This window comes from Symsagittifera roscoffensis, chromosome 7 (genome assembly GCF_963678635.1).
Source record: "Symsagittifera roscoffensis chromosome 7, txSymRosc1.1, whole genome shotgun sequence".
NCBI classification, from domain to species: Eukaryota; Metazoa; Xenacoelomorpha; order Acoela; family Convolutidae; genus Symsagittifera; species Symsagittifera roscoffensis.
Genome location: NC_087068.1, coordinates 36158380 through 36230468, shown reverse-complemented (window position 1 = coordinate 36230468; position 72089 = coordinate 36158380). Strand labels below are relative to the sequence as shown.

The window sequence follows — 72089 nt, the reverse complement described above, 5'->3', positions numbered from 1 at the left end:
CACCTTCAGCAGTTCACTCTTGTGGAAATAGCGCAGATCTTTGATGGGAAATTATAGATAATCGAATCACTAAACAAAACTGTTAACACTAGAGTTTGTACATATCAGGAAAACGAAACCGGGCTTGAACAAGCGCAATGAGTTAGGAGCAGAAAGTTAACACTGAAAATATAGTCCCAAATTTTGTTTTTTGTTTTTTTTTCTTTAAAACACACATGTCTAAATTGAAATTATGACTAAGAAGCTTCCTGACAATTTTTAAAAACTGAAGATGCACGAAATGTGCGAAAACGTTGTTTGAATTTACAATTTTAACGCATTCTCGAAGCTTCTATAGTTCAGAGAAGTAGTACCAGTATCTGTTGGTTTTGATACCAATTGCAGTTACACCCCTATCCTGCGATACTTTACATTCAAATCCAGGAACGGCAAATTTCCCTCTGATTTAGGTTTCCTCTAGAGTGAACTGTAGATTTGGATGAAGAGAATTGGCGGCATCGAGAACACAACTCGGCTCACCTCTGGCTGTTCTTACAATGTCATGCAAGCATACATGAGGAACAATTTTACTTGTAGAGTATCCCTCTCCTTGTTCTTAGCGCGGCAGCAGCTTTAGATAGATAGATAGATACTTAAATTAGGTATAGAATGACATCTATAAATCGTAATAAGACATAACAAATTAAACTATATGTCATGAAGTCTGCGTAGCAGGCGATAAGGAAATATTTTCATTTGCCTCTCCATCTTACAGCGAGCACTAGGTGGATCACGACAGCGCAGGTTGTTTGCTGAGTAGGTAGAACGTGTCGGAACTAAATCAAACAACAGATGATCAGAACCTGTTTGGAGGATTGCATCGTAGAGTTTTTGGTCAGCTCTTCTAATAGTTGCAGACATTGGTTCATAAGTATCAGTAACGCCGAGCCTTATTGCACGTCTTTGAAACAAATTCATCTTCTCTAGATCTTTAACATTTGAACCACCCCAAACATTAATGCCATAATAAAGCTTTGGGAGTATAAAAGCACGATACAAAATAGCAAATTCGTCCTTCGAATAACCGATTTTACTAAGGCGCCAGATTGAAAAAAGTATAGAATTCGATTGTTTAACAGTTTTGTCAATATGCTTAGAAAAACCCAATTTCGAGTCAATCGTAAACCCCAGCACTTTGGAGTCATCAACAACCTCAATGCCTTCAATCATATGTATGGCATTACTGCCACTATGGTTGAAAATGATACGCATTTCCTTGGAAGATTTTGAACATTGAGAAACAAGTTTCTTGCGTCAAATTGGTGACAGAGCGAACCAATAACTTCCCGAGCATTGTCAGCGCTATTGCAGCCAGCTACGAGAGGATTGTTATCGTCAGCATAAGTTGATAACGTGGTGGAAATATCTGAAACATCAATAGCATGGGTAAGAGCAATTGTTAAGAGGCGGACCAAGGACAGTACCCTGAGGGACACCCTGATTAGTATACAAAACAGTTGAATCCAAGCCATTGAGAGATGTATAATGGGCTCTATTTTGCAAGAAGTTAATGATTACGTTGACAACCGCAGGATCAACTACTGGGACAATATTCATTACTCTTCTATAACACTCTTGTGGGAAATAGTATCAAAAGCTTTTGCCATATCTAGAGAAAAGAAGCGAACATAATCATAGTTTTCACGGAAATTCCAGAGATGATGTTGCAGCCTAATGAGCATACAGGAAGTAGAAGAATGTTTACGAAAACCATACTGGTTACGTGTAAGCCATCTGTTATAAGGGCCTTGCAGATAGTTCTGGTAAATTAACCTTTCAAACACTCTGGACATAACAGAAGTAACAGAGACAGACCTCAAATCCTTTGGCTGTTTTGGAGACGAAACTTTTGGCAAAGGACATTTTTTTGCAAGCTTCCAAAACTCCGGGAAAATACCTTGTTCCAAGCACAAGTTGAACATATGACAATAGATTTCGGCCAAAGTGTAAGCATTGTCCTTAAAGATCCAAAAACGCAGAGCGTCTGGGCCAGTAGCGGTACGCCTAATGCGTTTCATGGCATTAAATATTTGCAAGAGCGAAAACTGCGGACCGTCATTTTTAGTCTCCAAATAAGTAGGCTCGAATGGGCCTCCAGAAGCAGTGGAGATGCCATTATAGTACTGGTTAAGCTGCTCAGCCGAAAAAGCACAGGTGCGATCTGGGGTTATTGTATTCTTATTCAATAAAGTATTCACACGCTGCCACCAGTTTCGACCACTGGAATCAGAAAAGGCACGTTTAGTAATTAACATACGAACTTGAAGGCCGACAGCATTCGCTTCCGCAAGTTTACCTCGACGTGTATGTCGATGCTTCTTCCTTAAAAGATATTTGATAACCGGAGTCATAAAAGGTGGATCCTTTGAGCTAAGAACAACAGGTTTCAATGGACAAGCGACCTTATACAGATTCAGAAGCTCGTTAGAAAGTTCCCCTAGCAACACATTTGGATCGTTGTAGTTAAGAAAATAACTTAAATCATGGGTATCCAGCAAATAGTTCATATGATTTTTGTTGGCAAATCTATGGTCACGAAAGTAAACAACCTTCTTTTCAGATTGTTCAACACCATGATAAGCAACCAAACCCATATGGTCCGTTCTCAGAGTAGACGTAAACCGTTCAATACCATTGAAATAAATTTTATCCGAACACAATATTTTGTCAAGTCTATTATTCCCGCGTGTGGGTTCCGTACAAACATCGTAAAAATCGCAATCTAATACGAGGTCATCAGTATCAAGTTATTGAAATCCCCACAGAGTACAATAGGTGACGATAGGTTCTGGTCCCTGAAGACATTGATGGAATGTGAGATATGCATTTCTAGCTGACGGCCATACGTAGCATCAGGTGGGAAATAAACCGAACAGACCAACAAATATTTATTTCCTACGCTAAGTGACAGCCACAGAATTTCATACTGATCAGAATGATGACAAGTCCACCGATCACTGACAATACCTTCACGAACAAAAATACAGACACCGCCGCCTGTGGTTTTGTTTGAGTTCAACGAACTGCGGTCTTTCCTAAATATATTATACCCAGGAATAGCAATAAACGAATTATCAATGTCCGTGGTTAACCAACACTCAGTTATACAGATAATATCAAATCCGTGATATTTGGCATCACACTGTAGTTCATAAATGGCATTATGTTTTTTCAATGAACGGGCATTCAGCAAACAGAGAGTAATTTCGCGGTTGGCTAGTCAAAACACATGTTCTTTGCCATCCAGATACAATTTTAAATCTCTAACTCTCAGTCTTTCCTTTGAGATACCGGTTTCGACAAGTTTATAACGTTCAGAGAGAATACGCGACTCCAATTTCTTTTTGTCAACAGTAAGCTCTTTGGATAAGTAGATGCGATCAGAATAATCTTTCAAGATATACGATTTAGCCAGCAACTTACGAACCAGCCATGGATTCTTAAACCTCACCAGCAAGGTTCGCGGCCTGGTAGCATCAGATCGATACTTTCCCAGCCGAAAGGAATCAGTAATAGGCTCATTGCCAGGCTCTCCCAAATACTCCATAAATTTTCTGACTGCTTGAATGTCTGAATCCATTCTGTCATGCAATTTCTGGTTGGAAGGTTCAGGCACGCCATTTATTCTTATTCCCATTTTATTTTGATCATCTGGTGTAACAGGCGTTGCTGTGTGGCCATTTATAGTTGTCTTAGTATCAGTGGATACAATAGCTGCTTTAAGATTGATGACTTCAGTTTTGATAGATTCTAGAGAAGTTTCAATAGACTTATCTCGAATGGACGTCTTCATTGCTGTCTTGGCATCGGCAAGGCAGTTCGCACAGGCCCACATAATCCCACGAACCGATGATAGATGGTCGTAAGTCTGCTGCGGGATGTCCGTACACGCCCGATGCCACCACTCGCCACATCTATCGCATTGCACTCCTTCGTCTTGCTTCCTCAGGGCTGCGTTGCAGGATGTACACGGAGAATTTTGAGCACTCTTCAAGCGTCCACGTGTCCCCGTCATCATAGTATATGAAACTATTTAATAAGTTTATCACAACAATTAGGCTAAATTAGCTTTCACAGTTAACTGTCACAACAATTAGCTTTCACAGTAACAGACTATCTCGGTTAATGATGCGTACACCTCATGGGATATTTTTCCGCATTTAGATGATACCAGTTTCGGCAACGCTGGCATTCAACCACCTTTGATCTATTTGTTACTGTTACTTTCCTGCGGCAGCAAGGGCACAAACCGTTTGTCATTCATTTGCAATTTAAGTGCTTACTTTTTTTTTCTTAACTGCGTAAGACGCAATTCATAGACAATTCAATTAGTGATGTTGCAGAGAAGGGACGGTAGAAAAGAATACTATTAATGACAATGCATTAAATGTTGAATTGACTTAATTTCCGCATTATTGTTTATTGATGTATTTACATAATGCTGGTATGGGCCCTATCCAGCTTGTGCACGACCGTACCTAAACGGGACGGCCCCTTTTATAATTTACTTTTTTTCTTTACTTTTATTCACGTTATACTTTACTTCTTCCTATTTTGTTCAAATGGTTCTTGGACTTGGTTATATGGTGAAGGACCAGTGAAGTAACTTCGGCTACCATAATAACTTCTGACCTGATTTACAAAAAAAAAAGAAATTATAATTCAAAAAATTTAATTCGCAAGTTTGCTTTTTCATCTTGATTCTGGTTGGTGAATATAGTTTTTGTGTGCTCACTGACAAGTATGCATACGCGGTTCTGTAAATACAGACCGCACTCCTTCCTGATCTTATAATTAACGCCTACAATATAATTTTTTTAGGTTGATAGATGAAAGTTTCTGTTTTCAGAGCGTTGATATAATGTGATCGATGATCATTGGTGATTGAAGGATGATTGATAAACAATTAATCGAAAATCGTTTTTCTGCTTTATTTGTGTATTTATCTCAATTGCTGAACTTTTTTTTTTTTAGAAAAGTATGAAATCGATTACTTTCGTCTTCTGCTTCAAGTAATTTAGTTAGAATGGTTTCGGTCATCGATATAACCCCGCAATTGGATTCGATGAAGGTATGATTACTTACTGTTTTCTTTGAGATACAGACGTCTTTTTTATCTAAGTTAGTTATCCTTAATTTTATAATTTGCTTTTCAGTCAAATGAAACTGAGGAACTGGATTATGATGAAAACCTACCGGACGAAGTAGTGATTCGGCCACCTGACCCGGAAACTATAGACGATTCTCAAGTTGATTCATCTCAAACGGCTGTAAGCTTCGATCAAAATGTTTTTTTTTAAATAAACCGAAGATTAAAAGTATCATAGTAACCGAGGTAACAGTCAGAAGTCCCTTCATCACATATTCGAGTCAAATCCCTAGGAAGTTGCTAGGTTGATAAAAATAATGATTGATAATGATAAAAAGGAGATGGTTAGAGTAGATGTTATTAAAATAAAACTCAATACTGGTTGCGTTTCTTTACTAAGAACACGTAACTCGACAAGAAAAAATCATATATTATCTATTACAAATAAACAATTTCGTCGAAACTTGTTTTTGTCATTTATTGTGCCGAGTACGAATGCGTCTTTCGCAATCTGCATTGCCAGCAAGTTTCTGTGTGCCCTGAGTTCTTCCGTACATATGCTTAGGTTCTTACAAAACTTGCTCAAATAAGTTTCCGTGCTGTGGCTGGCTGTACCCCAAATCTCAAAAGCTAGCGTTGAAAAATATATTCGTCATCTATTAAGTCTTTATGCTTGTCATTTTTCCGCTTCAGCGGCAGCCGTACCCAGGCTAAAAACTGGCCCTATAGTAATCCTACTGGGGGGCTAGGGAGTCTACTACCGTAACGTCTCATAAGAGCTGCTTACCAACAGCCCATGGAATGAGCGTCAAACCGTCTAGTCGCTTCTGATTGGTCCGTCCTGCAGAGGTGTTAAAACAGAAGGAATGTGAGTAGAAGATAAACTCTTCTTCATGAGGGCATTCAGATTTGAATGCATAGAAACTCTCTCTGCACTTTTCAGGCTAGAAAGACCATGCTAACCAGCTTCGGTAACGTCTTTTCAGCACACGCATTTATGCTGTGCGCAATTTTAGGAGCCTAATCGGAGTTTTATTGCAATTCTGAATGATTTGTTCGTTAGTTTTAACCTTAGATTTTGCACGGGATGACGTTCAACCATTGAGAGCCAAATCTATCTTGGAACGGGCTGAATCTTAGTACGTCTGTTGATTCGAGTTTTGAAATCAAGGCTGCAACTTCGCTGTCGAAAATTGGCTCTCATTTTTCGGAGCCATTTACAATGTTCCAAGTTCAAACCACCGTTTAAGCGCATCATTTAAGTTCCATCCACCTGCTCCTTTCCAAAAATTTTGCTTAGGGCATGTCGCTCCTACGTTTGAAACCAGGAAAGCGGTAAAACTAGCAGATGAGAGGAAAAAACACCCGAGCCACCTTGGCTGCCGGGAATACTGCTTGTAAAAACTGGTTATCATTCATTTCTTAGTATTCTGTCGTAGCGATCCAAAAAATCATTTTGTCAGAAACAACTTATGCGCATAGTTTCGGCATGACGATAGGTTCTGGTCCCTGAAGACATTGATGGAATGTGAGATATGCATTTCTAGCTGACGGCCATACGTAGCATCAGGTGGGAAATAAACCGAACAGACCAACAAATATTTATTTCCTACGCTAAGTGACAGCCACAGAATTTCATACTGATCAGAATGATGACAAGTCCACCGATCACTGACAATACCTTCACGAACAAAAATACAGACACCGCCGCCTGTGGTTTTGTTTGAGTTCAACGAACTGCGGTCTTTCCTAAATATATTATACCCAGGAATAGCAATAAACGAATTATCAATGTCCGTGGTTAACCAACACTCAGTTATACAGATAATATCAAATCCGTGATATTTGGCATCACACTGTAGTTCATAAATGGCATTATGTTTTTTCAATGAACGGGCATTCAGCAAACAGAGAGTAATTTCGCGGTTGGCTAGTCAAAACACATGTTCTTTGCCATCCAGATACAATTTTAAATCTCTAACTCTCAGTCTTTCCTTTGAGATACCGGTTTCGACAAGTTTATAACGTTCAGAGAGAATACGCGACTCCAATTTCTTTTTGTCAACAGTAAGCTCTTTGGATAAGTAGATGCGATCAGAATAATCTTTCAAGATATACGATTTAGCCAGCAACTTACGAACCAGCCATGGATTCTTAAACCTCACCAGCAAGGTTCGCGGCCTGGTAGCATCAGATCGATACTTTCCCAGCCGAAAGGAATCAGTAATAGGCTCATTGCCAGGCTCTCCCAAATACTCCATAAATTTTCTGACTGCTTGAATGTCTGAATCCATTCTGTCATGCAATTTCTGGTTGGAAGGTTCAGGCACGCCATTTATTCTTATTCCCATTTTATTTTGATCATCTGGTGTAACAGGCGTTGCTGTGTGGCCATTTATAGTTGTCTTAGTATCAGTGGATACAATAGCTGCTTTAAGATTGATGACTTCAGTTTTGATAGATTCTAGAGAAGTTTCAATAGACTTATCTCGAATGGACGTCTTCATTGCTGTCTTGGCATCGGCAAGGCAGTTCGCACAGGCCCACATAATCCCACGAACCGATGATAGATGGTCGTAAGTCTGCTGCGGGATGTCCGTACACGCCCGATGCCACCACTCGCCACATCTATCGCATTGCACTCCTTCGTCTTGCTTCCTCAGGGCTGCGTTGCAGGATGTACACGGAGAATTTTGAGCACTCTTCAAGCGTCCACGTGTCCCCGTCATCATAGTATATGAAACTATTTAATAAGTTTATCACAACAATTAGGCTAAATTAGCTTTCACAGTTAACTGTCACAACAATTAGCTTTCACAGTAACAGACTATCTCGGTTAATGATGCGTACACCTCATGGGATATTTTTCCGCATTTAGATGATACCAGTTTCGGCAACGCTGGCATTCAACCACCTTTGATCTATTTGTTACTGTTACTTTCCTGCGGCAGCAAGGGCACAAACCGTTTGTCATTCATTTGCAATTTAAGTGCTTACTTTTTTTTTCTTAACTGCGTAAGACGCAATTCATAGACAATTCAATTAGTGATGTTGCAGAGAAGGGACGGTAGAAAAGAAATACCAAGAAAATTCATGCATAATTTATTAAAACAAATTCAATAGTTGTAAAAACAGCAAAGGTTAAAAAGCAGTTGGCTTATAGCCCGTTGAGTTAACTTCTAAAGCTTCCAGTAAGCAGGCAGCATTACCGCGTTGCAGTGCAATGCCGAGTCTTTGTTTGAGGAACGTGAATGACCTTTTCTCACCAGTGGTCGTCTTGATTCTATAGGAAATAGAGGATAGAGTTTTGTATGTCGAGCTTCCGATGCCACCAAGATGTTCCACGGCGATGGGCTCGAACATGCAGTTGCGTGGCAGACCAGAATAGTGTTGGCGCTTACGAAATTCAGCATGGTTAGCAACAGTGGGACCATCTTCGAGGCCTGTTGATAGATTTGACTGTGCTTGTCGGTTTACACAGGTAAAGTCCCAGACTAAAGCTGCGCCATTTTTCCATGGAACTAAAGTAGCACCGTCTGGTCTTTTACCATCGTCACGCAGCATACCGGTCGGCTCGAGTTTGCTGTGTACTCCTGCTGATTTCAACGCGTCTCTGATGACTTCATTACCAAGTTGATGCCTGATGAAACGACTTTTGATTTTCGGGCATATAAGTGGATGAATGCCTTGGCTGTCGCATTTAGTGCCACATGCACAGTTGCATGAAAAAAGAAGGGGGGCACCAAGGCGAAGTCCCGTAGCAATTCTGAAAGCGTCATCAGTCAGCTGGAGACCGAGCGTATCAGACGGAATAGCAGCAAGCCAGTCTCCGGAACCGGGAACAGAGCATCCTTGTAAACGAACTTTGTCACTGTCACAGGTGGTGTTAGCTAGGAGAGACGACCGCCTACGAGAAACAATAGGAGTGTACCAGCTTTTCTGCCACTTATGCTTGTCTTCCAGTGGCATATCAGGAGAAACAGTTTCAGACCACAGTTCAATGGCATTCTTGAAGGACTTGCTGGTGTATTGAGACGCAATGACTTTGAAGACGTCTTCACTGGTGGCGAGTGTAGACGAAATATAGGCAGCCAAAGTAAGGTCCGAAGGTGACTGTAAGCCTAGACCACCGAGTTTGATAGGCAATGTGAGCTGATCCCATTCTCTGTTGGTAATCAGAATGTTACTGACAGTTTGAACAGCTCCACGGATATAAGAGGTGATTTTTTCAACAGAGTTCATAAAAACAAAAGTAGGAGCAGTGCGGAACAAATACATGAGCTTAGGCATGGCAAAACAATGTCGGAGCAGGAAAAACGCGACGTGTGAAGGCAGTAACGGAAGATTCTTGCAGAGGTTTTCGATTTTCTCTCTCTTCTCTTCCAATGCATGCTGTAAAGCTGCATGGCCCAGAGGGCTTCCTAGCAGTTCAGCGTCTTCGGTGCTCACGCTGCTGATACCAGGACAGACACGTCTGAATTCACGTAAAATCATATCGCTCTTTTGCTGGTCTTGAGTGAAGACAGTGATTTCACATTTGGTGTTATTGAGGTTTAACCCGAGACCTTTGGCACTGTCAATGAACTTGGCGAGGTCACGCAAAACTATCTGCCACTTGTCTCCAGCACTGATGTCGTCCATGTAACCGACCTTGAACTTGGATGAGATTGCAGTGAGACAGCGATGCACTCCGAGACAGAAACCAAAAGACGCAATTGGGTCCCCCTGTTGGAAACCTTCTCTCGATAGCAAAGTGTGGTCACCATAAACAAGGAAACTCTCCCGCTCGTAGCACATGTTGAAAAAAGGCAAAAGCTCAGGGCAAAACTCTTCGAAAGCAAAAGCAATACTGTCACGACGCATGGTGTTGAAAGCATTGCTGAAATCCAACTTGAGGAAAACGTCATCGTCTGAAGCTAACTCGAAGAAGGAGCGAGCAGCATGGACCGCAACTTCGGCACCATTTTTCGCACCAGCACCAAGTTGAAAGGGACTGAAAAACTCCTTGAACCTCGCTGTTTCGTACTGACCAGCACATTTACCTGCAATCCTGCGCCAGACTTCTCCCACAGCAATGGGCCTCAGGTCATCTACTTTTCCTTTTTTGGCAAGCGTCGTCAAGTTGGCTGCCGCAAAAACTGGTCTAATGAAATCTGGGGCTTTGCCAGCAAGCATCAAATTGACAAAATCCGTAAGAGTGTCCAGGAACGTGTTGCCTGCGTCGATGGAATGTGAAGAAAGGGCGTCTTTGATATGTTGCGGTCGGACACCACTGGGTCCACCTGCTGAGCCATTGGGGAAACTCTGGATAGCGCTGTGAACTGCAGAACTAGTCACTTGCAGGGGTTCATACTGGTGGCACTGTGGGAATGGCTGTCTGTCCAGTGCAGGAGGAGGATGCTTTTTCTCCAGGATTTTGACACTTTTGTCACTTGGGGGGACAACAGACTTATCCGAGGAAGCTATTCTAACGGCAGCTTTGATGTTCCCCTCATTAATCTTTTCACAAACAAGCCTTGCAAGTTTTTCTGCATCTGTGTTTTTCCCTGCAGAAGGACTACGGTGGGCCGGCTCAGGAATAATGAGGGTATCTGCTACGCTAAAAGCATCGATTTGTCGCTTTATCAATGTTGTTAAACTGGTCTTCTTAGCACACCCGGCGCGTGCGGGAGCTTTCAGGCATCTGTACGCAGCCGTGAAAAGTTGAACCCACGCCATTTTATTGTCAGGGTCGTTGAGGATATCTCGCAAAACCTTGTTAAGAGTTTGTGCAAAAAGAAACCTTGCAGCTTTTGGCACATACTTGACAGTTTTGCACTGGAAAGCTCTCACCGCTTTGATGAAATCCTGAGAAGTGAAAGAGTGGGGGTCTGTAGCAGTTGCGCTGTGTTCACGTTCTTCAGATGGGGATTTGTTGGAATACGGGCACCGACTTCCCACTGGTCCATGGACGCGTAGAGAACCATTCTTCTGAACCACAATAGACATGCTACATCCAGGACAGTTTATGCGTTTGGTGTCTTTGCGTCGGCAGTTTGGGCAGCTGTAGTTGTATAAGCTGGCATTCTCTATTGGTAGCCCAGCACAGATCGAGTGAGACCAGGAGTTGCATTCATCACACTGTACCCAGTCTCGAGATTGATCACCGCTTGCTTGGCACGGTCTGTGTGAGCAGGACGTATCCGCATCGTCAGTCTGGGGGCTACCACGGTTGCCCCTCCTGCTTCTACGCATTTCTCCTGAAGTTTATTTCGATGCTGCTGTTAAATGAAAGAATCTTCAAGAATCTGAAAGAATCTGCAAGAATCTTCCGTTACTGCCTTCACACGTCGCGTTTTTCCTGCTCCGACATTGTTTTGCCATGCCTAAGCTCATGTATTTGTTCCGCACTGCTCCTACTTTTGTTTTTATGAACTCTGTTGAAAAAATCACCTCTTATATCCGTGGAGCTGTTCAAACTGTCAGTAACATTCTGATTACCAACAGAGAATAGAAAAGAATACTATTAATGACAATGCATTAAATGTTGAATTGACTTAATTTCCGCATTATTGTTTATTGATGTATTTACATAATGCTGGTATGGGCCCTATCCAGCTTGTGCACGACCGTACCTAAACGGGACGGCCCCTTTTATAATTTACTTTTTTTTCTTTACTTTTATTCACGTTATACTTTACTTCTTCCTATTTTGTTCAAATGGTTCTTGGACTTGGTTATATGGTGAAGGACCAGTGAAGTAACTTCGGCTACCATAATAACGTATGACCTGATTTACAAAAAAAAAAGAAATTATAATTCAAAAAATTTAATTCGCAAGTTTGCTTTTTCATCTTGATTCTGGTTGGTGAATATAGTTTTTGTGTGCTCACTGACAAGTATGCATACGCGGTTCTGTAAATACAGACCGCACTCCTTCCTGATCTTATAATTAACGCCTACAATATAATTTTTTTAGGTTGATAGATGAAAGTTTCTGTTTTCAGAGCGTTGATATAATGTGATCGATGATCATTGGTGATTGAAGGATGATTGATAAACAATTAATCGAAAATCGTTTTTCTGCTTTATTTGTGTATTTATCTCAATTGCTGAACTTTTTTTTTTTAGAAAAGTATGAAATCGATTACTTTCGTCTTCTGCTTCAAGTAATTTAGTTAGAATGGTTTCGGTCATCGATATAACCCCGCAATTGGATTCGATGAAGGTATGATTACTTACTGTTTTCTTTGAGATACAGACGTCTTTTTTATCTAAGTTAGTTATCCTTAATTTTATAATTTGCTTTTCAGTCAAATGAAACTGAGGAACTGGATTATGATGAAAACCTACCGGACGAAGTAGTGATTCGGCCACCTGACCCGGAAACTATAGACGATTCTCAAGTTGATTCATCTCAAACGGCTGTAAGCTTCGATCAAAATGTTTTTTTTTTTAAATAAACCGAAGATTAAAAGTATCATAGTAACCGAGGTAACAGTCAGAAGTCCCTTCATCACATATTCGAGTCAAATCCCTAGGAAGTTGCTAGGTTGATAAAAATAATGATTGATAATGATAAAAAGGAGATGGTTAGAGTAGATGTTATTAAAATAAAACTCAATACTGGTTGCGTTTCTTTACTAAGAACACGTAACTCGACAAGAAAAAATCATATATTAGCTATTACAAATAAACAATTTCGTCGAAACTTGTTTTTGTCATTTATTGTGCCGAGTACGAATGCGTCTTTCGCAATCTGCATTGCCAGCAAGTTTCTGTGTGCCCTGAGTTCTTCCGTACATATGCTTAGGTTCTTACAAAACTTGCTCAAATAAGTTTCCGTGCTGTGGCTGGCTGTACCCCAAATCTCAAAAGCTAGCGTTGAAAAATATATTCGTCATCTATTAAGTCTTTATGCTTGTCATTTTTCCGCTTCAGCGGCAGCCGTACCCAGGCTAAAAACTGGCCCTATAGTAATCCTACTGGGGGGCTAGGGAGTCTACTACCGTAACGTCTCATAAGAGCTGCTTACCAACAGCCCATGGAATGAGCGTCAAACCGTCTAGTCGCTTCTGATTGGTCCGTCCTGCAGAGGTGTTAAAACAGAAGGAATGTGAGTAGAAGATAAACTCTTCTTCATGAGGGCATTCAGATTTGAATGCATAGAAACTCTCTCTGCACTTTTCAGGCTAGAAAGACCATGCTAACCAGCTTCGGTAACGTCTTTTCAGCACACGCATTTATGCTGTGCGCAATTTTAGGAGCCTAATCGGAGTTTTATTGCGATTCTGAATGATTTGTTCGTTAGTTTTAACCTTAGATTTTGCACGGGATGACGTTCAACCATTGAGAGCCAAATCTATCTTGGAACGGGCTGAATCTTAGTACGTCTGTTGATTCGAGTTTTGAAATCAAGGCTGCAACTTCGCTGTCGAAAATTGGCTCTCATTTTTCGGAGCCATTTACAATGTTCCAAGTTCAAACCACCGTTTAAGCGCATCATTTAAGTTCCATCCACCTGCTCCTTTCCAAAAATTTTGCTTAGGGCATGTCGCTCCTACGTTTGAAACCAGGAAAGCGGTAAAACTAGCAGATGAGAGGAAAAAACACCCAAGCCACCTTGGCTGCCGGGAATACTGCTTGTAAAAACTGGTTATCATTCATTTCTTAGTATTCTGTCGTAGCGATCCAAAAAATCATTTTGTCAGAAACAACTTATGCGCATAGTTTCGGCATGCTAAAGCCATTCTTGGAAAAATCATAATGGGCATCCAGTTTGTCAAAGACATCCGAGATTTTTTCAAGCTCCTTTTTTTTCGCCGAGCACTTCTTCATGGCAGAGTTAGTCGATTGGAGGTCCTAGTATATTAAGTTCTTTCTTCTTTTTATTTTGGGGTATGTTTTACGAAATTGCGTTTAAATTGAATTATACTTTGTACTCGTAGTCGGTCTTACAACAACAAAAGTGCCCCTTTTTTAATTAAAGTTCGCCCAAAACAAAAGTTAGCACGGTCCTAAAACAATGTTCGTGTTCAAGCTCAAGACGTAATTTTATTCTGGTTTCAGAATGTTTTTTGATGTCCCGGAGTATTACCAATTAGTCGTCGGTTAAATTTCCATCATCCAATTTTAGTTCATTTGATGAAGCCACAGGCAAAAATTTTAAATGACCATCGGGAAAATGTTTAAATAAGTCATGATGATTTTCGTTCAGGAAAAAGTCTGAAATTTGGTTCACGCTGTTTGACTTATGCTTTTTTTCTTGCGATAAGCATGAGTGTTGAAACCGGGTACTAGGCTTTTACCAGTAAATAACTTTGTTCTTCACAGAATTTGCTCGCGAAATTGCATAACGTGTCTTATTTGCTTTATGAATTCAAGTTCAAGGAGTATTTCGTGAAGTGGGAACTCTCATGCTAGAAACGACCAAGCGCAGTCGGGATTTATTTTCGTACACTGTAATTTTTCGGCTATTCTAGACCTTTTTTCTGTCTGCGGCCTATTTTTTTTTGGCGGCCTAGCTCTCAAATGCAGGACTTTTTTGAAGATTCTCCTTTTTTTGCATTCCCAAAGCTCCTTGTTACCCCCTTGCGATAAGCCGGGTACTAGACTGTTTTCCCGTAACTATTTTTTTTTTCAGAACGGTCAATTTATAATTTATCATTCTAAATTCGTTTCAGTGTACCTACCACCTACATTTTAAATGTACTGTTGATTTAGGGATCGTGCATGTTATTTGATTGTTTTCTTTTTGAAAAAAAATCTTAATATTTTCAGTATATTGGGTGTCGGCCTCAATTCTGTCGGCTTATATACCAAATGTTTTTTATTTTGGTCTTAGTTATATTTTAAATTCTAATAGATACAATTTGGACGGCTTATATTCATAATCTCAAAATTAATTTCTCAGACATTTTTACTCGCTATTGCTTGAGTGGCATGCTGTGTTTATCAATTCCGTTTTCGGGAAGATAATTACGCTTGTTTAGCGAGTGTTATCAAATCGGAATGTAGTTTGTTTTTCGGTTAACATCTAGTTAAACAGGATCACTTGAACCATTGTTTTTTTGGCTTATATGAAATCATTGTTTAGATCTTAATTCGCGCACGTGGCAAAGAGCGAACTCACTTGCTTTCAAAGAAAAGGTCAATGGTTCGAATCCGGCCAAGACTTGTTTTTTCGGAATACGGAAAATTGTTCGCGCTTCTAAAACTGTGTCGGACGTTTGTTTTTCAGCCTGTTTTATGTCCGCCTATTTGATGCAGCACCAATTTTGCCTAAAATTGATACATTTTTTTGAAAAAACTAATAATCTTTTCAGTGAATTTTGGTTTTTGGCAAGTCATTTAGTTGGAAGAAGTTAGACGATATTTTTTTGCTATTTGATTTTTTCATGTTTCGTGAAAACTTTTCGGAAGTTCTTTTCTTTATAATTTCAAGGAATGTGCTATGCATTTGGTGCAGTGATAACACCCATGCGTGGGATGACAAATCCCGGAAGTTCGATTCCAGTCGGAACCTTTTTTTAATTTAAGAAAACTAAAAATTTTCGACTATTCATGACTTTTGTGCCTACTTAAGTCTCGCTGAATTGTTCGGATTCTGTTGTGGAGATTTTTTGTTTTAGGATTGTTTTCATTTTTTTGCAATTTTTACAGTTTTTTAGGACAGTGATTTTGCGAAATTTTCAAAATAATTTAGTTAGCGAGCTTACCTCCAGGGTGTAGCATTCTAGCTACATTGTCCCACGTTTTTGGCTTGTTTTTATTTTTGATCCTTTTTTGGTTTTTTTTTTTCATTTACGCTTTGTTTTTTTTTGAAAACAATAATTTTTTGTACTGTTTAGTGTTTCAGATTTTGTACTTTTAAAAACGTTTTACAAGTTTGAAAATGTTTTACACTATTGATGTTTTTCACTTATGAATAGAGAACGTGATCCTTTTCTAGTTTCGAAAGTAGATTTAATTTTCCATATTTCCCAGCGGAATAAAACCGATACTTTTTCATCCAATTTTCTCAAGTTGCATTATATTTATCGAAGAAGTGTCAATATGAATTGTTCTTGAAATTCAATACTTTAAGGCCATATATGTTTTATAAAAAAACAAGTCAGTTGTTCTTTGGTTTCCTTTCGTTCATTGACTCGATGAGCTTTGAAGGCAAATGTTTTTTCTGTAACATTCCAAAGTTGAAGTGTTTTCAAATCACAAGTCAGTTTATTTTCTGTTTCCTTGCGTTCATTGCTGTTTTCACATGTGAAAGTGATCCTATCTTGTTCAGAGCGAACTTGGTGAAATAAATTCCGACGAAGATGATGATAATGGAGCTGTAACCACTGGAGAAACTATTGCGGGGGAGTTGCCAGCGAAGGCAGTGAACGAAGATCTCGAAGATGGAGAAGTTACTGATTCGGAAGATGAGGTGACAGGAAATGGAGACGCTCGGAAAAATATCAAAGGAAGAAATTTGGAAAAAATGTATCAAAAATTGTTAAAAGAAGACCCAGACGAACAGAACGGCGGACTCGAGGAAGGAGAAGATAATTGTTAGTCAGATTTCTTTGTTAGAAAGAAAGGGTTTACACTTGGGAAAGCAATTGTCTTCAGTCGAGAACTAGACTTATTTTCCATTAAATATTTTTGTTACATATCAGAAACTCGTCCAGCTGTCGCTTAGAGCGGTGTAGAGTAGGCTGACAATCAATTAAGATCAATCATTTCGGATCAATTAACAATGAGAGGTGGTTAACAGCAAGTAGTGTAGAATGTTCGGCTCACAATTTTTTAAGAAAGAAAAATGAAAACCTTCTGGAAAAATTTGAAAAGAAATGAAAAACTTGAAAATGAAGGTTAATAATAGCTACAATAACTTTAAAATTGAAGTAGAAAAAGTGGGAGGCTAACATCAAATCAAATGAAGTTCAGATTTCAATTTTTGAAATCCGAATCACGACCAAAAGGGCTTTTCTCTGTCCCATATAAACCTTTTCCGCGATATCAATCAGGACGTACGGTGTCAGTTTCCACATTTAAGATCTGGATTAGTGTGCCCTTTATGCAAACGTTTTTCATCACGATTAGCTTTGATCGAAGCTGTTGCCGCTATACACAATCGATTATGCGTAATTCACTTACTTTCCACACTCTTGTATTGTCTTAGCTTATTTCGTACCAAAAATGATTTCAATTTGAAAGGAAGAAAAGGGAAAAATGTCTTTTTTGTAGTTTTTGTTCCGACCATTTGAAAAATGGGGAGGAACTTTGTATTCGGGTGTGTTTTAGTTTTTTCTTTTTGTTTTCCACACAAAATCAGGTGCTACAGATAATCTTCGGAAAGGGTCGAGTGATATATCATATTAAAGCTTTTTCAATCGTGATTCGAACGACAAAAATTCATAAATTTTTTCACGAGAAAAAACGGTATGAAGTTTTTGATTTTTGGTCTTATTTCGAACTAATATGGTAAGCGTGTAGGCTTACAATAGCTTATTTAAGCTTACTTTAAGCCGTGAAATTTTAATTGTACTCAAATAAAAGTAGTCTTTGAAGTTTTTTAGCGCCATTTTGTAATAAAAAATGGTCAAATTCGAAAATTTCTGCAAAAAATTTTGAAAAAACTTTTCAATTTTTTGTTACAATTTTTTGCTTATCTAGTCAAATTTCTTTGAAAAATGTTTTCCGAATGGCCTTTTTTTGCTATGACTGTCAAATTTGCCTTAGTTCTTTTTTTTCTTTCAGATCTTTTTATCACACCATGCGGAATAAAACGACGCTAATTTGAAAAAAAGGTTTGTATTTTTCTAAGACTCTGGTAGGAAGAATCTGTGCTACTTGCACAGTAACCGGCTGTCCTTGTTTTTTAATGAATATGGTTGGAACATTCTGTGCGATTTGCACAGCAACCGGCCGACCTTGTTATGAATTCTGACTGTTCTGATTCGAATCAATTTGTAGTTTTGTGTTTCAGCAATCCCCTATAGTAAGAGACCTCGTGTTCCTTGCAAGTACTTTAACAGAGGAAACTGTGTTCACGGTCAAAACTGCAGGTACTTGCACGACCCTGAGCAAGCGCCCTCCGCGGATAGTTTCCCTCCTCCGTTCGTGCCGCAGAGGCAAAATAGAGAGTTGGAAGTAGCTGCACCGCTGAAGTATGACCGAAGACCGCCACCACCACCCCCGCAATATCTTTCAGACTATGAAGTGGAAGAAGAACCACCTCAGGAACCAGAGCCAGAACCACAGAGCTTTATTAACAAGGTTTTTTTTGGTGTTTTAAACTGCCATTGGCTTAGGCCACTTACAAGTTTTTGTTATAAATGACTAGAAGAAATAAGATAAGTGTGTTCGTGGCGTTCTGTTATGATATCGCTGAGGTAATCCAACTTACTGATTAATTTCCCCGAAATTGAAGTTTCGCTTAAAATGAAGTGATCAAAAGACCGATACCAGAATATGGGAAAATCCCTTTTGTCTCAAAACCTCATTATTGACTGTCGTTTTGAAGGCACTTACTTGATTTTTAAAATGAAAGTGAGCAAATGTGAGTAATTTCATTTACTTCTTTTAATCAAACGTTTTTTTCCCAGGAAATGTTTTTAGATGTGGTTTTCGTGGTTTGGCTTTTAATTATAAGTGTCTTTGTGGCGTTCTTTTATGATGTCGCTGAGGTTATCCAACTTACTGATTAATTTCATTGCAATCGCAAGGGTATTGCAATCGGGTACTAGACTTTTTTCCCGTAAACAACACTTGTCCACAGGACTCACTTCTGGACTCCTTCACGAATCCTCTTTTTTTCGTCTTCTTTGTGAATCTTACTCCTCTCGGTTGCAAATACTAATCATGGTTGAGTTTGTTATTTTAAATATCCGTCCTTTTCAAAATTTGCTTATGTTGGTTCTAATTTTTCTAACTCGATTTTTTTTGTCCTTATTTTTCGGCTTGATAGGTTTTGGCCTATGTTACATCGGCTTAATCGCCTTATATTGCGTCGTTTCACGAGCTGTGTATGAGTTTTAAGGTTGAGGGGGACTTAATAACTTTTAGTAGCCTTTTTAGCAGTTTTATCTGTTTTTGTTAATTTTATGAAAAAATTATCATCTTTCAAATTTCCTGAAATGCAAAGAGCTTCAATGTGATGTATTTTTTCTCTGAAATTCGAAAACTGAAAATGTTTCAGAGTTGACTATTTTGTTTTGGTTTCCTTGATTTCATTGCACTTGCAATAAGCAAGGGTATTGCAACTCTGTACTAGACTTTTTCCTTTAAATTACTTTGTTCACAGAATGATATATTTAGAAGGAAGTTCGACCTCGTAAGTTTACAAATATGAAACTACAATTTTTATAGAATGTTAACTTTCTTCAGCAGTAGATTCGGGTTTAGGGAGCCCTAAGTTCTATTAAACCAAAAAATACTTTTCATCTGAAAATGTCAACTTAGTTTATTTTCGCCATTTGTTTCTTGTACCTTAATGTTTTCCTCTCGTTCTGTTTTGAGTTTTTTGAACTTGCAACTCAAGTTTAAGCAGATTAATGAAATTTAGAATTTTGGTTTTTTTATCCACCAAAACTTTCTGCTATCTAAGAAAAACGAAATAGACGAGTTTTATTGGCAGCATTTTTCGTGTGGTTAGTTTTTTGTCTTTTTCTGTTTGGACTTAGTTCCTAACAATTTTTAGTCCTAATTCCATACAATGTCTGACACTTTATGTTGTAAATTTATTCAAATTAATTGGCATATCAAATTTTTTGAAAAAAAATGAAGTTTTCTACATGACTTTTTTTTACCAGTTTTCCCGGCTCAACAGACGTCTACCCAAGTTTTGTCTGCAAAATTACCCTCTCGGTATTTGCTAAATGATAATTCAAAGCTGCTCACGCATTGTTTTTTTTTGCCACCGGTCGCCATCAAAATGGCTTTCATTTGAGGCAAACATAAAGTTTTCGGGTTTTTTTTAACTATTTGTTGGCTTTTTGTATTGCAAGTGGTGCAAAGCTCCGCTTAGAAGAAGAAAGAACACCTGAATTACTATACAATAAAAGCCGAGGCATCAGTATAGCAAAGTGTAAATAATAAAGTTGGTTAAAATTCATTGGTTACATCAAACAAAAACACAACATCAGAAAACAAGCAATAAACAAAACAAAACAAGTTCGGTTACAGTTCAGAAATTGGTTGATTAAAATATATGAAGTTACGGATACTAAAAAAAATCAGTTTTAAGAATTAAGAACGAGCTGGTATTAAAACTTAACAAACAATTTTACAGATAGTCCAAACATACAGCGTATATGCAGAGTATATACAGATTCTCTTTCAAACAATGTGTGAAAAATTAAACTAAATTAAAACATATAGAACTAGCAAAAACGGAAATCACGCCACGTATTTGTATTTGTACATATTGGATTGTTTCTCAATTCACGCACGTAAAATTCTTTCAATTTTTTCTTGAATCCTGTTCTCGATTTTTCTAAATTGCGCAAAATTATGGGCAGTGAATTCCATTTTTTAGAAGTCAAATGAAAAAATGATTTTTGTAGAGAAGCGGTTGAACAATGTTTGTCAAAAATAATTTGTTTCGTTCTTTTGTTGAGCCTATAATTGGCAGTCGGTAGTCTCAATGTATTTTGAAAAGCCTTCTTTTTGTTTGTAAGATATTGGTATAAGTATGTTATACACTTTAACTCAATTCTTTTCTCGATTCCAATGAACGATTTGCTAATGCGAAGAAGGGAAGAAGATTTAAATTTCGATCTGGAATATGTTCTTTTTAACGCCCAGTTCAACTGTTTCTCTAGAGATAGCATCAAAGTAGCATTAATTTGTATTTAAAATATTGCTGAATAATCTAAATGTGATAAAACAAGACAATGAAGCAAGGCAACTAATGATAATGTCGGCAGTTGTTGTCCAATTGTATCTATAGTTTTAATTCCTTGTGCCATTTTTGGAGAATTGTTTTTATTTGAGCATGAAAAGATAAACTTGAATCAAGAATAAAGCCTAAATATTTGCATTCTGATTTTTTGGCTACATAATGCCCATTAATTACTATTGTATCAGTATCTACATTTTGCTATCATTTTTTTGACAAAATGTTATAAATTTTGATTTAGATGCATTCAGATTCAATTGGTTCTCTGCAAAAAATTCCGTTAGATTATTGAGTGATTTTTGCAATCGATTCAAAGCATCCTCAGAAATTATAGAAGAGGAAAAAACCATACAGTCGTCAGCATATTGAACTAAAGTACAACCTTCATATAATCGCTCTTGTATGTCATTAACATATAAATTGAACAACAACGGACCAAGTACCGTTCCTTGTGGGACACCTCGTTTGATTTCAATCCAGTCTGAAAAGATTCCATTGACGTTTACTCTTTGAATACGTTTGTTTAGGAAGCTAGCAATTAAAGCATTTGCTCCATTTGAAAAACCTAGAGAAAGCATTTTTTCAATTAAAACTTCATGCAAAATAGAATCAAAAGCCTTGGACAGATCTAATAAAGCTGCATGTACGATTTTTTTTGAATCTACTTGATTTCGAATACTTTCTGTCACATAAACAAGAGCATCTTGTGTCGAAATGTTTTTGCGAAATCCGAAATAAAATGGTGTCATTATTTGAAATTTGTCAAGATGTTCTGTTATTTGGGCATGCAAAATTTTTTCAAAAATTTTAGAAAAAGCACAAGTTATTGATATTGGCCGATAATTTTTTGCATCCATTGGGTCATCTTTTTTAAATAAAGGGGTTACGTGTGCTTTTTTCAGTTCGATCGGGAAAATGTTCTCATCTAAGCAAGTATTTATGACAAAAGTTAAATGTGGAACTATAACTGATTGACCGTCAATGATTGCCCAAGCAGGTACGGTACAAGGTCCGAGTGGTTCTCTGACATTGATTTTTCGAACTATATCAAAGCATTGCTTCACTGTAATGTGTTGAAAATGGAAAGGCGCAGATTCTTCAGAGGCAGATTTGTTGTAATTCGGAGGCTTTTTAGCGCCGAAAAATTCGCCTAAGTTTGAATAAATATAATTTAAATGATTGGCAATTTTTTTATCTGGGGTTATCATTTCACTGAAGGAATTTCGTAGAACTGTAATTCGATTGTTGCCAGAACATGTATCTCTAACTTGGTTAATATATTTCCATTTTTGTTGGATAGTGCTGAGAAGTGAAAAACAATTTTTTGAATGATCGAGTTGTTTACTTCTAATCAATTGGCTCATTTGATTACGTAAAAACTGGTACTTTGACCAATTATCGCTTGTGCTTTGACTGCGATATGATCTGAGTGATTTCTGTTTCTTAATCAACAATTGCTGACATTCTGAATCGAACCATTCCGTTTTCAACACAATTTTTGGTTTAAAATTACGAACAAAATTTTTTTTCGTTTGGAGCATGTTGCTGAAGAGCACTAGAAATTAAATAAATCATCGTCGAGAACATGTTTTGTGCGTCTGTACATTGATATAAGAGATACCAAGGAAGAGCGGAGAGTGTATTGCAAAATTCATTTTTCTGATCATTTTTCTTATTGAAAGTCGAAATTATCCTCGGTAAACTTTTGCCGCATTTTATATCCGTCAAAATAAATGAAGCAAAATGGTCGGTTTTATAAGGTGTATCAAAACAAAATTCAATGCCGTTTGTTTCATAGTCACTGATAATGTAGTCGATATGAGTTTTAGTTGAGGAACTAATTCTGGTCTCATCGTTTGGACAAAAAACCTTCAATCCATATGGAATAATTATAGAATCTAAATTTTCTTTTTCTTTGCTATCCAGGTAATTTATGTTATAATCACCCAGAAGCGTAATTTTTATAAGAAACTTAAAATGCATTATCTATGTTAAGCGTTAATTGTTCCAAAAAATCAAAAAAGTTTGATCTGCTTGGATTATAACACAAATTAACTAACATTTTTTCTTTACTGGAAATGTTAAATGTAGATTTGCACTCAACCCACACTGACTCATATTTTTCTTGATCAAATAAATTTAAATCAGGCCTCAATTTCGGAGCCAATTTGACTGGTATATATAACAAAACGCCACCGCCTTTCTTTTTTTTACCGCTGATTGCCTATCATATCTGAACATCGCATGCGTTCTACGGTGGAAATTCCATAAATTGTCCTTATCTTCTTTTTTAAGCCACGTTTTGGAAATTCCTATAATTGTATTTTCGCCCATATCATCAAGAACTTTTTTCAATTGCATCCGTTTTCTGATAATACTTTGAAAATTCAATTGAACAAATTTAAGATTTGCACAATTTTTTGAGCAGATGCCGTAGACTGTTTCAATGGTTTCAATAGGGCCAGGGTTCTTTTCAACATCCCCACTTTGGGTTAGTAACAACGCAAAAAGGAAAAGATGAGTCAGTGTGGTAGCTCTCCGCTCATTTATCCCACATTTCGATGTTAATATCTTTTGATGACAGCTTAGATAGCCCCAGTAAACAATGGTTTTTTCTATATTTTCCATCTGAGCCTTGGAAATAAGAAAAATTGCACAAAATAACCAGAATTTAATATTCAGCGTAATAAATTAAATAATCGCCAAAGTTTGCACCAAGAAAAAATGCGAAACTAGTATTTCCTAAAGAATTTTGCACCGTTTTGGAAAAATTGTATCATTTCTGCCGTTTTTGGATCTAAATTTGATGATTGTTGGGTTTGCTTCATTCTGGGGCGGGTTGTAATCTCACATGTGTTTGCATTAATATCAGAACCTCTAAAATAATCTCTAAAACTTTGCACCAAAATTTCAACACCCCCATCAGAAGGATGCAAACCATCCGAGCTAAGCGCATCGGTATTTTGACTAAAATTTTTGTTTATGTCTAAAATATCCAACTTTACTTCGCCCAAGTCCTTTACATTCCGTACTAAATTAAGAATTTGCTTGTTTAGCTTCTGTACATTTGGATTAAAATCTTTTCTAAAAGCGCCTAAGGGAGTTACAGTACATAGTGAAATTGTTTCTGGGGAGAATTTATGATTTACGAGATAAATTTGTTTTTCTAAGCTACTCACGGCTTCCTTCGCGTCGAAATCATTTGAGAGGCAGTCATTTATTCCAATTAGCGTAGTTACATGTTTAAAATGTCGCGATTTACTATTTCTCACGCGTTCCAGCAATGCAGAAATTGTGTGCCCACCAAATCCTCTCGCCAACACATTTTCCGATATTTGTTCCCCATTGATTCTGTTAACAATTGAGTCTCCCAGTAATAGGCCAGAGTATTCTCCTTCTCGTGGTAAAAATAAATGTTTTCGTTGTTGGTCGAATTTTTCTTCTTGAATATTGGTTGCTTGTATTTTGATTTCTTGGTTATTCTTGCTTTCTTGGTTATTTTCGCTTCGTTTGTTCTGATTTCTGCTCCGAGTTTCAATCTTGCTCCATTCATTTTCAAATTTGTTTCCTGCAATTTTCGAATTGCCCGTGTTTTTAAAATTTTCTAGATCAATAAATTTGTTTCCTTTTTCTTCATCTTTCGTTGATACAGTTAAGTTTTCGATAATTCGTTTAAAATAAGTAACATTTTCGATCAAGTCTTTATACAGCTCGTATTTCAATTCGTCGTTCAAATTTCGGAAAGTTTCGTGGTCAAACATGTTGGCGATTAAAAGCGAAATTAAAAATAAGACATTAAAATGAACCGACTGATCGCTAGAAATTTAAATTGGTTGTGAAATTGGCTTCTGTGTTGAGGTTTATCCAACTGTTTGTTGGCTATGTTAATTACACTTTTTTGATTCGATAGTCTTATTAAAATGGCCGACTGAATCGCATTTTTTGGTGCTTGCACGCCCTCAAAATTAGTGTGTAGTGGTCGTCCGAAAATAGATGTAAATTAGTAACTAAGGTAAAGAGGGAACAAATCCTATAGAATGGAGGAGTCATGCACCGAGGGATCATTGTATAACCAACGCAAAATATCTCGTCATTGCAAGAAGCTGCGATGCTTGTCCTGTTCGGCCCTGGTTTTAAGTCAATTTCCTTTCGTTAAATTAGTTACTTTTAGTTGTTCGTGTTGTTGTGCTCTTTAAAATCGAATGTGTCATAAAATTTTGGCCTTAATGCAGCATTTGAAAACTTTGAATTTTAGGCTTGGACAAGTGGTCTGAAAGATGCTAGAGAGATGATCAAACGGTCGAAACAGAAGAAGGAAACAGACATAGACTTCGAGCAGCGCAAAATGCTGGCTGGAATAGACTCATTGGATGATACAGAATACGCTAGAAACTCGCAAAGCGATGATTTTGCAGAAAGGTACAGATTCGTTGGTTTTGCTGAAGTTGAAGGGAACTGGTTCAACAGTGATGTTTTTTTACTTGATGGATTTCACCTGTGGATTTTTTGTCGATGAGCTGGGACCGAATTTAAAGAAGCTCAAGGTTTTAGAAAAATTGAAGTTCGCTTTAAAAAGCTCGAAAAAATTCGTTTAATGAATTCGTTGTTTAAATTAATGACTGGTTGCTTTTGAATAGCCAAAATTCTGCTACTTACAATTGATGAAACAAAAACAAACAAAAAAATCTTTTGTATTTTATAAATGACAGAAAGGGTAGAAAATCAGAAGTAGACAAACTATCAACCAGAGAGAGGACAGCAGTTTCGGACAGAGAGATCAAACCCTTCAGGAAAGTGGCAGTGCCTTCCTCATTCGGGGCTGACCAGTGGCAGGATCCATGGCAGAGGTCCACGGTCGATAACTCTTACCACATCTCTTCCAAAGCGAAGAGACACCACCATTTAAGTGACCACCACCATAGTAAGAAAATGTCTGGAAGAAAGCGAGGTGGATCTTCATCTTCGGGTTCATCGCGTGGCAAGAGGTATTTTTCTGTACTTGTGATGTACTAAACATATTGTTTTTTCTTCCAGGTTGTAGGAATTAAAGTATGAGTCGACAACTTAAAATCTATATCAAAGTTTTACATTTTGAAATTTTAAGAGCAACAGCAGCAATTTGAAACGAAGTTTTATTTGAATCCAATATAGGATCAAAAATTCAAATCGAGTGTTTGGAAAAAAATGTTAAATTAAGTTAATAACATAAGGTTCTAGATGTAGTTTTGATCAATTTCCTTTGAATGCGATCACAGGTGCTAGTTCATGAAATTGTTTTTCAGATCTCGGTCATCCAGCTCCTCTTCGCGGTCCCGTTCTCGCAGTGGTAAAAGCAGGTGAGATTCAAATTCAATTCTAGCCGCCTAATTTTCCCGAATCCGGTTTGACCCGACCAGCTAGAATGCCGATTTAGCCCACCATTCACGAATTCAATTCTTGCTTTGATCAAAAATTTGGAATGTTTCTAGTAAGCTCGAACAATTCAGGTTTTTCTCAAGAAAATTGAAAAATCCCAGAAAAATTATCAAGGTAGCCTAAAAAAGCGCAAAAATCAGCATTTCTTGTGTTTTTATTTTTAGGTCTCCATCGCCCAACTACAAGCGCAATGCTGAGCTGAAAAGACAGCAGCAGAAACAGAATGCCGCACTGGCCGCTGCTGCAGCTGCCTCCCAGTCGGGATCCGCCTCGAGTGTGAAACCAAACGGACCATCAGTAGTCACCCCTGACACAAACACCATATCTAACAAAGTGAACGAGAAGAAAATAAACCTATACGACACAAAGAAAAAGTTGGTGCATCAATCCTATTTTTGAAATTTCTAGTTTTTATCCTTGGGATTAGCAAGTATATTGCAGCCGAGCTTTAGGCGTTTCCCCCTAAAGAAACTTTTTCACTGGATGAATAAAATTGATATCATCTCTAAATTTAGTCATGGTAGTTTTTTTAACATCGCAATGTTAAAATGTTTAGCGCTGAATTTGTCAGTATTTTTCAGGGAAATTGGCTTTTCCGTAGGCTTTATTGATTTATTCAAGCGTAAATTTCCGGAATCCGGTTTGACCCGGCCAGCTAGATTGCCGGTTTAGCCCACCATTCACGAATTAAATTCTTGCTTTGATCAAAAATTTTGCTTAAATTTTGAACAAAACTTGCACTTAAAGTTTTGTCGGCTTAGTTGCCACTTCACACATCGTGTTTGTTCGTTAACCAACTTTCATTGCAAGTACAAGTTTTGTTCTTTGTAGGTTCAGGAGGTGGGCTTGAAGCTTTTAGTTTTTTTAATCATTTTTTTTTTTCGGCACAACAGGTGTCGGCTCAAAGATTGTCGGTTTAGTTGCCACATCACTGATTTTTCTTTTCTTGTGCTGTACGCAACTTCCTTTGTAAGTGAAAGTGTAAGTGTTGGTCATTCTAGTCGCAGATAAAACTAGATTTTTTTTGTCTGCTCAAAGGTTGTCTCCTTTGTTTACTTCTTCGTAAGTTTTTTTCCGTTGCTAATTTAATACTCAAATTTCTGCCATGTTATCTTAGAATGAACTTCTGTCGAGTCATACGAAATTTTAATTTTTGGTAGAAGTAGTTTTTTTTTCAACGTTTTCCATGTAATAAAATAAGAACAAAGCTTAGAGCGTCCTTAATTTTATGGTCTGTTCTCAATTAGTTGTGTGCTCAAACAGGAAAGGTGTGTACGCTAGCATAGTACTTTTTCACCTTATCAGTTTGAGTGCTTACATTTTACATTTTAATAATGCGATCAACCCGGGAAAGATCTTCCTTCGACGCCTGCTGCGCCAACGATACTCAGTCGGAAATTCTCAACCCAGTTATAATTTGAAAAATGTGTGTTAGATCGATAGCTTCAAAGCCAGAACCACCACCAACTCAGAGCAGCAGCAGCAGTAAAAAGCCAAGTTCAGTAGTGCAAGAGTCGCCGAAACATACCTACAGTGAGAAGCTTCATTCTTCATCTTCGAAAGACCACATGACATCGTCGTGGACCAAAAAAGAGCATAAACCTATCCGGAGAGAAGATCCCATACCACTTCCGCCCTTGAGGGTGGAGGATGAGAAACCCCCTAACCCGTCCAAAACCTCAAAACAGTACAGAAAAAAATCAGAGTCCAGATCGGTGAGTTGAGTTTTACATTTCGACTTCATTTTGTAAGTTTGAACTGAATTGTGCGAGAGATGATTCAATGATATGCTTCAATGATTCTTAAAAAATTGTGATTTAAAAAAATATTTATTTGTCATAATTTTCTGATTTAAGGCGCAAAAGTCGAAAAATAAACAGGTAAGCTTATCTTATGGTTGGTTGAGGGCAAAGAACTCATCAGACGTCTTTTCATCTGTCCAATAACAATTTGTTTCACGTCTTTATAACCCTTTAATTAGAAACTGTTCAAAACTACAACTGCCATTGATTGTGCTTTAGCGTATTCAACGATTTAAGCGTGAATCATTATGTATTATTTGCTGATGTCATCATGCATATTTCACCTAATTTGATAAAACGCTTTTTCTAAGAAAGAATTGAAATTGGCGCCCTCTCTTAAGTGGCTGGAATAGTGCGACTTTTTTGAACGAAGCTTCTGTTATATATTGCGTGGCCACTTTTCATATTCAGCTCCCAAATGTAGTTGATTTTCAAGCATAATGAAGCGTAAGCGGTTAAAAGCGCTTCGCTGCTCACACCGCAGTAGAATAATCGAAACGATGATGTGAAGGAAATAGATCTTGTTCTGTGACATTCTTGATTCGTGTGTGCTAAATTTTTGACTGGAAATAAGTTGGTTGATGAAATTTTTGATATGCTTTTTGGGTTTTAGAGTAGCAGCTCGTCTGGATCAAGCAGCTCTTCCAGCTCCAGCTCTTCAAGGTTTGTAAATACAATGTTTTAAATAAGTGAAGTGGCTGTTGTCCTAGTTCAGTCCGGAGGTTGGTTGTTCGATGTCCACCATGTTTAGTTTTCGTTGGTTGATATTGTTCTCTGAGTTACGAAATAGATGGAGAAACTAGACAATTTTTCCCAGCTTAGAGAACTTTCTCTGCTCTGTTGAAAAGTTTTTCATTTCCAGCTATGAATAGAACCCGCAAACTTTGAAAAATTTGCATAGATAGTCTGCTTATTGCTCTGATTTGTTGCGTGAGTCATTAGTTTCTTTTGCCCATTTAATTCAAAAGCTGTCAAGAGTTGAGAAAAGTTTTCCGGACTCAGTGTATAGCTTAGCCAGCATATTTTTTTTAGTTCTGGCTCAGAATCAGACACGCCATCTACGAAGCAAAAGAAGTCCTCGAAATCGGTTAAGTCGTCTTCTAAAAAACGGGCGTCAAGAACTGCAGAAGAATCTAGCAAGCGTTTCCATAAACACTCAGAAGCCAAACATGCCAAATCAGGATCGGCTAAGGAGTTAACGGCCGCTAAAGTGATCAAAGCAATTGCAGACTCTGGTAGCGGTTCTCGGAGAGAAGAAAAAGAACGACACGGATCGTCTTCGTCGTCGAAAGCGCATCGGCAATCAACCGACAATAACAAACACAGAAGTCCAATTTTAGATAAGTATAGTTCGACTGGACAAGGCAGTAAAAATGTTGGTTATCTGAACGGTTCGGCAAATGAAGCTTCTAGGGATAGAGAGAAAGATCGAATGACGGATCTCAAAAGGTCCTCTGATCCCTACTATGAACCGAAGAGTGCTGACAAATCCTCCAATAGTTTGAAGGCAGATGAAAAAGTAAGGAAGCGAAAGAACAAGTCTCGAGACCTGAGCATGTCTTCGATATCTTCTGCTTCGTCTAATGAAGATGGAGTCAAAAGTTCAAAGATGAAAAAACGTAAGAATAGACCAATAGTCATTCATATGTTGGTTTTAAAAAAATAAATGATACACAATTGAACCTTTATTTAGGCTCCAAGAAATTGTCTGAGCTTGAGAAGCTGTCTTCTTCTGTCAAAATGGGTAAGCAGTAACACGAATTGTGTAACCTTCTAGCATCATTTGTCCGATGTTGGTCATTTTTTAAACTGTCGGATAATTTTGTTATGGTCTGTTTGTATCATGTCTATACAAAAAATGATACGGCCATTCATATTGTTTGATATCACAGTAGTACCGTTTAGATGGAAAATGAAACACTCTCTTGTCGTTAATCAATAAAAAAAGATACCTTAATCACTTGTCACAATTCATAGTAACGTTTTCATTGCTTCAGAGACAGGTTACGATAAAAAATCGGAGAGTTCTTCGCACAAAAAGTCACGTGTAGAAAACGGATCCGAGGGAAATTCCAAGGCCGCAGAAGACAAAAATAGTCTGAGCTCCTCGTCAAAACCACACAAGCACTCAAAACATGGAAGTAACAAGTCGAGTTCGAAAGCCAACCGAAAACAACTTCTGATGGCTCAGTTGGCAGAAATTGAAGAAAAAATTGCAAAAACAAGACAGAAATGTTCCAAAGAACATAAATGAGTCTTAAGCTATCTGTTAGATAAAATTTAATTAAATAGCTTCAATCTGAACTTGTGGTAAGGGCAATAATAGCTTGTACCATTGCTAACTAAACTCATGAGAACTTGAATCTTGATAGCAGTTGATGCTTTATTTAATAATAGTAGTTAATTTTGAATTGGTCTTTTCTGTTGTTGAAATACGATTCCCAATATGAAACATATTGCAGTTTTTACCCAAGAAGTTATTTCGATGTTGAACTATGGAAACGCTTGAATTTTACAGAAAGCTACTAGTATCCAAAGTGTAATTTTAGTTAATATCTGATTTTACTGTTCAATTGTTTTGATTTTTTCCTGACTTTATAAATTACATTGAAGAAATATCTCTATAGATACAACAGCTTTTCAAGTTATTCTCTTCGGATATTTATGTAGTTGTTTTTTACTTACTAGCAATATTGGCTGCTGCTTTGAAAAAGGGCTCTTATTTTCGACATACTAGCAATATTGGCTGCTGCATTGAAAAAGGGCCCTTATTTTCGACATAATAACTTTTTTCTAAGGCTCTGAGGAGCCAATATTTACTAGATATGAGGGTGTAACATGATAAAAAAAGTGCAATAAAGAACATTACCGTTCAAAAGTCAATGAACGTAGTTAAGATTTCTATATAGGTCGTGATGGTTTCTTGCTTGTTTTTGCAGGAGAATATCGCACAGCAAAAGTATAAAGATCGGGAAAAACTTTAATGACTTCTACAGTGCTGATTGAGAGTAATGAATAATACACGAATGTGTAAATGGCGCAAAAATTCGTGAACGATTTCTAGTTTCGAAAATGGAATTTAATTTTTAGATATCCAGCGGAATGAAAACTTTACCTGTTGATCCAGTTTTCTCAAGTTGGGTTAAAACTATCAAAAAAGCGCCAATGAAAAATTGTTCTAGAAATTCAAAGAGCTTAAAGAGCATCTATTTTTTTTTGGAAATTCGAAAGTTGAGATTTTTTCAACAAAGTGTTCTTTTTGCGTTTACTTGCGTTCATTACCCTTTTCCAATCTTCGATTGGGCTATGTTTCAAATTATCCGGACAAAACGAGTAGATCATCAAATATAAAAGCATGTTTTCTCAGTTTTGTTTGACGTTAGACAAAAAATGATCAGGCTTTAGCAGAAGTAGCAGAATTCATATAGTGCAATTTTTCATATATTGAAATTGTAAAAATAGCTTTTTTCCATTAACCGAAAAAGAAAAGTTGTTTTTACTAAAAGAATTAATTTTTTCTCGAATTGATTAATGCAAATTTTGCTTGAAATTTTAACAGACTATTTACGGTGAAATTTGTTTTGCGAAATTAGGGCCCAGAATTCCACCACAAAACCAATCAATTTTAGCTTGGGCTACATAAGAGGCTCACTTTAATATACTTTGACAGCAAGTGATCCGGTAGTTCTGACGTAATTTTTCATTAAAAGCTAAAAAAATTATTGGTTTTGAGGGTAAAATGTTGGGCCCGAATTTCGCTAATTAAATTGAACTATAAAATTCTAAGCAAATCTTTTCTTCATCATTGTTTGTCTAAAGTCAACCGAACTTGAAAAAAACTTTTTTACAAATTTTAGTTTTATCCGGCAACACCGTAGTTTCGAAAGTGGATGTTGATTGTCAGATTCTCCAACGTAATAAAAACTTCTTTTTCTTAAATTGGGTTTGTTTTCTCAAAAAAGTATCAATCATCAAGTGTTATTGAAACTAAAGAGCTTTATTGCTCTTTTTTTTGAAATTGGAAAGTTGAAGTTTTTCAAAATCAATTGATTATTATTTTTCCTGTTTCCTTGTGTTCAGTGACTTTCTTAACTGTCTGTTGGCTCTGTTGTTTTTGCGTTTTCATTATAAAAAGGAGAACATTTTAGATTGCTTGGGGCCGAAATTTTTTTGGAAGATGGGGAACCAAATCAAGACTTGAAGTTTGGGCTTGATAGTTTGCTCAATACTAATCTCAAATTTGTATAAAAACATGAATCAGTATATTGCTTGAATAGAATAAAAACCCTTTCACCCGTATAATGAAACGAAGGAGCGTTTTGGATGCTTTTCAGATAAGACGATGGCTTGTGACTGTAATCTTCAACTGTTGGAGTCGAGTGGTCCGTGAGAAACAGTTTAATTCAATTGACGTGCCTTCAAGTGTCGTAGTCAAACATGGGTAAGTTTTAATTTGAACATAATTTAAACAGAAATGGAACATGGTTGGTGTATCAGTACACTTCAGTATATTTGATGCGTCCATTTTCCTTATGATTTATTACCTTAGTTTATTGTACTAGAATTTTTTTCCCCTTAACAAATTTTCTCACAAATATTTTAAAGTAGAAGTTGCTTGATTATTGAACCTCGACAACTTCCAGGCTCCTTCCCACTTGCTCTCGAGGTAAAGCAGTTGCCTTTGTGGCCGAGCTTGATTTTTTTGTTTTAATGAAACTGATTTTTTTGGGAAAAAAATTGTTCTTGCACTGTATTCTCACGAATTGTTCTTGCGCTCTAAGCTTTTTTCATTGTAGTTTCAAAGTGTTAGTGATTAGGTCCTGTAAATTTAAATGTACTAAACCTGACTTAGTGTTTTTCTTTTGCTTTTTTTCGCTGTAAAGTTATATTCGTCTTAAGTAGATTCAAATTATATTGTATCCGATTAATAAGTGTCATGAAGGTCTTAGTGGTTTTGTTTTTTTTTCAGGAAAAAGTCCATGCTGAAATAGATTTTTCGCGGTTCGGCTTTTGATTTTTTAAACTTCACTCCTTTCCTTTGTTACAGTGCTGATTTAAATTATCCGGACAAAACGAATAAAACTTGAATTTTCAAACGCGTTTTTCTCAAATTGGGTTAAGATTAGACAAAAAGTGAAGAGAACAAAAGTTGCTTGGAATTTCACCAGAATTAATATGGTGCCATTTTTTCTCCGAAATTCTCAACAAATTTTAACCCCAAAAATAGGTAATTTTGGCTTTTTTCAATTAATCAAGAATTACGCGGAAACTACTTTCTTAATTGATAAGAAAATTATATCACAGGAAGCCTCTTACGCAGTTCAACAAAGTTTAATAAGGGTTAAATCTCCAAAAATTTGCGCAAATTGTTTAAAATTTATTTTTAAACAGAGATTCTGGGTTTTATATAGTAAAAATCACATTTATTGACTATCAAGTGAAAATTTTTTCTCTTATACTGTTTTTTGGAGATTTAACCCTTTTTTAAAATTTGTTGAGCTGCGTAAGAGGCTTCCTGTGATATAATTTTCTTATCAATTAAGAGCCTAATATTTTTTCTTTAAAACTCGAAAGTTGAAGTTTTTTCAATAAAACCAGTGATTTTTTCCTGTTTCCTTGTGTTCCTGTTTCCTTTTCCTGTTTTCCTGAGTTATGAAAGAAAGGAAACAAACAAAAACTGACTTGTTTTTCATTTTCATTAGGAAAAAAATCCACTTTCGAATTTCAGTTTCCTTGTTTTCATAACTTTTTCAAACTCAGTTGTTTATGTTTTATTTTGATTCATATCAGTCAAAGGGCAAAATTAATTATTATTGAAATAGTTCACGTCGAGTTGTGAAAGTCCTAAATCGTAACCGCTCAAAAAAAGTAATTTCTCTCGACTTTTTTGTTTTCGGCTTATTGGGCGTCTACCCACGTATTGTCGGCTTAGCTGCCTCTCGGTAAAGTTTATTGTATCCTGGTTATTGTTTTTCTCGGCTGTTTTCATTTTTTTTCTCTTGGCTATAGTTTTGTTGCTTTTGTTCGGATGTGCAACTTGAATATCTTGAAACTTTGCTCGAGACCAATTTTGAAGTTGTGTACTTAACCTAGTTCTAATTGAATATCCGGTTTTGTGCAGATTTAATACTTGCAGATTTATAAATTAAAGTAGCTTAGTACGCAAAAATAGTACTCTTACGAATTACGTGTCATTAAACCTAGGGAAGACACTAATGTAAATTGTGTTTTTTTTTATTTCTGTATGAAGTCTTTCACAATTTGAGTTTTCTTGGTTTGACTTTTAGTTTCTTTTAGGTTCAATTCAAATTCATTTGCTTGAAGTCAAAATCCGCTTTCAAATTACGAAGGCTGAAATGGCGCGAAAACTTATTGAACAAATTTAATTTTCGAATTTTATTTTCCAATCCCACAGCTGAATAACATGTTCAATCTTTTCTTTTCATCCACCTTTCTTAGGATGATTTAATTGAAAATATCGGTGGTAAAAAATTTGGAGATTCGAAGAGCTCTAAGACGATATATCAGTTGTTTTCAGTTGTTAATCAGTTGTTTTTGTGGAAAGGTAAGGAATGCTAATCGAAGCATAAGTATTAGTGCCTACCCTGATGGGCCAATTTTAAAATGGCATGATGTTTTCCTTGCCTTTTACAAATCTTAAATAGTCAGAATGACAGTTCTTTTCTGAAAGAGTTTATTTATAGTGATGTCTTTTATGAAAAATAACATTGTAATAAGAATTATTTTCCGATAATATCAGGATCAAAATTTTGAACGACCTTGTTCATTTGTACGACATATATGATATGCTTATAGATTTCATTTCGTTGTTCTACTGTTAGGTGTAAGTGACTGATTTATTTTTATTTAGGTCCTGGTAGGTGTAAGTGTCAATGAACTTATACATGTCGTTTTTTGGTTTGTTAGTTTTCTTTGAATGTACACTTTGTTAGTTTATCAATCAAAGAGCACCAACTTGAGCACGCACAGAAGGTAAATGAACCTGTTAAAGCGCTGCTGAGATCTTATCTAGATTTTTAAACTCAATGTGCCATTCATCCCGAAAAAATCTCGCATAAGGTAAAATGGATGACACCTTTGAAAAGTGAGCAATAAAAAAAATCAAACCTATAGTATATTTGAAATATGAATTAATATTGTAATTATCTTTACCTTTGTTTTTTGATCAACAAAAAGTTTATTGAAGTAGTCACAATCATATAATTCTCCTTTCCAATCACAACGGAATCAAAAAGTTCAATCAGAAAAGAATGAGAAAATATGAACCCGTCATGGTGATATATTTTTGTCTTTGAAAATCGGAAGTTGAAATTTTTTCGAGAAGTGAAACTTTTTTTGACCTCGTTGAGTTTTTTGAAAGCTTTCGAACTGTCTTTCGGCTATGTTTGTACCGACCAGCTAAGGCAAGGATGAACTTTGGACTCGAATGTTTTGTATCAGTTTTTACATTTCAACTTTTTTGATACGAAGTTTGCTATTCAGATTTATCAGGCTCTTCTATTGGTTTCACTACTATCATTAACTTAGGGTATAGATATCAGATGCCCTTTTTTTCCGACGCAAGTTTGTCTGCAAAATTTATTACTAGGCTATATTTTAATGTCGTCCATTCGTTGTTGCCGTATTTGCTCCGCCCTCTGAAAGTGGAGAGAAACTTTGTATTCCGATGTGTTTTAGTTTTTTTCTTTTTTTTCCACGCAACAGAATGAAGTACAACAAATAATCGTGGGAAGGAGTGGAGGCATTGCAGTCGTGATGCGAACCCTAATAAAAATTGTACATAATTTCTGCTGTGTAATGGAAAACCGATTTAAAGTTTTTGTTTTTGTCTTCTTTCGAAAGAATAAAGCGCGCGAGCAGACTTATTATACGAAAATAAGACGTAAAATTTTAGTTTTACTTAGTAATATTAGTTTGTGAAGCTATTTTTAGCGCCTTTTCGCCAACAGATAATCCTAAAAACCGTTGTCAAGTATGCGTATTCCACTCTTACTATCGAATGTACTTTTTCTTGGCTTTTTGTTCAGGTCCGCTCATTGCCGAAAATACATCACACACAATTTGCAAAAAAAAATGTTTTTTTTGTGTGTTCGGAACATGTTACAATTTGTTAAGATTCGGCAAATGACAAGTAGCGATTTCGGGTTTAATTTGAAATCATCTTCAAATGAAAAGTTTTTGATTTTTTGAGTAACCTGTTTTTTTGCCATTATACGAAGTTGGAGTTGACCTTGTGATATTTTCTTTTGCAGAGGATACGGGACGGAAGGTGGCGTTTCCTGGTTATTTTTTTCTTTCTGTGCCTGAATCTCTGGTTGCTTGTTTTAATTGGAATTGAGTTACGGTCTGAATAGCAATGGCGTTCCATAATGTGTTTGTGGATGCCACCTGCGTTCCATTGGAGGACTCTAATCACATCTTGAGTAGGAGTCTTCGCTGGTTGAGGCAGGAATACGTCTGCTGTAACGTTATTGCGGGAGTCGTGCTCAACTTTGCACGGGTTGCAGTTCCAATCCGGGTTTCTTCTCACTTGCTGTCTCTCGCTGGGTGTGTTGCCAATGCATTGGATGTGGAAGCTTCCTCTGCAGGTGGCACACTGTTTGCGCGGCGCGTTCCGATTAATTTTCCTTTTGCAGTCCTTGCACTGGGAGGCTGGTAGTTGCGCACTAGTATCTGCGGGTGTATCCGAAGTGCCATGCTCGCAGGCGCAACATTTCCATTGGTTGCTTCTGCCTCCCGAAGATTTCAGGTGGGCCACCGATGAGTTACACTCCTGGCAGGTGTTTCGCGGGCCTCCGGTTCTAATCGTAGCTTTGCAGCATTCACATTTCGCTTTCGCCAATGGTTCTTCTTCAAACGTGAAGACAGTCTCTTCCGCTGGCGTCGGCGTCAAGCAGGTCGTGCAGCTCCATGATTCACTAGTGGCCTCTCTGTTTCTCAAGGCTCTGGGGACGTCTCCACATTGGTAGTGGAAGGTTTGGGAGCACATGCTGCATTTGATGCCTGAGTGGGTTTTCCGCAGGCCTTTGTCGCACGAGGCGCACTTCACCCAGTCCTTCTCTTCACATTTGACACAGGTGAGGGTGTCATTCTCGTACGCTTCTTGGGCTGCGGGGCGAGACAGTCCACTGCACGTCCTTCTCATGTGGAACTTGGCTCTGCACTTGTTGCAACTGAGGTGTTTCATTGCGATGGGGTCCTCGCACCAGTTGCATCTGGCGGCAGCAGACCCTGGGTTAGCTTCTACATCTGCCCGTAGTAGCAATTGTCGAGAGATTAGGGCCTCTGTTTCTCGGCTACCCAAAAACCCGACTTCTTCTTTCTTCTTCGACGACTTTTCTTCCATCCCGTTGATGACCCAGTCCGATGATCTGCGATCCCCCCACACACCACGAGGTCCGGGTCGTTGTGTGGGTCCTATGGAACATTATGGAACTTGAAAGCTACCTCGACGAAGAGAAGATCGACATCTGCTGCCTGCAAGAAACCAAGATGATCCCGAGCGACAACTCTTCGTGCTTCGTCAAGTACACGGTGGTCAGAAGAGACAGACTTCTCGAGAGCATGGCTAGAGGAGGAGGTGTCATGACCCTGATCCGGAACGACCTGAGCTACAGATTAGTGGACTGTCCAGTGGAAAGGAATAACCAAGGAGTAGAGGGACTCTCAGTTGAAGTGGTTACTGGCGAAGAACCACTGACCATCACCAACATCTACCTGCCACCGGAGTCATCCCCTGTCCTGGAACGGATGCCCGACAGAACGGAAGATGTCAGCCTACAACTAAGATCGAACGAGCTCCTGCTTGGGGACTTCAATGCCCACGACGCGCTCTGGGACTGCAACGCGAGAAACGACTACTGAGGCACCACAATCAGCGAGAGCCTCATTGACATGGAAGCGACGGTTCTCAACGATGGGAGCCCGACTAGGAAAGACCCAGCGTCGGAAGCCCTCACCTCTCCGGACATCATGATAGCCAGCAACGAGCTCGCTGACAGATGTACTTGGACTGTGGAACCTCGCCTCAACTCCGACCACATGCCGATCATAACAGAAGTTAACCTTCCAGTGAAGACCAGAAACCGAGCTAAAGGCCACCTAGTCTGGAACTGGAAAAAAGTGGACTTCGAAGGCTTCAAAGCTGAAGTCGAGGACAAACTGAGAAACAGTGAAGAGTCGGAAACCAAGAAGATGGAACTAGAGCTGTGCGCCGCGATCATGGACGCAGCCACTAAACATATTGGCCTCAAGAAGGTCGGTCAAGCTGGCCAAGTGCGGCTCACTAGGGAAATTAAAGCGGCCATCGATGAGAGAGACCGCCTGAAACCTATGAGACACAGGAACGCAGAGAAGTTCGCCAGCGCCGACAAGAGAGCCACCGATCTGATGGTCGAGAAGAAACAAGAAATATGGAGGAAGAAAGTTACGGGTGCAAAAGGATCCAACCTGTGGGGCCTGATCGGGAAACTTGTTAATGGCACACAGACCCAGAACAAATTGAAGATCCTCAAGCACGACGGCGTAGCCAGAGTCACCAATCGGCAGAAAGCAACAGCCTTCAAGAGTTGTTACAAGAAGGCCAGCAACACCCACATCAGCAAGAGAGACCGCTGGGTGAAGAAAGCCGTTAATAAAGCGCTCCGCTCGCCCACGGTGGAAGAAGAGATGAACCAAGACTTCACCGGGAATGAGTTAGAAGCCGCTCTGAAGAAGCTAAACGCCAATAAAGCCGGCGGCCCCGACCACATCCACCCGCGCCTCTTCAAAAACCTTGGCAGAATTGCGAAGGACTATATTCTACGGCTCTTCAACCACACCTGGAGAAATGGCAAGGTGCCGCAGAGCTGGAGGACGGCGGACATCAGGCCGATCTTCAAGGGCAAGAAAGACCCACAAGAGACAGACTCGTACAGACTGATCATCCTGACGTCGGTAGTGGGCAAAACCATGGAAAGAATAATAACAAGCAGACTCATGCACCACCTCGAGAGCAGGAACATGCTGACACCGCTTCAACCAGGCTTCAGAAAGCGCAGGAGTACTGAAGATCAACTGCTCCGCCTCTCGCAGCAAGTCTCTGATGCGTTCCAGATGAAGCCTATGAACAGAACTGTGCTGGCTACGATAGACTACAGTAAGGCTTACGACACAGTCTGGAGAGATGGCCTCCTCTGGAAGATGCAACAGAAAGGACTCCCGAAAACCTTGATCCGCTGGACTCAAGGAGGGCTCAGCAACCGCCAGGCGTTCGTCACCTTCGGAGACAGCAAGAGCGAGAAGGCGCTCCTCAGACAAGGAGTCCCTCAAGGATCGGTCACTGCACCCCTGTTATTCCTCGTCTACATCGACGACCTCGCTGAAGTGACTCCGGACCGTGTGACGGCTAGCCTGTTCGCCGACGATGTTGCAGTCTATGCCTCGCGCACTAACCTTCGCCAAGCAGAATCAGCAGTCCAGCGAGCTGTGAACAAGATCGCCGAGTGGAGCCCCACCTGGAAGCTCACGATCTCACTGGGAAAGTGCGAAAGCTCCTTCCTTACGACCAACACAAAGGAAGCCAGATAGATCCCTACCATCACCATTGGAGACACCACGATCAAGACAGCCCAGAACCCCCTGTTCCTTGGTCTCCACTCTGACAGACAGATGACCTTCACAGCGCACACCGACCATGTGACGAAGAAAGTTCAGAAGCGATCGCGAGTCCTCCTCCACCTGGCAGGCACAGACTGGGGACACTCCAAGCGACTTCTCAGAGACACCTATACAGCGACTTCCCGCTCTCTGGTGGACTACGCGGTAGCAGCCTGGCACCACTGGATGTCAAGCACGAACCTTGTGAGGCTTGAGGCAACCCAAAGGTTCGCAGGCAGAGCAGTGACCGGGCAGTTGAAGACGACGCCAAACGAAGCGGTCCTCCTTGACGCCGGCTTGCCCCCTAACAAGGAAAGGTGCAAGTTCATCGCAATCAATGCTCTTGAGAAGTCGATGCGACTCGATCCGAGCAACCCCAGACGCCAGGTTGCAGAGAAGCCACAACACCGACGTACGAAGAAAACAGACTGGAGAGAACATGCCCGAGAAAACTGGAACGAGATCTTCACAGAAGGCTGCAACCCCGAACCCTTTCCGGATCCCGTAGCGCCATGGACTAAGCTCTCTAACTGCGTCTTCACCTACACGAACGCAGAGAAACGACAGGACGATGAGACGAAAAAGAAGGCAGGAGAAGAAGCGATCAATCTAAACCATGACACCTACAAGCTCAATATCTACACCGACGGCTCAGCCCAGGACAGCAACAAGAACGGAGGAGCAGGAGTAGTGATAGTGCCCTCAGACCCAGAAGAGGAAACAACGATGCTGAGTCACCCCGCTGGCAAACTCACCTCGTTTCTAAGCCGAACTGATGGCCATCAACCATGCTCTAAAACACGTAGCCTCCAACGACCACCATGACTGCCAGATCCGCATCATCACCGACTCGAAATCGTCACTTCAACGCTGTGAGAGCATCACCAGTGACCCGCGCCCCGACTCGTGGCTGGAGAGAGAGAGAGTTCCTTGACTCCCTCATGACCCTCGCCGAGCGCCAAGCCGGTATCGTCTTCCTGTGGTGCCCCAGCCACTGTGGTCTATGGGGAAATGAAGAAGCTGACAGATGCGCAGCAGAAGGTAGCGCTATGTCACAAGACAACATCCCCTGGACTTACCACTCAGCACAAGCGAAAACAAGAAGAAGCATAAAGAACACTATTGTGGAACACCCAAGATGCAAGAGAGTGTACTGCGACAGCAACTCAGTCCCTAAGTTCCCATCAGATGAGGACCTGACACGACGGGAACATATTACTCTGAGCCGCCTTCGCAGTGGTCACCATACAGAGATACGATACTGGCGAATAAAAATTGATGATGAAATCAAATCCGAATGCAGAATATGCGGGCTAGCCGAAGAGACGATAGAACACATAATGGAAGACTGCCCTGCCATGAGGAACCACTACCCAGAAGATTGGAACTTACACAAGATGACCACCAACTCAAGAAAAGCCCTGGAAATATGGCAACACTTCCTGGACAAGGTAAACCCACCGATTTCGGACAGAAACGACTAGACATCCATCACGCTCAACACACACACACACACATAGCAGTGGCGGTTGCTGTGCAAGTGGCGCAGAGTTTTCCGACCACACTTATTTGAGACAATAAGTTCTTGGTTCAAACGTAAAAAATGATAAAAAATAACAATACAAATGTAGGAGAAATGTGGTAGTCAGCCCCTAGTCAAATTTTTCTTAGTTCCTCGGAAAACCGAAATTATTGAGACCAGTTTTTCTCAACATAGAAGTTTTTTGTTTTGCAATCTGAATGACGGCCAACAGGGGTTCCATATGATACCTTTTAGATACCTATGCGGGCTTTTTTTGAGGTAAAAAACGTCGGAAAACACAACCTATGCCATTGTGCCTTCCAGTCACGTTGAGTGACGTATTCATACAAACATTAGTTTTTCATCACTGAGTTTTTGATAGTATGATCTAAAAAGACTCAAAGAGAAAATGAATGCAATTAAGTAGACATTGTAGTTTGAAATACAAATTGAAGAAGCTCTGAAGGGACAGGAAACGAGACCATAGTTCTGCTACACCCTGCCCTGCTTATTCGAACATCGTTTTTTTGCTCGCCCGGAGCTTGACGCGCGGAGCAGTGGAATTTTTTCATCATTATACTTAGCGCGCTTCAGTAGTACCGTGGTTTCAATTGTTGATAAACTAAGAATGCAAATTTCAATGTAATTTGATTTTCCGCGGTTTGACTTGATTATTTTTTCAATTCAGTTTGACCTAGTCAACTTTTCAATTCACTTAATTTTTTAAGTTACCAGCAGCTACCAGAGAATAACCAGCAGAGCGAAAAATCACCTGTTGGCCCATTTTTTCCTAATTGGGCTAGTTTTAAGAAAAAAGAGTGTCAATTTTAAAAGATTCGTGAATTTAAAAGAGCGTTAACAAGATATTTGCTTTTGTTTTATTGAGTTAGGACTGGAGTGTATAACTCATAGAGTAATTTCGGATAGGGTACACCGTCTGCTCGTCACGCTATCTTATTTTCGGCCGGATAGATTCGTGCAACTTCTTAGTCTAATACCGATCCTAATCTTACTCTTATACTATCTAGTCTCAGGTTGTTTAACTAGTCTCTGCTAGGCTCAATAGATCTAGGGTATACTGGTTTATTGCGGCTGCTGAAGTGCTCGGGAGAGTCCAACTAATTTCTAAGTTAAATTCAAATCTCTCTGGTGCTGAAATTACAAGTAACTTCAGCACTTACAAATAAGTGGGTTGTTAGTTAGATGGATCGTGATTGGTTAATATTAAATACTTTACATTGGTAAAACATTTAATTTATCCAATCATAAAATGTAGTTTAGATCAGGTTCCACCCATCCGGGTTTTACAGAGTTTTTTAGAACAGTTCTGTAATTCAAGGATGGATGATGGACGTTGGTATTTGGCGAACATCATAATTTTCTTCCGCTTCTTCTTTGTTAAGGAAGTTCCAGGAAGCTGGAGTTAGAGACATAAGACGTTGTGTTCTTCTTGTGACAACGACTGAGTCTCTGCAACAAAGTCAATTCTGATTTCAGAATGGTTGGCTATGTCAGGTTTTTCTGTTCTTCGGGGAGAACTTCTTTTGTGTCTGATCTAGCTTGGGAATGGCGTGGAGATTGTGCGTGGAGGGGATGCCTGGTTACTCGGATCTGTACGTACACTTGGGTCATCGAGGTGGTCATTGGTCTGGTTCAATGAAGTCCTTTTCTGCGAGGTCAAGTCGTACTCTAAATCCTTTGAGTTGTGATTGTGAGCGGCATATCGATTGTAGTTGGTCATTCTCTCTCGAGTGTAGTGGGGTCGTCTTGTCTTTTGATGTTCGTCCTTGGTGTTGTATTCTGATCTATATATTGCATCATGTGATTTTACATTTTATAAAACTTTTATTAGTTTAATATTTTTTAATAATGATTTTAGTTAGTTGTTTTCACAAAAGCTTTTTGTTTTAGTTCGGTTATTTTGAAGAGTTACTCACCCTTGAGTAGCTCTTATTAAAAATAGTGGTGTGGTCACAAAGCGTGGATGTAGCGCGGTGGGTTAGGCCGGCTATAGAGCATGCTCAGGACGTCCTTCCTGGTGGGTTAGGCCAGGAGTGGGAGTATGATTTCATGCGGTTTTTGTGAGGGGTCCTGTTCTGTGACAACGTTTTATGTTGGGTTTGTTGTGGTCTTACTTATGTCTTGTTGGTTATGTACTTTTTTCAAAAAGCAAATTGTTTGTGGTATGGGTTTGTCTTTCGACTTTTTTGTGTTTTATTATTTCTTTCTAAGACTTTGTAATAGTCTTCAAAAGAATAAATTATCCAGTTTTAAACTGGGTTAATCCGGTTTGGGTACCGTTGGTTTCCTTTTCTTAGTCATGCTGTTATTCTATGATTTGTGGTATTTAGTGAGCTGCATTGGTTAGTTTTGTTTAGTATATGATTCCTTTCCAACCGGGTTAAAGGAAAGTTTGAAACATGTTATTATATGTTAGAGTTGTTGAGTGTGAAAACTTGAAACTGAAATTCATTATTTTAAACAATTCTTCGTGGGCGAGCTGTGCGAGTGTGGATAGGATTTTTGTGCGAATGAATGAAAATATCAAAAGGTTAGTACTGCAATTGCATTTTATTAATTTACTGCATAGAATTTGGAAATTTACTGCCAGTTATGGGGGAATATTAAGATACAAATTTTCATCATAATTAGATTTACTGCTTTGGGGGAAAATATTATAGATGAATTTACTGCATTGATATTAAATTTAGAAATTTATAAGTGTAAGAGATTAATAGAATTTTAAAATTGTTTGATGAAAATTGTGATTTTTATTGTTTCTTTTGTGGTTTTTGTAGGTGATTGTCGGATGAAAGCTAAAAATCTAATGAAAACATGAATAAAGAATGGTGAGTTTTTAATACTGTAATTAGTTAGTAATATTCATTTAATTCATACTTACCTGTTAGTCGTCGGGGAAAAAACCGTGGGGGAAGATGTCGTGAATTAGTTCTGAAGTTGTTAGTAGTTTAGCTAGAATGCGGATGATATTTTTAGTCTGAAGCAGTGGCCAAAGCAATTGAAGTGCCTTAATAGTGGTTAGTTCTTCAGTGCCTACTGCAAACTCATAAGGTGTGTTTTGGATTAAGTTATATAATTTGTGATTGAATTTAGTGTTGTGGATGAATTCTAAAATTGGGATTTCTATAGGCTGTACAAACTCGTGCGGGATGAGGAAGGGTCGGGATTCTTCGGCGTTGAAGGTCTTGGTGATGGGGCAGAAAATGTACATTTGGGTTATGGGGTCATAATTACGAAGAATACCATGGAGGTTAGTGTCTTTAATACAATATGTGAAATTTAGGAAATACGGTGAAGTGTATTTTGAATTGATGAATTGAAAACGATGGTGTGGTTGTCTAGAGGGTGTGTGGAGGTCAAAGTGATTTTGGATGAAACGATAGTAACTGTATGTATGTGTTTGTTTAGTGCGCAACATAATATCATGTGAGCAGTGCAAATCTCTTTCGTGTGGTGCAAGGAAGTGAAAGGTTAGTGAAAAGATTTGGAAGCGTTCTTTAAAACTTTCGTATGCTTGTGTGTTTGTTAGTGCTTCTGAAATAATGTGATCAAACTTTCGGTCGAAGATGTTTAGTGTAAATACATATGGTGTCTTGATGAAAAATTTCTCGGTGATTTGTGGATTAGCGAAGCGATCGTCGTCTAAGAATTGATCTTGGTTAGCTCTGATGATGTTGTGATCGTAGTATTCTAGTGTATATTCATTAGCTCTAGGTGCAGTGTGTATTTTTAGTGATTTTTTATATCCAACGTAAGTAAACTGTCTAGCGGTTAGTGGTGTAGTTAGTCGATATAGCATGTCTTTGTTTCGTTCTATATCGATGGAAGTGCTGGATAAAGGTAAGCAAAGAGGGTTAGTGAAATGATAGTATGAGGTCCAAGAGAGAGTGGGCATTAAAACGTATTCATCTACAAAGTTGCGTGTTTCGTTAGTGTCGTGGGGGGTGTTTAAGGTGTATTGTGGAAATGAGGGTAAAGTGATAGCTAAAAATTCTTTAGTGTTAGTATGCTGGGGGTGGTTGATGTATTCACGGGCTGTTCCTGGTTTTGCTGGGAAAGGATGGTTGGGGAATTTTCTTTTAAAAGTGCGGTAAGCTCTATTAGTGTTTAGTGAAGATATAGTGGATGTGGATGATGGTGTTAATGATTCAGTATAATTTGAAGAGGGTGTAGGGGGATTGGATGAATCTGTAGTGGAGGAGATTTGGTTTATGGTCGGGGTGTTAAGGTGGTAGGGTTGTTGTTGGAGGGTAATAAAATTATCTAGCTCTGGGGAGATTCGGGGGGTGTCTGGAGAATGAGATGATTGGTCAGAATGGTATGAGGAGTAGGTTGGGGTAACTTGGGAAGCATAAGAGGGTGTCGGAGTGATTGGGTCAGGGTTATTGGACAATATGGGTTGAAAAGGAGGTTGAGAAAAATTAGAAGGGTTATGAAAATTATTGGATGGGGATGGTTCTGAGTCGGCAAATTCATCGGGGGTTTCAATATTCGGGTTATTTAGCTGTGAGATGGAGTATAAAACTGAAATATGTGAGTTAGTGTCGGAATTCATGCCTGATGTTACATTGCTAGATGGAAAATCGGGTGGCGGAAAAGCAAAAAGTGGTATGATTGGGATGGGAGAGGTAAGATTGGTTGGATGGGAATTTGATCGGTGTAGTGATCCAAGTTGGCGGCTCATCGTGGGCTAAAAAAAATGATTATTTTGAGATTGAAAAGCGGTGGTATGGGGCTGTTCAATAATTTGTTCATAAGTATTATCATCTTGTGATTGATGTGTCATTATATGTTGGACGGGACTTTGCGATGTATTGAGTCGAAAATTTGGATTATGTGTGATTGCTAAATTTCGAAAATTTCGTGGGACTAGGGATAGTGGATGGTTATTTGGTAGGGGTGGTAGTTGTGGTGCCGTTGGCTGTGTGTCGACATTGTTATGTTCTTCGTCGTATGTATTTTGTCGTGTTGTTATTTTTGTGTTATATTCTTTTATTTGTGCGTCTAAAAGAATTTTGTTTATAGATGTGGAAAAAATTCCAAAAAATCCTGCAAAGAGTATGCGTGCTACGCTTGCTTGTCTGTTTACTTGTGTGTGTATAGCACATGTATTGTAGATTCCTTTTAAGAGTGAGAAAAGAAATCCAATAAAGTTAAACATTGCGTATAAAATAGTCAATTTTTCTAAGATGTAGTAGGGCCATCCTAGAAAATCGAGGATCTCATTTTTGAGTGTAACAAAGCTAAAAATGTTGATTGGTGATATATCTTGGGGACGGTATTTTTCGCCATTTAGATATATATAATCTTTAATGTCTTTAAAATATCCGCTATAGTCTTGTGTGTAGATATCGGCAAAACCTGCGGTTTCTGCAAGTTTGCGTAGGTTTTGGTCAATTGATTGTCTTTGTATAGTGTCCATTTGTGTTAATAATTCTTGGAATTGTTGTGTTCTAATGTGATGTTGAATATCTGATTTTGAATAGATTCCTATTGATTGTAAGTCTATATTTGGGTTTCGAGCGATAGCGCGAATGCTTTCTGGTGAAAATTTTTTGAGTGATTGCATTAATGTGGGATATGGAGTGAGAAGATAATATTTATTTTCATCAGGGTTTAGTTGTACTACATTGTGGCTGTTTTCTGATCCACATGGGACTGCGGTATCCCAGAAATAGGTTCTTCGTGAAAGTGTATCCACGAAATGTACTTTATTCTTATAAAAGATAGGGATTCTTTTATAACATCGTTTATCTTCAAAAACGTATAGTGGTGATACTTTTTTGGTACAAGTATAAAACCATAAGATGTTTCCTTCGTAGTCTAAAAAATTTGATCTATTTCCTGATAATAAGTATCCTGCGTAGGGTATTTTTAATACTGCTAGTGCAAGTGATTGTAATATTTGTGTTCGTTCCAATTCACATAGTTGGTGTAGTGTTTCTAATTCGGAGAGTGACATTTCTTGAAAAATGCGGCTAATTGTATAGTCTAGTTTCATATCCAAATGAATATCATAGTGGATATTACCGAAATATGTAGTATTCATTAGTGATAATTCTTGTAAGCGTGTGCTTCTGGTGTCATAAGGTTTTAGATGTCCACCAGGTTGTCCGTTGCTTTTTTCAAAATTAACTGGTATATAGGATGTTCCTTCGTTTAGAGGATGACCTGTGGCATATGGGTCGATTTTTACTTTTCCAGTGGTCATGTCGAATCCTTTTTCGTATTCAACTAATATTTCAGAGTATTGTGTTCTGTGAAGTGGATTCCTGTATTTACATGCAAGTTCTGTTTCTTGATATATTTGAAAACGTGTCAATTTATTTTCTATATTGTCAATGTTTCTAAAATTAGAACTTAGTTTTCGTGATGGATGGACTTGTTCATAAGGAATTGATTGTATGAAATATTTTTCGTGAAATTTTATCATACGAGCGTGTATTTTTGCTACTTGAAATGTTGTACATGTATCTTCGGGGAACCAAACAATTGTTGCTTGTGTTCTTGTTGTAGGGTCGCAATATCCTTGATCATTTTTACAAGGTAGTCGGATTCCTTGATAGATCATTGTATTATCAGATAAATCTCGTGTGAGTTGTATTTTTTCAAGTTGTATTTTCCAATCGAAAAACATTATTTCTTGGTATCCTTTATTTTTCGTGTCTGCTTTGCAGTTTGATGGGTTATTTATACCAATGTGTGGTATCCAATGTTTATCATGTAGGTCATAGGTTAATCGTCCGTGTGCGCCGTTATACGGGTATTTTTCGTCTAGTTTTATATGTCCTTGGTGTCTTTCAAGTTGTGATTGATGTACAGAGTCTGAAAAAACTTGAAAGTTAACTAACTTTCTTGCGGAGTTTTTATTTTGTGTGATGTTTAGTCTAAGTAATTCATTTTTACAATCGTCGGGATTGAGATGTAAAAGACGTTCTATATTACTTTGATAGAATGATTCATGGTCAAGTCGGTTTTTGTTGCCGTTGGAGACTTGTGAACAATGTACTTTCTTTTCGGAAAATGTCGCTGTGAATTTATAACCTGTAACTGTTGTTGCTCGGGCTTTTGAATAGAGTGTTGCTATTACATTTGTGGTTTCTATAGCTTGTGGTTCTGTTTCACATTGTGATACTTGATTTATTGCATATTTGTGTAGTGTTTTTTGTTCATTTTCTTCGCAATCGTAGTGTGTTACTAATAAATCTTGTGGTCCTGTACGGGGGGAAGGGCTTATGTTTTGATTTGATGTTACTAGAAAAAGGAGTTGGAAAAAAATTAATAAGTTTAGAATATACATGTGTATGATAATCCTGAGTATGGGTTATAAAATGTAATGTAACCAATTGTGTTTTTGGTATATCTGTCGTATTTATATATTACTTCAGTAGTTATAAATGGTGGTGGTAGTGATTGAGCTGTTATGTTAGGTGGATTTAATGGGTAGGGATGTTGAGTAATGTTGTTTAATTTAACTGTGATTTCAAACTTTAATTGTAAACTGTTTTGTTGGAGTATTTGAATATTGTGATCACGGATATCGTTGTGAATATCTTGACGATATTGTAATCTATTAAGTGCCCAGTTATGAAGGCGGTTACTTTCTTGATGTTGTCCAAATAGTGGTGGAGGTGCTGTGAATGTATTCCAATCTAATCTTAAAGGAATATTTATTGATGATTGTTCTCGATATCTGGCGTCGAGATTATTTGGAAAATTTAAGTTAAAGGGTGGTGGTGAAAATTGGCTTATTGATGGTGTTGATGGTAGTGATAATGTTTCGGGTAGTGATGAAGATGTTGTATCTGTAGAAATGTCTATGGGGTCATTGACTAAATTTGGTTCACCTTGTGTGAATGAATGTGTAGTCCAATATGGTAGTCGTGATGCCTGGTTTGGGGGGTTAAAGGGATTTTCACGTATTTGTTCAGATGTTGGTGTTGAACCTAAGTAATCTGAGGGTAGACTTGAAGTGCTTCGTTGGGAAAAAAGTGTAGGAGTTTCTGGTGTGATACCAGTGGTGTTTTCTGGAGTGGTTTGTGATGGTGATTGAGGTATTTCGAAATGAACTCGGGGAGTTTGAAAATTTCTATTTCGTCGAGGATGTATAATTTGTCTATTTATTTCTGTTGTGTTTTGGTTTTGACTAAGGTTTCGTATTCTACTTAGTTCTTGTGGTAGTGTTGGGTAAAGATTATATGTTGGTTCACTTAGAGGTGCTTGTCGTTGAACTGGTTCTAGTGGTTCAGATAAACGAGCGTGCCGTTCTTCAAAAGTGTATGGATTATCTTGAAAAGAAATTCGTGTAGATGTTTGAGGATTTTGAGTAGTTGAAGGTGGTGTTGGATTATCTTGGGATGATGTCGGTGAAGACTGACTTTGTGACTGTTGAGTAGCAATTTTTGATAGTTTTTTGAATTATTACTTTAGTGAGAAAATTTGTGTTTATTATAATATTCTTCCAAAAAAATAATTAGGAAAATTGTTGCTAGGGCAAATGTGATGATTGCTTTCTTTATACATTTACATATGGTCAGAATGAGGGATGATAAAAATGTTATGAAAATTACAAACAATAAAAAAATATCAGTTCTACTGAAAATTGTTCGTATCATTTAGACAAGTTGTTAAAATCGTACCTGTAGATATATTCAAGGGTTTTGGAAAGTTGGAGGAATAGTTCGAGTATAGTGTAGAAAATTAAAAAAATGTTACAAAAAATGATTAAGATTATTAGAAAAGATTCAAGTATATCAAAAAGAAATATTATAAAGGCTTCAAGTATTGAAAAAAAATGTTTAAAATTTATAAGTATTTGAGCAACTGTTTGAGAGAAGAGCATTTAAGAAATGATCTCTTGGTCGAATATTTTTTGCTGTTTGAGGCGATTTTCTAGTGTGGTCGAATTATTTATTAGTTTTTTGACAAGTGGGTTGAGTTTTGTAAAAATTTGTTGGGGGCAATTTTTATGGTGATCGGGAGGTCGTCTTTTTCTTTATTTTTGTTTGTCAAATGATCCGGGGTATGGTGAGATTTTTATACTTTAGGCTAATTAAAATCTTCATTTTGTTACTTTAGGCTAAGTTATCAAATTTGTTTTGGGGGTATTCGTGGTCTGAGTTGGGGAAATATTGTTGATCTTTGGGTTATTTGATAAGGGAGGGGTACGGTATTATGGTGATATTTATTTTAGCTGTCAAGTTGGAGTGGTTTGCTTATTTTTGACCTGGAGGTTGTAAAGTTATAGTTAGAGATGTGCCTGGAGTTCTAGATTATTCGTCTAATTGATCTTAGTTTAAGTTAGAGAAAGTGGCGGATTGGATGAATCCTATTGGTTTATTTTGAACTAGAATTATTGCGTACTTGTGAGCATGTTATTTTGAAAAATTGAAATGAAAAATGTTACGGAGGTTTCAAGATTGTGAAGTATAAACTCTTAAAATTACTTTTTAAATTCTACTTTCTTTAATATTTTAGATTGGGGGATGAACATTTTGTAGTTTTTACGTGGTTGATTTCGGAGTCTTGTTGTTTTTCTATGTTCTGATTTGTCTATTTCTTCTTGGGGTATTATTTGTTCTGTCATTTTTCTATTTTTTCTTTGCTTTTGGGATTCTTTATGGTCTAGATTTTTTGTAGTGTTTTTGGTAGCGGTTGGGTTTGTGTTTTGATTTTCGGTGGGGTTATCATTTTGTTCTGTATTTTTCAGATGTGGTTCGTTTTGAACTATTTTTAATCCTGTGAAGGAATATAATTGGGTTAATTCGCGGAGTGCGTATTCTTTTGGGTAGTAAGGTAATAGGTTGTTTCGGTGCTGAACGATTTCTTTTTTATTGGAGTCGGTAATTTTATATGTGACATCAGTGGGTCTTGCAATTATTTGGTAGGGTCCTTTTCGGAGGGGTTGTAATTTTTTAGAAATTCCTTTTTGAGTATTAAAATTAGGTATGAGAACAAATGTTCCAATTTTTAAATCGGAAGCTGGTGTAAAACGTGAATTGATTTGTTCATTTATGTTTTGTCTTTGTAATAACTTTTTCGTTATTTTTTGGTAAATTTCATTGTGTTTCTTATCTCTATTTAAAATCCATTCGGTGTGTGTACCGGAGGCTAATTTAAGAATTTGTGGGTGATGAAAATGATCTTCATCGTGTGTATGTAAAGGTAGGTTATAACAAATTGAGTCTTTATTTGGTTGACAATAACCTTGTGCGTTTTTATGGGAATTTGCTGTAAACATTATTGGTTTGCGTGGCTTTTGGTTAAAAACCATTTCATATGGTGACATTCCTAGTGTTGTCGTAATTTGTGAGTTATATGCTAAGGGAAATAATTTTACATCTGCTGACCATTCGGTATATTTTGTATCATTTCCGTTGATGATACATCTAAGATATTCTTGTAGTGAACGGTTCATACCTTCGACTAAGCCGTTTGTCCAAGGTGCATGAGATGTACGTGGTTTGTGTTTAATGTTGTATAAATGACATAGTGTTATTATTTCATTATTTATGAATTCTGTACCATTGTCTGTGACTAAAATTTCTGGTAGTCCAAATTTTGCTATCCAGTGTTCATAAAGTGTTGTATATGCGTAATAAGCATTACAATGTGGTACTGGGTTAAGTGCTACATAGTGTGTGAATGCGTCAACAATTACCATAATGTAGGAGTTTCCTTCTGATGAGGGTGAAATTGGGCCTTTAGTATCAAATGAGATACGGTGATTAAAGTACAAACTCTGTCCTTTAAAATCTTGTTTTTGTGCTATTTGTTTTTGATTTGGGTAAGGTTTATTTAGTTGACATACTATACAGTCATTGCATAGTACTTTTATCCAGATTGGTGCATTTGGGAAGTAAAAATTTTGTATAAAATTTGAATATGTTTTTTCTGATCCAGAGTGTCCTTTAATATTTTGTGTATGTGAAATATTAAAAGCTATAAGAATCATACTTAAAGGGAGACATGGAACTGTAGATTCATTTAGGTTATACTCTAAAAGGTCTGTATTTTCGTTAATTGTTGTGTTGTTAAATTTGCGAAAGTATCGGAGGAGTGTTTTGTTTCCTAGAATGGTTGAATCTGCCTTGACAGGTTTAGTTTTATATTTATGCCATGATTTTAGTTGTCTAATTATCGGGTCAAGATTTTGATATTGTTTTAGTGTTGAAATTGTAATCGTTTCTGTTGGAGGGAGAAAAATGTTTTCAATTTCGAATTTAGATAAGGGTATTGTATCTAATGGGTCATGAAGATCAAAAACTTGATTTATTGTGTATTTCGAATCGGTTGTTGGTGGTCCTGATAAATTTATTTTATCAGTTAAATTTTCTTTTTCTATTAGTGGAAAATGGTCTTTTTTAGTTTGGTGTTGTTTTGTTCGTTTTTGTTGGGTGTTATTTTTTATCCATTGGGAATATGGAATTGGTTTAAAAGTTGATGTTCCAAGTAGGTCAACTTCATAATGATTATTTTGACAATCTAAATAAAGTGGGAAATGTTGTAAATTATTTATTTGTGATTGTTCAATATCAGTTTTAACTGCATATTTGCATTCTAATCGGGGTGATGTTTCGTTTTCTGCAAGGTAGAATTTTATGTTTTTGGGTATTTCAACTGTTGTTTTTCGTGTAAGTAATTCAGGTGGTGTATTTCGACTTAAGGTGTCTGGTAATGCAAGATTTTTTCCTGCAGTCCAAACTATATGTAAGTTTGGGAATTTCATTAGAATTAATTGAAATCTGTAAACTCGGTGGTTTGGGTTAGATTTCTGTGTGAAAAGAAAAATGATTGGTTTGTGGTCTGTGAATAAAACTGTGGGATGTTGTGATCCAAGTATCAGAAATTCATATTCTGTCAGTGTATATATTATGGCTGTACATTCTCTCATTAGAGTTGAGAGTCGTAGCTCTGCTTGAGTGAATAATCGGGAATTTGCTGATATCAGGTTCATTTTATTTGTACCATTATGTGATTGTAATAGTGCTGCGCCGATGCCAAAGTTCGAAGCATCGCACATTGCATAAAATGGTTGATCAGGGTCTGGAATTGTGTTTGAAATTTGTTCAGTTAAAAGTTTCTTTATTTCTTCGAATCGTGCTTGATGTTCTGTATTCCATTCAAAATTATTTTGTTGTCTAAGGATGTTGTAAAATGGTCGTAGATATAGTTGCATTTTATAAACATATTTACTTAAAAAGTTTAACATTCCAAGGAATTCTTGGATTTTCTTTTTATTTGTTGGTGGTTGAAGTTTTTGAATAGCGTCAATGCGTGATTTCAATGGAGTGATTGTTTTTCTTTCTATATTATGTCCTAAGAATTTAACTCTTGTCAAAAAGAAGTGTGATTTATCGGGGGCGGCCTTCAGATTTTCGTTCTGAAGTATTTGGTGATATTTTTCTAAAACATTGAACATTTCGTCTTTTGTTTGTGATTGCATAAAAACATCGTCTAGATAGGTGATTGCGTTTTTCTTAAGTATTAGTGGTCTAAAAATTTTGCTCATAAAAGCTGAAAATGCTGCTGGTCCTATGGATATTCCATAGAATAAGCGGTTAAATTCATATTGTTGGTTTCCGATAACAAATTGTGTTAAACGTCGTGATTGTTCATCTAGTGGCATTTGATTGTATGCACTATTCATGTCGGCGGTTGTGAAGTATTTGCCATTTATTTTTGTTAAAATAACTTGTATTGGTTCGATGGGCCAATTGCATTTTGATTCATCTATGAGTGAATTGAGGTATCTAGCGTCGAGAACGATTTTTAATGATTCTCCTTTAGCTAGAATGATAACGGGGTTGATGAATGTGTTGCCTTTTGGTTGTTCTTCTTTATTAACTGGTGATATAATATTGTACTGTTCTAAAATATCGAGTAATCTGTTTACTTTATCATGTAAGTGAATTGGTACTTTACTTGCTCTCTGTTTTTTGAAAACTGCGTCTGGTTTTAATGGGAGATGTAGTGATGAACTGATTTTGCCAACATCGAATTTTGATGTTGCATAGACTGATGAATATTTAATTAGCTGTTTGGCTAACTTTTCGAATTCGTCTTGTGTTATTTGTGAATGTTGGAAATTAAACATTGTTAAAAATTTCTGTTGGTCTTCTGTGTAGTTACTTATGTTGAATGTAGGTTTGAAATATGGAGTTTTTGTGAAATAATCCGTATTTCTGTTTTCGTTACTTATTATATTATTTATAGATAATTCTTCATTAAGAATTGTAGATTGGCAAATATCTAGTAATTGGAGTATATTATTTACGCGATAGGCTTTTTCGTGTATTGGTGATATTGTAGCGTTGGTTTCACAATATCCTAAAAGTCCTAAAGGTAATGTTACTTGGTAAGGTGTGTTGTTATAAACATGTAAGGAAATAATATCTGAATTCGAATTTTTTAAATATTTTATTGAAGAGATTGTGATTTTGAAAAATTTATGAATAGGTTTGAATTCAAAATCTGACATATAAAATTTTTGTTTGTTTTGTTCTTTATCATATTGGTGAACTTGTTTGATTGAAAAATTATAGATGTTTCCTGATAGTGGTTTCAGGTGTTTTCTTTGTTGGTTAAATATCGGATAAAATTTTGAAAAAAATGGTGGTGGTTTATTTAATCTTTGAAAAAATGTTAAGGATGTTTCTTTTGTTTTTGTATATTTATCTTTGATTAATATTTTACTATTTAGGATGTTAATTGTTGGTATATACTTCGAAATAAATGGTATTCCAATGATATTATATTTAATATCAGTGATATGGAATATTTGTTTAAATGGCTTATTTAGAATTTTACTTTGCTCCATTGTTCTGGTAGGGAGGAGAAATAATTGGATTTTTCCGTAGTTTATCAATGTTGATCCTTGTGCTGTTGCTAGCTTACTGGAGGTTTCAAGAGGTGTTAGCTTTGGGTGTAAAGTTTTTATTTCATTCCATGTGGGAATGTTTATTATGTTTGATTCTGCTCCTGAATCAATTAAAAAATCGATTTCAAGGTCTGGTGGTTGAAATTCTTTGTTTCTTGGGCTTTCTAAGAGAAATGGTATTGTCCAGATTTTTTCTTTGGGTTGTTCTTTTTGTATATTTTGATAAATGTGGTTTGTATTCAAGCATTTTGTTTTGGTATTTTTATTGGTTTGATCTGTAGTGTTAATCTCGTTTGTTTCTTGCGTCGTTGGTGTGGAATTTATGGGTGTAGTGTAATAATTTTGAAGAAATTCTGATTGATTTTCATATATGTGTGATGGAAAGGGTTGTTCATATATGACAGATTCATAGTCATTTTCGACTTTTATCATATTGATAGAACGAGTGTTTTCAGTATCACTTTCTGAATCTGATGATGTACAGTTTATTTGATTGAGTTGTAACGTATCAGTTACTGTGTCATCAATACCTGGAGGGTCTGATGTTGTTTCTGGGTTAGATTGTACTTGATTGATTTGTCTTTGATGTTTAGGTGTACTACTTCTGTGGCGATTATTAGAGTTATTATAGTTATTATTATTCCGGTGTGGTGATTGGGAATAATTTCTATAACGATTATTATAACTTGGGTGTCGATTTTGTGAATTATTTCGCGATCTGTTTTGGTAATTATTGTTTGGTCTGTTATAGTTCGATCTATTATATGAGTTATTCCTTGATCGATTGTTCGGATAATTCTGGTTTCGGTTGTTTGAATAACTTCTATTTCGATTATAGGAGTAGTTTCTATTCCTATTGTATGATGAATTTCGTGATTGATTGTTTGGATAGTAATTATTTCTTGATTGGGAATTAGATCTAGAAACAAATCGTTGTGTATTTGAATTTGATCTGGAGTAGTTATTTCGACTATTTGGTCTATTGTAGTGATTTTGTGATGAATTATACGTGTTTCTTCGTTCTGGTGATCTTCCTCTATAACTTGAGTTATATGGGGATTGATTTCTTGTATAATTTGTATTGTTCGGGAGTGGTTTTCCTGAACTGTTGTTGCTGTGAACTGTTTTGTTCGGTAAATTTTGATCTTTTTTCATGTATTGATAGAATGATTTATTTGGTTCTTTGTATTTTTGAGGTTTATTTTGACTATCTTGCTGTTTTTGTCTACATTCGGAAATACTATGTCCGTATCGTCGGCAATAATTACACCATTTTTTGAAAGATGGTTTGCCTTTAAAGTTTGGGTTCTTTTCGTAAATATTGAGTATTTCAGTGATTTTTTCAACGAGGTCTGTCTCTGATTCCTGTATATTATTAATATTAGTGGGAGTCGTTTCAATTTTGTTAACGTATTGTAATTTCAGATTTTCCGTTTCTTCTAGTTTCATCGTGATTTCTGCTTGTTCTAGTTTGTCTACTAGTTTTCTAAAATCTAAATCGGGTTCTCGAATTGAAGAAGGATGGGATGCTCTCTTTTTTATTGCTATTTTCCTTAATTGTGGTGTTAAGGTCATCATTAAGATTTCTGTCATCTTTGTGTTTTTATAGTCATGTGTATTTAATGAATATGCTTTTCGAACTAGTGTTTCGATTCGTACTGCTATTTGCTTGATGGTTTCGTTTGGTAATCTGCGAATTTCATTACATAAAACTCTTTGTTGTTGTTTGTTTCTTTCGGAGTCAAACATTTTTGAAAATTCTTGTGTAAATCTTTTCCAGTTTGATTTTATTTCTAGAGGTAGTACTGAAAACCATTTTTGGGCTGCGCCATCTAAGGTTGTTTGTATTAACGCTGTGCGTCGATGTATCCAATTTTGATGTAGTGGCGTATTAATTGGTTCAGGTCCAATGTTTAAAATCAAGTTTGCTGTTACTGCATTTAAATAATCTTCTACAGAGTATTCGGGGTCTGTTCCTGTGAAAACCATTAAAGGTTTGTTTGATGTTCTTGATGATCCACCCATTAGGTATGGATTCATTGTCATTTGTAATGATTCTGCTGCATTTGGCATTTGAGAAAAATTCGAAAGTTGGTTTCTTGTTATTTCATGTTGTTGGAGATAATATGGGAGTGGTATCTCATTTTGCATTTGTGATGCTTGATACGAGTGTGCAGTCATTGGATTTTGTTGTTGAATTGGTTGAAAAGATTGTGTATTAATTAGATTTTGTTGTTGAATTGGTTGTTGATGTTGTGCATCTATTGGTTGTGGAGAAAAATTTCTATGATTTGTACGTGTTCTCTGTATTCCTTGTCTACGATATTCTTGAGTATTTGGTGCAAATATATCTGGTTGTAAGAAATCATCATCTGAGGATAAATAATCCATTTGATAAGATGTTTGTTTTTTGTTTTTATTTTGTTGAAAAAATGGGTAATTTTCACTGCGATCCTGTGGAGGATTTGGTTGAAAATTTTTGGAATTATATTGGGCCGTTGGGTTATCCCAGTTTCGAGGTTTTGTATATTGATTAAAATTCCTTTGTGGTTGATAATTTGTTTTTGACGGATGTGTATAATTATAATTATGGTCTGCAAAGTTGTTTCTAGTGAATGTTTTGCGTGTTTTTGATGGTATTGTCATGGGTCTATATGTTTGGTAATCCATATGTGAATATTTTGGAGCAACCGAAGGTTTAACGGTTGATTGTAAGGTTACTTGTGTTTGTGAAAGATTTGTATTTCTTGGTGTTGTTAAATTCGGGCGTATTGGTGAAATACTTTGTTGTGTAGTTGTTGTGTGTACAATTTCTTCATTTATGAAGTGTGATGGTGTCTGTATATCTTGTTGAGTAAGATTCCTAGTTCCATTGAGGTTTTCGTTGTGTATGACTGTAGAGTTTAAACTATTATTTTGTGTATCGGGTAAAAATGTATTATAGTTTAATGGTGTTGCATCAATTGTTAATGGTATTACTCTTACATAATCTCTTATGTAAGATATTGTACCTATTGCTTGACTTGAGATTGATTGTGGAAAGCTTATAAATGCGGGATGAGACCATTCGGGGTCCCAAACATAATCTGATTGTTCTGTGATAGCGGTATCATCGTTTGAATTTTGGGGTCTAAAATTTTTTCTTGCTTGTGCAATTAAATCAATATTGTGTGTGAAATAATCTATTATGAACCATGCCAAAATTTTTTGTAAATCGTGTTTGGTATGTTGTGAAACGTCATCTTTCGTGAAATTTTCTTTAATGATGTTTAAATAACTAGAGAGTAGTGTGATTTCATGTCGTACTCTTAAATGTTTAGATGTTTCTGTCGGTGAGACATTTGTTAATGGGAGTTCATTTTCTAATATCGAAATATAACTATATATTATTGCGAAAACTTCATTGGTGAAAATGGAGTTTGCTCTTTGTGAGTTACGGTATTGGATGCTTTTTATATATTCTGAAAAAACTTTTGAAAATTCTAAATCAAGATCGTCTGTTTGAATAGTATATGTTCTATTATTATGGTTTGGGGAAGTGAATTCTATAGAGTAGATTCCATACTGTTGTGTTATGTTGCATATATCTTTTAGATAGTGATCTATGATTTGTCTTTTGATTTTTACATCGGGGAACTCTGTTTTACATGGACTGATTCCGGGTTCAAATAAATTTACGAGTAAATTTTGACAAAATATGTGTTGTCCTCTATCAGTATCTGCATCTACTATAAAAGGAAAGATTTCATCATCATCTGGAGTTTCGTCACCTGGGGTGTGTGTTGAACTCATTTTTCCGTTCGATGACTGTTAATATGTAATTATTAATGTGTCGAATTGGTTGATTCCAATTGTATAAATGTACTGGTTTGTGTTTGTACTGTTTTTTTATTCTTCTTTTTCCTCTTTGTGATGAATTTGAAGTTGTTTCTGAGTCAGAAAAATATATTTGATCGTGAAGTGGGCAATTTTTATCTATTGATTCTTTTAGTTTGTAAAGTTCGTCTAAACTGTTGGTTTCTGATTCTGAAAATGCGTTTCGATTTTTTGAAAATCTTTTTCGTGTTATTTGTCTTTGTTTAGTTATTATTTTCCTCTTTAGTGTTTGTCGTTTTGTGCGAATGTATCCAACTGTTTGTGTATGAGGTGTGATTACAAGATCGTATTTTTTGTTATCTATTTCACAATTGTGTAAAACGATTGTTTGTTTATTTCCTAGGTTTTTAAATGACATAAGGTTTAGGATGACGGATGCAAAAAGTTGTTAAGTGAATTCTAATTACTTAAACTGTTAGTCCTTACGATTTTTTGGTTAGCTTAACCTGGGTCTATTTGTTCAGGGTTGGAGAGAAAAGTATATCGATTCCGAAGAATGATTTTTACTTTCTCGTGACTAGTATAAGCTAAGGTGTTAACTTACTTAATCTTACTTAGGGGTAGTGATTGTGTTCAAGGGTTGGAGAATAGTAAATCGATCCACAAGGTTCAGGTATAATTAGAACGCGAGTAGTTCGTTAGATACTATTTTAAACTTACTAAGTCTAAGATTTATCCTGGGTCTGTTAAGAGGGGGGGGGTCAAGTGAAGGATGAATAACCGAAGTTCTTCACTATTTATCCTAATTTGAATGATTAGTTTTGTTTAAAAATTTCTATTAGTCCTGGGTTTTTAGAGAGGGTTGGATAGTGAATCGACGTTTGAGGTCGTTAGACACTAATTAAGTGGGTGGGGGAGAACAAAGTTGTTCTGTTTGATCCAAGGATAAGCCTTGATGATCAAGTTTGAAATTTAATTAAGTAGAAAATGATTTAAGATCCAAGGATAAGCCTTGATGATCTGATTTTGAATTAAGTGACTTTAAGTTTTAATAAAGTTTTAAATTTGTGTAAAGGAAAGATTTAGTGTTTTGATGATATTAGTGGGTTTATGATTGCTGTTATGTTTTAGGTGAGGAAGCTGGAACAACAGGGTGATTTATGATTACTAACCATTTATTGTCATGCTACTAATTTTTATTTTTATTTTCCAATAAATATTTTTCAAACATGTTTTGTATAATACTGCAGAGTTTTAGGAAAACGATCTTAGATCTTTTTATCAATCGTTATTGTATAATATTAATTTTGTTTAGCGCCTGAAATGATTTTGAAGAGTAACTTCAAGGTTTTATGTTTGCAAATGGAAATCTAAATTCATTGCAAGTAGTATTCGAAATATAAAAGTTTGTTCTGGCTTTTGCCGAACTATCATATAACTATACGGCAAGTTTCTACTTTGTCGTATGTCGTCTTTGGTTCGAGGTCTTCTTCCAATTCCGGGTAGTTCTGTTATGGTTCGGAATATTGGCTCTGATCTATTGAGTCGGAGAGACATTTCAATTAAATTATTGTCGTATAACATTTTGTAAATGTTTTTGTCTAATTTCTAATCTAATTTTGGTTAATTCTAATCTAGTAAGGTCTTGTTCGAGACTTATGGTCGCACCAGATGAGTTAGGACTGGAGTGTATAACTCATAGAGTAATTTCGGATAGGGTACACCGTCTGCTCGTCACGCTATCTTATTTTCGGCCGGATAGATTCGTGCAACTTCTTAGTCTAATACCGATCCTAATCTTACTCTTATACTATCTAGTCTCAGGTTGTTTAACTAGTCTCTGCTAGGCTCAATAGATCTAGGGTATACTGGTTTATTGCGGCTGCTGAAGTGCTCGGGAGAGTCCAACTAATTTCTAAGTTAAATTCAAATCTCTCTGGTGCTGAAATTACAAGTAACTTCAGCACTTACAAATAAGTGGGTTGTTAGTTAGATGGATCGTGATTGGTTAATATTAAATACTTTACATTGGTAAAACATTTAATTTATCCAATCATAAAATGTAGTTTAGATCAGGTTCCATTATTCTGCTTATTGGTCTGTTCTGTTGTAGTTTTTTATTTGACAGCTTTTTATGGCGTAAGTTTGTTGATTTTTTGAACGAAACACGTGACTAAAAATCTGGTGATAGATTTCGTTTGAAATGTATCAACTGTGCATATTGCTATAAAACAGTCATTAAAAGGCGATTTTGGTCTGGTATCAAAGAACCATAAATTTTCTGAAAAACAAACACTAGCGTTTATTCCTATGCAATGAAACCGATTAAAAATCCTTAAAATGAGCTGATTTTGTGCATAGCGAGAAAACATGCATATACACGATATTATTTTCAAAAGTGACATTTGTATCAGCTTTGCAGGAGGTGCTAGCTCGAAAAATATCTTGCGATTTGAAGTACCAGAAGTTACATTTTGACAGATTCATTTCGTGGTCTGCACAATTTAGCTTCAACAACCAATTTAGTACAAGCCATTGGAAACAGTTATGATTTGTTTCCTAAAAAGCGCTGAAATGTGTGAGAAATTGTTATAATTCCGGATTTAAATAAGAAAGTTTACCTGGATTTGAGAGCAATTTGTCCAGGTTTGCTGGGCTATTATGAATGGTCGGAAAGTTATTACCTGAACTATCAATCTGAGCACCTGGATTTCAGTGTCAGTGGCTTCAGCTATTCTATTCTTAACTGTTTTCTGTATGAGTCGCCCTTAGATAGTTTTACTGCTCCTCATGTATCTACCAGCAATGGTTAGTTGTGTTTTTTGTTGCATACTTTCAAAATTCCCCTTTTCTCCTAGGAGCCCCAACCTCTGCCTGAGTTTACTCGTAAGTACGCACTAAATCGAACTCACTAATTCACTAACATTATAGTAGTCAACTAAGCCGATCTTCAATTGGGCCGAATGGGTTCAGAAATTACATAGCGGATATGCACACTCAATAAGTTTTTTCGGATCTATTTAACACCCCCGCCCTTTTCCTATAGGGAGAGGGGTTTCGCTACTAATTGTATTACTCAATAATGCCTATGGCTGAATCAGCCTTTTATAGTGGTAAAGCTTTTTAGACATACAATATGGGGTAAGAGGTCAATACGATAGAGTATTCGGTCTATTTATTCCAATCTTAGAGCTAAAAAGTATCACGATTTTTTCCTATTTGAAATTCAAAAATCGAAGTGTTAATTAAGAAATAAACCAGTTTATTCTAGCGTAACGTAAGCTGCAGTAATGAATAAAAAAAACGAAATCTTTTGACAATGAAACACTGGAATCTGGCGTCGAGTTGATTTTTAATCCGGGTAGGGTGTATGTATATGTATTTATTCTCGATGGATTTGTTTGGTTTGACATTTTTTTCGGACAAGTAATTTGATAGATCGGGTTAGTTGATCTCATTTCATTTCTTTTAGTAGATTTTGCATGTCTTTCTCAGTAGTCTGCTTGAATCATGGTGAGATAGATCTTTGATTGAAAGAAAAGAAAGATTTCTGCGAATATTGATCATTCTTTTAGTCATTTACTGGCTCTGATAAATTATTGGACACTATCTGATGTACGCTTACAAATTTCACCAAGTTACCAAAACTTGTTTGTGAAAATTTACTTGTGCTTTCTATTACAGTAGTGGCAATTCACTCGGTTGACCTAACTACCTTACGAATTGGATTGATAGTAGATTTTACTCTGCCTTTCCTCAGTTGAATTTGTGTGCGTCTGTATTGCTTCCGTATTTAACGGTAACTATCTGTCCTTTATCTTTTCTCTATTTCGCAATATAAATGTGAGCCTGTAATCTCCTGCCACCAGCTATTTCACTAGGTGATCAATAGCAATAGTGGTGTTTTTGGGTTCGTGAAATATAGGCAGTTTTAACCAGATTGAGTTAAATCACGTGTGCTTGCGGGCGAGGTATTGGTAGAAAAGGTAACCACGTGTAGCTACGTGGCATCACGTGAGGTTCTATAGCGACCTAGATTGGGAAATTTGGATTAAAGGAAAATTGAACATTTCTCATTGGCTTGCTGTTCTTCTGTGTCGTGTTATTGTTTGCGCATGTGTCATAAAAAAGTCGATTCCTTCTACCTTATGTTCATTTCTACTCAGGTGTTTTTTCATTGAGGACAATTTACCCCCGAATTCAAAGCGCAAAAGTAAAACATTTACTGATAAGTATTGATACCTTTTTTTGCGTTTTCCATCAAAAGTTGGATAGTGTAGTTTCCTTTTGGTAGGTCATATTTTTCCTGCTGGTACGAACACTAACCAATTGAATTGGTGTCGCTAAATTATTGTCATCCCTTTTGACTTCAAATCGAATTATATTGTTTTGGCTTTTTACTCTAATTTCCTGGGAAAAAAACAGACAGAACCTTTTTGGAATGCAAGGGTAAGAAAAGTATTGCGTGTTTCACTCATAAATTTGTCAAGGGTTTGAAAACATTAATGATAAGTTGTTTACGCTTGCGTTTAGCAAGCGTTATCAAATCGGAATATAGACTTTTTTCTAGTTAACAACTAGAATAACAAAATCTGTCGAATCAATTATGCTGACATGCTCAATTTCATGAAAATTCAAATTTAACTACCGAGTACTACTCAAACTTTTCTATGTATAATAATAGCGTTCTGTTAATGATTTTTTGCTGATGATTTTTCGGCTTCTTGCTTGTCGACTTAAGCTCTGTCGGTTTAGATTTCAATTTATCTAGATCCTGTTTGATAAAAACAGGTAATATGAAAAAGTATGGATTTGGGTTTTTCTTTTTTCGGAGAGTCTTCCCCTTCCCCTGTATGCCTGCATAATCCCCTAATCTCTTTTTACCTTTAGTTCACTTTCTTTCGACTTCGAAAAGTGCGGGGGGGGGGGGGATTTTTGATCCATATTTTTTAAAAACATTTTCTCAAAAACTGCACTCACAAATTTGAGATTTTAGATTCAATAGAGAGAACGAGTCGCGAGAAACTCCCTTGCATTGGCGCCAACGCCAAATTTTTTTGACACCTAATTATTATGGCCCTCGGAAAAGTCAAATTTTCGATTTCTTAACCGTTTTTGAAATTTCTCGAAAACTACCCACCCAAATCTGACTTCATGGGATCAATGAAGAGAAGAAGTTATGTGAATCCTCCGTGCATAAGCGGATCTACCCAATTTGTTGACATGAAAAGTTATGGCCCTCGGAAAAGTCAAGTTTTTGAATTTATGACCGATTTTTGAATTTTTTTAAACTTTTCTCGAAAACTTTGCCCTCCTAAATCTGAGTTTTTTTATTTCAATCGAAAGGACGGGTTGTAGGAAGTTTCATGACTAAAAGGTTTTGCCTAAATCTTTTACACGAAAAGTTATGGCCTTAGGGAAAGCCAAAACTATGATTTTTTTAATCGTTTTTGAAACTTTTTGACTTTATTCAAAAACGACCCTACCAAATCTGATATATTCGGTTCAATAGAGAAAATGAGTCGTGGGAAGCTGCCTTGCAGTAGCAACTACGTCCAAATGTTTGACACCAGAATTTATGTCCATCGCAGATGTCAAATTTTTGATTTTTTGACCGTTTTTTGAAACTTTTTGACTTTAGTTCTCGAAAACTACCCTTCCAAATCTGAGGCAGCGAAATTATGTTATCATAATCGCAACTCGCTTAAATTTTAAACCTATTCCCCGCTTTGAAGAGTTATTTATTTCACTAATTTTCAAAGTAATATTTAGATGAAAATAAGCCATCAAATTCCAGTGAGTTGTAGAATTTTTGCTTGTTTCGATTTCTATATTGGCCATTTTCGCAACAGTACGTATTTTTAGAAATTATCAAACAATTACTTTCAGCTTTAGCCGGTCTCTAATCTACTTTGCATACGCTACTGATATATCTATCGTGGTATGTTTTTTACTAAATTTTCAGCTTATTGAATGTCGGCTTCTTTTTTGTCGACTTGAGGACCGATTTTTTTTCTTAAAGTGTAGTAGTTTTGAGATCGATAAGACTCTGACACCAGTTTTTGACTGCTAAATTTCAACCCCACAGGTCTTTTTTGAAAAACTTCAATAACTTCAAACGCCAAAAATATGCTTTTTTTGGTTCTTAATCGTTTTTTCACTTCTTTCTTCAATAGTAAAATTGTTCGAAGTTACGTTTGCTAATTTTTTAGCGTCATGGTGCACTCATCCTATAATTGTTGTATCGCAAGTGGCGCGAAGCTCAGCTTCGCCTCCGTGTATACTAGTACTCTTGAAAAGTGTATTAATAATTGCTTAGTCTAGACTCGCAAGAAGAGGATTAGGAGTTCTGTCGAATTCGGACCGTTGATTATCTCAATTGAACTTCACTTTAGCTATTCTTCTCATATGTCTCAAGTTCAAAGCATAAAGCATATATTGGAATTGTCATACTCCTTTCACATGTTAGTTTGAACCTGTAAACCTAGTTAGGAATGTCTAACTTATTGAATGCTCTATTTTTGGTGAATGACTGCTTAAAGTTTCAAACTACAGTCTTAGGCGATATCTTATCTTTTCAAATTTGACTAAAAAGCTCTCTGTGAAATAGTTTGATTTAGTGCTTTTTATAGAATTAACTTATCCTAATTAAGAAAACGTCTATTTTTGGATCATCTATCATCTAGCAGACTGTGGAAAATTCATGGCCTCATTTGAATCTTGAAAGTAATCACGGTTTCACATTTTTGTTGCCTATGGTTTTGTTTGATTTCGAATGCGTTGCTGCTGCTAGTTCTTTGTTTACCTATTCTCAATTTGTTTAAGACCCTGCCATCAAATGTCTCACAAGATGGAGGGCGTTTGCTGCTACGTTCCTCAATTTAACTACAACGGCTGCTTAGAAGCCACTCCTATTTCTGCTCGGTCACATTGTGTAAACTACCCCATAACTTACAACTACACATACACTCAGTCACCTAGACTTTCAAGCCCTCCATCATCGCCCCAACCAACAACTGCAACCTCGATAGATTGCAGAAGTCTGCCCAAGACTTCTGATTTGGTCGCGAAATTTGAGAAGAATATCCAAGAGTACAGAACTCGAAGGTCGCCCAGGCGAAGGAGAGAGATCGCAAAGGAGGAACATTCCGGAGGTGTTCAGAGAGTTGAAAGCTTTACCCTTAGACAACGAGCAAAAGTTCATTCTCCACTTAGGAATACAGGAAATCTTTCCAGCAGTGAAGAGTTTCGGTCACCGGTGCGACTGAGGAGTACCCTGGTTGGACACCAAGATCTCTGTGATCCAGTGAAACGTTCGAGCTGTGGGCTCAGAATAGCCTGCCCTTCTGCCAAACCAGCCTTAGTCGGTGGACTCAAATCGACTACTGATTCAGCGTATTCCAGTTATTTTTCACCAAGTTTGTATAGTTCTTCTCTCAATACACCCGAATCTTGGCGTGTCAACTCCAGTATCACTAATCATAGCGAGCTACTTGATTTGTCTTCAGATTTTTATATTAGTCCTGATATTAGAAGTAGTAAAGTGGAACCGATGACACCTGTTACTGTGGTTACAACGTCGACATCTGATTCTTACAGACAGAACAAAGGTATAATAAGAGAGATCTCAACGCCTATGAGTCCGATCTCAGCGAATGATTCGGGCGCAGAAACAATGACTTCAATGAATTCAATAGTAGCTTCGTCCGATTCCACTCCAACGCAAGAAAGATTTTTATGTAGTGATTACGCGCCTGAGTCGGGAACAACAACACACCCGTCTCAAATTTACCAATCAACAGTGCACAGATCATACAAAGCGAGGATTCCCCTCAACGTCATGACTGAAAGAGTACCGCATCGAGGGGAAGGCGACATTCCACTTATACATCCGGGAAACACGAATCCCAGCACAACCACCAGTGGCCTTAGAACTCCTCTTAGCGTTATTCGTAAAACTAGATTCTCTGGTCTCAAGTTTTGCGGACTTAGCAAAACTTCTTGGAGCAAAAGTAAAGATAAAAATCGAGATCCTTACATTCCATCGCCTAGTCACACGCCTTCAACTCCAGAGGTCACCCACTACAAGGTCTTCAAACCAAAAAGTGCTGCATCGAAGGTTTCTGGACGTTGCAGTTCGGACGATCAACTGGATTCTGTACCTCCCAGGCAGACTAGCGAAATGCAACGAAGAGTGGGCAACGGACGACCAAGTGTGGTGACTTCTCTTTTTGACACGTCGAGTAGAAGAGGTCCCGGTAAAACAAAAATGGGAACATCAATGCTGAATGCCAGTCACCAAGAAATAAAAGTCGGTCACGAGCAAGAGGGGAACTCCATTACGAACAAGGATCGCAGTACGAGAAGAGGCCAGTCTGTAGATTCCAATATGGGACATTCTGAGCGAAAAGCGACAGATAGCCATCAAGGTCGCAGAGAAGAGAATGCAAATCGTATGCTGCATAAAAAGGCGATGTCGTTCACTAGTGACGAGGAGTTATCAGTTGGGACTACAACAGTAGACGATGATTGTGAACTGGCATCCATTCCTGACTCTGTCAGTTCCAGAGGCCACAGAGGAGCACTCAACAGGTTATTGCAATGCTTACTTCTACGCTCTTCCCTCACGGCGACTGATAGTATTTATAGATCTGTTTTTTTTTCTAAGTAACTGCTTGTTTTTTTTTCGAAAACATAAATGTACGAACCCTTAAAAGGTTGTTCATTTGTTACAGATTATCAACCAACAGCTCAATTCGCTCAAACTTATCCCTGAAAACCCAAACAAACAGTACACACCGTCACCAAAACCACCACGCGCGTACGCACTCACAAAGAATGACTTTAAGTAGCCAGAATAAAGATGGAATTCAAGGCGAGATGCTGATCGGCAATGGAGCGAGTGTGGACGAGGAGACATTCCAGAAAGTGATGGGCGAACTTCAAGATATGCGACTGCTACTGAGTTCCCTCATGAGGCACATGACAATACAGTCCACATCATCAGGTGTCCCCTCTTCGGGATCCAATGGAGCTGGTGGTATGTCTGTAAGTGCCTCAATGGTCCCATCAGGACTGGATAGTCCGTCAGCTGACAATATTTCGAGGGCGGAGCTGTTGCGGAGATTCAATGTCGCATCTGCTTTCGACCCCGTAAGTAAACTCATTGTGGATCTGAAAGCTCCATGGAAGGAATTATCAACTCACAATACTACGGTTTTCGGTTAACGACTCTGTCAAATGTCATTTTAGTGAAAATCAAACAGAACTGATTTAAATTTCATATTTTTCAATTCACATAATTATAAATTATAGATATATTGCTGAAAAATACAGAAACTCAAGGTGTTAAGTTTACTTGAGGGCCAATAAAGTGTTGGAGCGTTTGCTTTATTCTTTTTTGTTGTTTCAGAGATTGTTTCAAGACGCTTCAACCCAAACCACTACGCCAGAATCAACCGGCACAATTTCCTATTCAAAAGAGTCATACGAATTATCAGAATCTGCTATTTTGAATTTTACAAATAATTAAATTAATGATGTGTACATTTTGATCAACTTTCCCTTTTTGATGTATAAAAAAGCACACTTTTAATCGCCAATTCAAAATAATGACAAAAATGCAGTGCAAAAATTATTTTATGATGCAATATTTTGAATATTTTCAGATCGTGCAATCGACTGAATTACACTTAGATTTGCATAGTTAAGCCCAATATGACATGCATTAACTTCATCGATAAGTTTTTAGTGGTGCTACTAAATGTCTTTACTTTTTTCTTTTCGTCGATATTAGAAAGGCAATTAACTGCAGTCAGTTTTTCAGTTTTTGTTCTAATTTTGCGTAAATTTTATTGCAAGCGTTCTCTCTAACCAGTCTAGAGCCTAGAATTTTGCTAAGTAAAAATTTCCGACGACATCTTTTAATCATCTATTGATAGACATCCTATGGTTCTTTTTTTTCGTTTTTCGTACAGTTTTCATTGCTTAATGGACACTTGAAAAAAAATGATTTCAATTTGAGGTAAATGACAAAAATGCTCACCTTATTTTTTGCAAATCAGCGGAACAATGAATTCGCAAAAAGTTTCGCCTGACTATGAAAATCAAGTATCATCGCTGGCGTAGTATATCTGCAGTTAACTTTAAATTCCCCTGATAACGAGCAAAATTTTGATTATGGAGCTTAGTGTTTCATTGTGGAGGAATTCATGTTGCAAATTATACCGAAATGAAACATTTACTACTCAGTTGACCGGATCTTGTAAGGAAGATGTCAACCTTCATTTTCTTGTAGTGTAGACCAGGGGCGGATTTAGGGGGGGCGGGGGGAGGGCGGACGCCCCCCCCCCTCAGGGATTCGACCCCCTGCCGACCCAAAGGGTCCACCTTTGATACTTTTTCAGAAATCCATTTTCGGCCGACCGACACAAAGTTTTTCTAAAGGCGCCTTGGGCGCCAATATATACTACTTTTGAGGGGGAGCGCGCGCCAAAAAAACGCGATTTTTTGTCAACATTTTTCAAAAAGTGCCCAAAAACGGCTTCTTTGACTGTTTTTTTTTCAAAAATTTGCCTGCGGCGCAAACAATTTTGCCAAAATAAGGGCAAAACAATGCTTTGGGAGAGCTCGAAAAATCAATTTGGTCGACCTAAAAAAAAAGGTCGTCAAAATTTTCGAAAATTTTTTGAAAATCCGCCCCCCTCGAGAAAATCCTAGATCCGCCCCTGGTGTAGAATACGATCATGTTCAACAGCGAGATAAATAGTTCACTCTCGAGAAATTTAACATGGAGCAAAACTGCTTGGTATCTTGATGTGATCAATTTCAGTTATATTATTAAAACTGAATCAATCGAAGAAAATAGATATAAAGTCCTTCAAAAAAGTTAGCACTATCTACCGTTTTGAAGTATTCTTATAAACCTTTTCAAAAGGCCTAGCCAATCATTGTGCGCTCTTTTTGCGTATAAAAAAATCTGAAAACAGTTTTTTTTCTCTTCATTTATATCACATAAAACCTGGGAATGTATTTGAATCTATTTTTTCCTTTCGTCATATGGGCTTTGTCGTATATTGAGAAGTCATTGTCTAAAAAGTTATCTGGGCATTCAAATGTTTTTTGTTGATGTTAATGAGTTTCATCTTCGAACCTGCTGTTCTTTTTGAAAGAGTTATGATTAAATGAATTATAAAGTTCTGAGTTTTTTGGACCAAGATATTTTTTGACTAAACAGCTATTTTTTTGCTGAGTGTTTTTGAGAGTTCAAGAAAAATTGAAGTATGTATTTTTACCAAAAGACCAAAGTTCGTTGTTTGTGCTTCAAAACGACGCTTTTTCAGCACAACGGCTAAGCATTAGTTGGACGTAAGTTCCTTTGCTTGACAGTAACAAACTGATTAACTAAAATAGTAAGTTGGAATACGTGATACTAAAAGATATCTCACTCCTCGTAGAAAAGCAATTTCACATGCTTCTTTCCCTACTACTGTCCAGCCAAGTATACGTTTTTTTTGAAAGTTAGAGAACCTAAAAGACACCGGTGGAATCCTGAATATTTTTAAGTATGAGCCATTACATTCGCCAGCTTCATACTCTGTAGTTCATTCTCCCTAAGAGCCAGATGACAAGCTCAAAGAACAGAATCGCTTTGCTGATTTCTTCTGCTGATTTCATATTGGAACAGAAACCTAGAATTTTTTATGCTCACAAAGCGTGACGCTGCTGCCACCATAAAATCAATCTGTTTATATCCACTGTCAAAATGAATGGAAACCAATGCTTGAAGTTTTTGGAATAACTCGTATAAAGTTTAAAGTTTTGGAAATATAAACGAACCTTCTCGTGAAATACGAATGAACCAACGACTATACTCGTAAAATACGATTTTAAGAATCACTATCACGAGAAATAACTTTTTTTCAAAATGTTCCTAGGATACTGGAATCTTGAAGTAATTCTCTTGGAACTAAAAGAAAAATATATTCTTTACATATTTGTTTTGGCGCTCTTCTTATATCTGATTTCTACCTACGATTTTTTTGGTATATAGCTAACGAAAATTACATTCTGTCTAAGAATTAAGGACAATATTTCCATCGTCTCAACTGGACCAGCTCTGCTTTTGCTCCACTCCATGTCTTCCTTGCGTGATAATAAGTTTGAATTGAGCCTAGCTCAAACATTTCCGAATTAAGTACAGGGTAGCTCCAATGTAGCTCATGTCCATCCAGAGCATAACTCACTCAAATTAATTCCTTTCTCCCAGCAGATCGTAGATCTTCACTCTCCTGTCAAACTCTCCATCCTCTACATAGGCTTTACATAGTGTTATTTAAAAAGTGAGCAATACAATGATGTTTCTTTCAGTTCTCTCTCATAAAGAGATGCTTCGTTTTCCCCTAAAACTATCCAGCCAAGCAAAAGTTTTTTTTTGAAAATTAGAGATTTTAGAAGACACCGGTCGCCAGCCTCATACTCTGTAGTTCATGTAGTACTGCCAACAAGCGACAGAGATTATATACCTGATGATTTGTTCAATTTTCTACCAGGTATTTGTGAGACGTGTCTACACAGGTGAGCTCGCACTGCCTCAAGGAGCAAGATGATTTGCTCGAAAAGGCAGTGAAAGCTGGAACGAACAAATTTCATAAGTTATCTTAAAATTAACAGTGTTTTTCAAACCAAAAATTTTACGAGGTTGTTAACCGCGTTTACCCTTATATTGATAATCAGATAAAAATAATTGACAACATTAAAATCTGTTGGTTTTTCTTTTATCAGCGACCTGAGCTAGGTGATCGAGTTTTTACGCTCTACTAAAATTTCGAATCATGAGTACCTTAGGGTAGGCTTAGAATCTTGGCAAAATTTTTCTGAAACATTTTGAACCTTTATCATATCTGATCTTTAAAACAGATGATATAGACTGGCTTTTAATTTGTTTTCTTTTGATTGTGATGTTTTTTCTGCTAAGCGGCTCATAA

General features: G+C 37.2%; 2 protein-coding genes across 3 annotated transcripts; both read left to right on the top strand.

Annotated features, from left to right (window-relative positions):
* The first annotated feature begins 12235 nt into the window (after positions 1-12235).
* LOC134851589 (zinc finger CCCH domain-containing protein 18-like) lies at positions 12236-30872 on the top strand. Of its 2 annotated transcripts, XM_063867732.1 has the most exons (14): positions 12236-12335; positions 12421-12534; positions 16392-16656; positions 18078-18367; positions 25246-25409; positions 25700-25975; positions 26273-26326; positions 26570-26779; positions 27841-28120; positions 28262-28285; positions 28821-28870; positions 29240-29826; positions 29901-29951; positions 30205-30872. In XM_063867732.1, the coding sequence occupies exons 1-14, from the start codon at positions 12291-12293 to the stop codon at positions 30459-30461; spliced, it is 2667 nt and encodes an 888-aa protein (XP_063723802.1). In that variant the 5' UTR covers positions 12236-12290; the 3' UTR covers positions 30462-30872. The 2 variants fall into 2 exon arrangements, with proteins under 2 accessions (XP_063723802.1, XP_063723803.1); XM_063867733.1 differs by lacking the exon at positions 28262-28285.
* A 1673-nt stretch (positions 30873-32545) lies between these two features.
* Positions 32546-68986, top strand: LOC134851557 (uncharacterized). Its single transcript, XM_063867694.1, has 4 exons — positions 32546-32648; positions 65929-67695; positions 67839-68256; positions 68516-68986. Exons 2-4 carry the CDS (start codon positions 65942-65944, stop codon positions 68633-68635), a joined length of 2292 nt encoding a protein of 763 aa, XP_063723764.1. The 5' UTR covers positions 32546-32648; positions 65929-65941; the 3' UTR covers positions 68636-68986.
* The last annotated feature ends 3103 nt before the right edge of the window (positions 68987-72089 follow it).

What these genes read in the sequence shown, in the direction of transcription:
- LOC134851589 (XM_063867732.1), top strand. Translation starts at nt 12,291, where the DNA reads ATGGTTTCGGTCATCGATATAACCCCGCAATTGGATTCGATGAAG. An exon ending in TCTCGCAGTGGTAAAAGCAG is followed by an intron (nt 26,327 to 26,569) that starts GTGAGATTCAAA and finishes TTTTATTTTTAG; the next exon opens with GTCTCCATCGCCCAACTACA. An exon ending in TCCAGCTCCAGCTCTTCAAG is followed by an intron (nt 28,871 to 29,239) that starts GTTTGTAAATAC and finishes TATTTTTTTTAG; the next exon opens with TTCTGGCTCAGAATCAGACA.
- LOC134851557 (XM_063867694.1), top strand. Translation starts at nt 65,942, where the DNA reads ATGTCTCACAAGATGGAGGGCGTTTGCTGCTACGTTCCTCAATTTAAC. An exon ending in CACAGAGGAGCACTCAACAG is followed by an intron (nt 67,696 to 67,838) that starts GTTATTGCAATG and finishes CATTTGTTACAG; the next exon opens with ATTATCAACCAACAGCTCAA. An exon ending in TCGCATCTGCTTTCGACCCC is followed by an intron (nt 68,257 to 68,515) that starts GTAAGTAAACTC and finishes TTGTTGTTTCAG; the next exon opens with AGATTGTTTCAAGACGCTTC.